Raw genomic sequence first — 69,100 nt, forward strand, 5'->3', positions numbered from 1 at the left:
AACAAGTTTTGACTATATCCAGTCAAAACTTTTCTCTTTACAAAAATATGTAGTTCACTATTGAAAACACATATAAGACAATAAAAATCACTCACAATGTTATTACCCAGTTATAACCAATTCACATTGTCATGTATACACTTTTGGTATTTCTTTCTGTCAGTATGGAATATATACTTTTTTTAAAAAAGGTGCATATTTTTACAACTTTTTTTCTTGAACAACATATGTTGTTCAAGAAAAAAAGTCATGTTCTTTTACTATAAAATGTTAAATTATGTATATTACTTAATGCATTCATAATTGTAGTACATGTTTTTGTATGGTATCTCAATACTTACATTGTGTTACATGTATACATATATGCTATAACTATGATGGAATGCATTTACATTCAGATGGCAAATAATTATGGAAATTGTTCATGATATATTGTAAAAGGGAAGAAAATGTACAAAAATCATGTGCCTTTTAAAAAATAAATTGTATACATATACTATATATAGATTTATGTATAGTGTATATGTTTGTGTGTGTATAAAATAGAAAAATAGATATTTTTAGCCAATCTAATAATTGTGGGTCTTTGTTTCCAGATCTTGTTGTAAGTAACCTTGTGATGAACATCATTATAGTTAAATATTTGCGCACATCCTTATATATTTCTGTTTTTCCAACGCCTGTTACACGATGCAGGTATCTAGTAAATGTTTGTTAAATAATTTTCAAAGCATTTATAAATTTAATTGCAAACATATAATTCTGCCTTTGATAAGACCTTTCCAACACTGAAAATATGTTAAATGTGACAGTAAATTGTACTACTTAGATTTTTGCTATGGCCTTGCAACATGTCTCTGTCCTTTGTCTATTTTTTTCATGAGTCCATTGCTCACACTACTTTCAGTATTCTTCTAAAATGAAGGATGGTCCCATTATGTATTTCTTTTAAAACTATATGTATTCTCTATTATGCACAAACTAAGTATCCAAGCACAGTGATATTGTAACTGTGGTCTCTGCTCCGGGTTCAGTCTCCACCACACACCTCCTTCACTCCCAGGTCCTTCGCTGCAGCCATAACGTGATACACATGTTCATTCATGCCCCAGCCCTCATGCAGCGCTTCTTCCTGATGAACTCTCGTTCTTCGAAGCCCAACTTAAGCATGACTTGCTTTGTCATGATTTTCTTCGTGCTTCTAGGATTTTGAACATTCTTCTAGTATAGCCCTTTAGACTCTGAACTGTATTTATTTATATTTCTAAATCCCAAAATTAGACCATAAACTACTTGAGTTCAAGAATAATATTTTCATCTATGTTTTCCTAGCACCTTAGTACAATTTGTGAATAATCCATTTTCTTTAGTATGGGTTTAGAATAAAGAAAGTAACTACAATGCTTCACATACTTCTAAACATTTTTAGAACCTAACTTTTTATCAGAGCAATTAACTACTATTACACTTTAAAGATTAGAGCCGTCACTAGACTTTGGTGTTTACGAAGTCCATTTTTGGCAAAGATAAACAAGACACCACAAATACCTATAGCTCACCTATCTCTAGTCTCAAATAAAATGAATTCAAAATGTGGCCTCTATAATAAGGTTTCCTTTTTCCTTTGCTCAAACTCTGTACTCCTCTTTGTGTGAATAGGGGATAAGCGCATAAACAAACAAATGAAATCCCACAATATTTCAGAAATATGGCTCATAATAACCTCAGAGTGTCCTAAGGGAAAAAGAATAAAATTTTTCCACGGTAGCATAGTTTATGTAGATTAGGGTTATTCAGTGCACTGTCTTGTCATGATATAACTTATCTATAGATAGTTTTTACTCTTGTCCTCCAGATTTATCACTTAAATGAGCTTTCCTAATCCATAAAAATTACTAGTAACCTTTTCATGCTCTGAATTTTCTCACCCCAGCCTACCTGGGACTCAGGTCAAGTTGAACTTTAAATAACAGTGCTGAATATGTTTTATGGCCTGCTCAACATCAGAGAGCAGAAACATTTATATTATGTGTGAAAACATTTGACATGGCTATAAAATGCTGCTGGTTTTGGCATACTGGGGTCAGTACAAGACAGGTGTTCAGGAAGGCACAGGAAGTGGGGCAGGGCCTAGAAAAACTGACCCTGAAATAGGCTGATTTTTGAGAAGGCACTAGGGTGCACAGCCCTATTCTGTCACCTGCAGATGACAATCAGGCAGTTATGGGCACAGCAAGGGAAATCCAGATACGACAGAACCCCTGGAGTCACAAGAGTAGTATGGAAGCTTCTCATCAGAAAAGTACCAGGTAGCATTTTGTAAAAATCATTGCTGTGTTTAAGTGAAGGCAAGACATCTCTGAGGGCTTTTTTAGCTGTTTGCCTTCTTTCTACACACACTCTCTCTCTCTCTCTCTCTCTCTCTCTCTCTTTCTCCAATGCCTAACAGAACAATTTATCCAACTTCTCTGAGCAGCTCTTATCAGTCCCCATCAACCCTGTAGACGGTCTCCTCCCAAATCTTGTTCCCTATAAGATACATAAAACCTTTTTCCAAATCCTTGGTGTTTTGGACTCAGCCCTCTTGTTTTTGCCTAAAGTTTTTCACTTTAATAAACATCTTGTTAAGTATAACATAGTAAAGAAGGGAGAACAAATCATGAGAATATAGCTTAATCAGAGTGAACACATCTACCCAGAGGCTGTGGGGACTGTGTCAGCTCCCGGATACCTGTTCAGGAGGGGAAACATTACTGGAAAGGGAGGTAGCCCTGGGCATTTACAGAACACCATTCTCAGGAAAGCAGAACATGAATAGCAAATAAGAAGGAAACTCAGTCCCAGGAACTGGGCCAAGGAGGATGTGAATAAGGAGGGTCACAACTTCAGAGTCTAAGGGACAACAGGGTTTATCACTGATCTACTAGGTATTCTGGTTGCCAGTGAAGCCTAAGGATTAAAACCAAGGGAAATCAATTCTAGCAGTTGTTGGGGAGTAAGAGAGTGGGCAATGGTGGAGGAAGAAGGCTCTGGGAAGTGGGGATTGAGGGAACAGAGGAGCAAAGAGGGAGGGAAGTGCTGAAATGAATTATGAATTACAGAAGGCATCAAACAACAAGCTTTCTCCATTTTTTTTCCCACTGGTCCAACTGCCAGTCTAGTAAGGACATAATAAAAAGATTTAAATACTTCAGTTTACTTTTTTCCCCAGGTTTTTTGAGATATAATTAACATATAACATTGTGTAAGTTTAAGGTGTACACGTGATTTGATATATGTACATATTGCAAAAATGATTATCACAATAAGGTTAATTAACACATCTGTCATCTCACATAATTACCATTTGTGTTCTGGTGTGTGTGTGTGTGCGGTGGGAACACTTAACATCTACTCTCTTAGCAGCTTTCAAATACAAAATACGATGTTAACTATTGCCATCATGTAATATATTACATCCCCAGAACTTATTCATCTTATAACTGGAAATTTGTACTCTTTGAACAATATCTCATCACATTTGGGGAAGCAATCTCCTCTTCCAGTTTTACAAGTTTGCTCAGCAGGGAAAGACCTTCACCAGTCAGTTCAGCTTGGGATGCTGGATGGGTCAGCTGGGAGCATTCACACACAGGCAGGGCTCTAGCTGGGCAAGGCTGCTGCCTGTGCTCTGAGGTGGGGTGGGGGGATGGCCACTTGCTGGGCTCCATGGTCAGGTGGGCCCGCTGGCTATGCTCTGCAGTCGGCCGGGGCCCCTAGCTGGACTACACTCACCCTTTATTGCGCAGAGTCACAGACTGTGTTCCCTGGCATGGAGGTGCCCTGGGCTGGACAGCGTAATTGGGTGGGGTGCACTCCTGTCTCCAGAATCACTCCTTGGGTGGGGGCCTCCGGCTGTGTTCCCCTAAAGGGTGGTGCCATTGGCTGTGCTCCATGTTCAGGTGTGGCTGTGGGTAGGGCTTCATGACTAGACAGCACCTGAGGCTGCACTTGGAGATCAGGCAGCGGCTGCACCCTGTCTTTGGGCGGGGCCTCAGGTAACTTGCTGGGCTCCCTGATCTGGCAGGGCCTCCAGCTGCACCCTGTGGTTGGGTAGGGCTGGAGGCTGTGCTCTGTGGTCTGGTGGGCTCATTGGCTGGGCTGCCTGCCTGGGTGAGGCAGCAGGCTTTGCTCTGCATTTGCAAGGCCTTAGCCTGGGCTTGGCTGCTGGATGGAGCTGTAGGCTGGGCTCCCCCATGGCTGGGCATTTGTAATACTGTGATTTATAATAGGAAATATGTATTTGGTCTTTGTCCCCATTCCTGGCACAGAGCTCCTAAACCCCTTTCTGCTAAATGACGAGAACCCTAAATGTGTTTTTGTTATGTTAATGAAGTGACTTTTAGAAAGCCCCTAGGTAACCAAAGGATGAAGGACTGGTTCCAGGGGAACCAATCTTGTGACTAGAGTGTTGGAACCTCCTTTCTGGGAAGGGAAGAGGGGCTGGAGACTGAGTTCAATAACCAATCAATCATGCCGATGTAATGAAGCCTCCATAAAAACCCAAAAGGATGTGTGTGGGAGAGCATCCAGGCAGGTGAACAGGTGGAGGTGCTGGGAGAGCTCAGGAGCACGTGAGCTCTGTGACCCTTTCCCTATACCTGACCTTATGTATCTCTTCATCTGGCTGTTCATTTGTACCCTTCAATATCTCTTGTAATAAACCAGTAATCTAGTAAGTACACTGGTTTCCTGAGTTCCGTGAGCTGCTCTGGCAAATTAATCAAACCCATGGAGGGGGTCATGGGGACCTCTGATTTATAACCAGCCAGTCAGAAGCGGCAGTAATGACTTGAACCTGTGATTGGCAACTGAAGTGGGGGCAGTCATCTGGGACTGAGCCCTTCACCTGTGGAATCTAATGCTATCTCCAGGTAGATAGTGTCAGAATTGAGTTAAATCTGTGGGACATTAGGTCAGTGTCCATAGAGAACTGAGTTAATTGGTTGGTGGTGTTGGAAGAAATGCTCATTGAAGGGGTACCACAGGCTGGGCTCTAAGGCTGCCTATTCAGGCTCCCTGCTCAGGTGCAGCCGGGTTCATGCTCCACGGCCCGGCAGGGCTTCTGGCGTCTCCTGCAGGGGCAGGGCTGTAAGATGGACTCCTCGTCTGCCTGGGCTCTCTGACCAGGCTTCCTGGTTGGGCAGAGTGGAGGCTCTACTCAGCAGTTTAAAACCCTTTGAATATGCAATATATTTTAATCCACATTCTTATTTCAAACTCAATTATTTCCCACTACTCCCTCAGACAATGGGCTTAATCTGCTCCCTCTATTTGTATTTGTTCCTATGGAGCCCTTCGAGATGAGAACTCTGAGCTGTATGGATTAAAACGAGGAAGTGGAGAGAGAATAGGATTTACCATATCTCACTGAAACATACTTAGAGAAACCATAATCAAGAGGGAGGCTTAAGTAAATCTTCCACAGAGCTGTGACCCTCCCTATAATCCACAAGAGTTGGTAGGAGCTGCTAGGAATACGTTTGCTTTCAGGACAGATAGGATCACGAACTCCTTTGTTATATGGCAGGCCTCTGACTCTTACTATTTTAATGAAAATGTAACAAAGAATAGAATTTGTGATTTTTGCTCAGGGTAATGATCATATGTTGTTCTGACAAGATTTTTGCATAAGAGAACATGGGAGGCACTTAAGAAAAGCTAGATTGTGCAGACGCCGTTCAACAGGACACTCTTCGCATCTGATATGACAAGTAGTGGTACCTCTTTAGAAGGATGGTTTTCAAATTGGGTTCCACAGGGTTCCTTAGATATACTGCCATGGGGTTGAGAGAAGTCAAGAGGCTTTGAAATCCTGTCCTGAGTCTATCAAAACAGTTTCAGTTTTTACTATTGGGATTATATTTTGTAGAAAGGGTGTGACCCTAAAAATATACAAATAGATTTTAAAAAGTAAAGCACCACTTTAGAAGAGGTTTCTATAGTGTTTAACCCCGCTGTGTGTCTGTCTGTCTCCTGTCTTAGTGTACCAATAAGGAAATAGAAATAGGAAAGGAGAGATTTCCATTGTCATTCCTTTCCTGTCAGAAAGTTGTGACAGGAATACCTGGGGACTCTGGGGACTCAATTTAGATCAGAAGGGTGGTGCAGGGTATGCTAAAGATGATACTACCTAGAAATAAAAATTAGCCATGAAAGTTAACTCAAAAATTTAACTTACTACTTTATCATATGTCAGAAAGTCTGCTACATGCTGAGAGCACTAAGATGAATGAAACAAGATCCCTATCCTGAAAGGACTTATAATCTAGTTTAGGGATTTCTAATTTTTCCACAAATCTGCAGGTAGGCATATTTTTTCTGCATTTTAATTTCTAGATCTCAGCCCAGTTCTTGGTATACAGTTGGAGTTCAGGAAATATATGTTGAATGCATGATTCCCTTTGCACTCCTGAAAATAATTCAATTGTCCCTTTGGCTCATTTCAGCTTGGTAATGTCACCATTACCAAGCTTGTCGTGATAGCCTTCCTAAAAACAACTGGTCACTAAGAAACTGACAGTAACGTTTTCACCCAGCACATTCTTCTAAATGGAGAACACACGAGGATTCTACTAAGAGCACCCACGTGATGGGATCAGAGGGGTTATACTTGGTCCAGCCGGAGACACCAAGAATAGCACAAATGTCATCTATTGACAGTGGGTGAGTTTGATAATGAGAAGATATGGTGGCAGTATGGAGAAGCAATAACGCATTATAACCATTAGTAACTACAAATTACTATGCCTGTCAATTTCACAGATATTGTATCCTCATTGAATCCTAGCAACAATCATGTAAAGTGGTGGGTGCTATTCCAATTTTATAGCAGAGAAGCTGCAGCAACAACAGATGAAGTAACTTGCTTAGAATGATTGTTAGTAAGAGATGGAATAGAGAAAGATTTTTTTAAATTTAAATTTCATTATCAAGATTAAAATATTCATGTTAATTTGAAAATGTAGAAATTATAGGAGGCGTGACCATGATTAAAAGTTAAATTGTTCCTTTCTATTATAAAAAGTATTCAATTTAGAATTTAGTGCATCATCAAGGGGTAGTTTTACAGCCAATGTTCTTTCTTGTTATAATGCATTTAAAATTTTTAAAGTTGTGCATAGAGCATGTAGATGCTATTATGTAATTTACTATGATATATAGATGTTAAAACAATTTTTGCTATAAAGCAATTTATTCTCAAAAATGACTAAAATTCTTGGCATTTAAGAAGTCATTTCACTGAAGAAGAAAAATAATACAGAAAAATTAAAAGACCTTTACTCTTTGTAGTAGAAATGTCAAACAATTCCATTTATTCATAAACAGGTCAAATGAATCATTTGTCAAACAAACCACTTCCAGTCCTTATTATGTCAAGGAGTGATGAAATCATTTAATGTATGAGAAGAAGAGAAACTACAGGATAATTCAAATCCAGCTAAGTAAAAAGGGCCTAACAAGAAAAAAAACTATTGAATATTCCTTACAGTTATTTTTTAGGTTTCTTAAATGTCATGACCCTAATTTATCAGGATAGTAATGACTTAGTAATACGTAACATTCTCTTGTGAGGTTCACATTAATCTATTTCTAAATTTTTCAAACTTCAGTTTTTTGAGGTTTGAATTCTCATGAAGATGGAGTAAACACAATCCACCCTATTTCTCCCAAACTTACTAAAACTAAAAACCCTCATCAGAATGCATAAAGGCACTAACTGAGAACTCTCAAAAGTAAATAACAGCAAGCAGATTTGGGAGGTAAATAAAAAACATGAAGAATAACTAATACAGCTTTGAGTCACCTGTTTTGTTTTTTTCTTCTCCCATGACTCCCATGATCTTAGGTTTTAAGACATCCCAAATCTGTGAGAAAAATCACCAAGAAATTCTCTCTTTTTCTGTCCAGAGAATGAGGAAAGGGAGCCCTATAGAATAGCTGTACAGGAAATTTAATTTTTTGGGGGTGGAGGTGGGTTTGGGTTTATTGAGATAATTTTGGTTTATAGCATTATATAAGTTTCATGTGTACATTATATTTTGACTTCTGTATACACTAGCATGCTCACCATCCAAAATTAAGTTGCCATCTGTCAACATACAGTTTTCCCCCTTTACCCATTTCGTTCTCCTCTCAGCCCCTACCCCTGGGAACTAGTACTCGGTTCTCTGTATCTATGTGTTTGTTTTTGTTATGTTTTATTTACTTTTGTTTTTTTGTTTATTTATTTGTTTATATACCACATATGAGCAAAATCATACAGTATCTATCTTTCTCTCTATGACTTATTTCACTCGTATAATACCCTCAAGATCCATCCATATTGTTGCAAATGGCAAGATTTTATCTTTCTATGGCTGAGTAGTGTTCCACCATATAAACGTATACCATATCTTCCTTATCCGTTCATATCCATTGATGGGCACTTAGGTTGTTCCCATATCTTGGCTATTGTAAATAACACTGTGATAAACACAGGGGTGCATATATCTTTTTGAATTAGTGTTTTCATTTTCCTCAAATAAATACCCAGAAGTGGAATTGCTAGATTGTATGGTAGTTCTATTCTTAATTCTTTTGAGGAAACCCCATACTGTTTTCCCCAGTGACCGCATCAATTTACCTTCCCACCAACTGTATATGAGGGTTCCCTCTTCTCCACATCCTCGCCAATACTTGTTATTTCTTGCCTTTTTAATAAAAGGAGTTCCTAGGAGTGTGAGGTGATATCTCATTGTGGTTTTGATTTGCATAGGAAATTCCAGTTTTAAAAAAACTCACCCAGCCCAGCCTTATGCAAGCCCCAGTCAGGAGGCTGCAGTTGCATAGCAAGTATAGGAGTTGTGGCCACTCAGGCACCTAAAACTATGAGATAAAATTCTTCTTTCTGATAAAAAGAACTCAGAAAAGAAGTTCCTGTGGTCTAAAGAGTGTGGGGGAAATTCAGGTTATCTTTCTCTCTCTTTTTTCTCTCACCAGTTTGCTGCTGAGGTAGACCCAATAAAAGGAAGTGAATAACAGAACAGGACACTAAAACTTCAGCCCAGTGGCTAAAGGGTCAGCAAAAAGGATCTCCTGAAGTCAGAGAGTATGGGGGAAATCACAGAGAGGAAGGATCTGTAGTAAGGGATCCCTAAATCTGTGTATAAAGCCGCAGGCTTATCCTCTAAACTGCATAAGCATGGAATTAACCTGAGATGTGCTGTTACACTAGAGTTTAAACCACTGATGAGTTCCCAGACTGGCACAAATAGCACTGTATAAACTTTGAAAACTACATTGACATGTAAACTATAGCCCACAAGGTACAGGTTAAGACTTGCATCTGAAACTAATGAGGTTGGTTGCTGCTAAAACAAAATGCCAACAACATTCTCTGAAGAATTTAACAACGATATTCAAAAAGTTCTGGACACAATTGAAAAGTATTTGATATACAAGTACCTGTAAAATCTTAATAAAACTCACAGATGCTAGAAAATTCACAGATGCTAACCCTGAGATGACTCAGATGCTGGAGTTATCAAACAATTTAAAGCAGAAATTATAACCATGCCTCATGAAGGGAAAATATTCTTGAAATGAATGGGAAGATAGAAGTTCTCAAAAAAGAAGTAGAAACTATAAAGAAGGGAAAAAATGGAAATTTTAGAACTGAAAAATACAATAATGGAATTAACAAAAAGCACATATAGCTTACTTGCATAACGGATATGACAGAGGAAAGAATTAACTTGAAGACAAGAACAACTGAAATTTTCCAAACTGAAACTTTTTTCAGATTGGAAAGTTAACATATACATCAGTGGAATCCCAGAAAGACAGAAGAGAAAAATCAATGCAGAAAGTTTATTTTAAGAAACAATGGCGGGCTTCCCTGGTGGCGCAGTGGTTGAGAGTCCGCCTGCCGATGCAGGGTACGCGGGTTCGTGCCACGATCCGGGAAGATCCCACATGCCGTGGAGCGGCTGGGCCCGTGAGCCATGGCCGCTGAGCCTGTGCGTCCGGAGCCTCTGCTCCGCAATGGGAGAGGCCACAGCAGTGAGAGGCCCGCGTACCACAAAAAAAAAAAAAAAAAGAAAAGAAAAGAAACAATGGCTTAAAATTTCCAAAATTTGGTGAAAGATATAATTAAACAGATACAAGAAATTTGGTGACATCTAACCAGGATAAATGCAAAGAAAACTACATCCCAATACATCGTAATCACACTACAAAAACTAAAAATGAGGAAAAGAATCTTGAAATTAGCCAGAGGAAAGCAACATATCACATATAGGGGAATGCCAACTTGAATTACCTCAGATTTCTCACCAGAGACCATGAGGGGTGTAAAATAGTGGGAAAATGTCTTTGAAGTTCAAAGAGAAAAATTTATCTTCCCAGAATTTTATATCCAGATAAAACAGCCTTCAGAAATAAAGGATAAATAAGGACATCTTAAGATGAAATAAAACAAAGAGAATTTGTCTCCAGGAGACCTTTTCTAAAAGAAAGAAGTTATGTAGGCAGAAGGATGACATTAGAGGGAAACTTGGAACTTCTGAAAGAAGAAACACAGAAACAGTAAATAAATATACAAAATAAACTTCCTTAGTTCTTTAAAACGTATGACTATTGGAAGCAAAAATTATAAAGTTGTCTGATGGGGTTTTTGATGGGTCTTCTGATCTTAAGCATACATACCTTCTCCAAAGCACCACCCCCATCCCAACTTGTCAGCCTCCAAGCCTTTCTTAGCCATGGCCAAAACTGAAAAGCAGCATACTGATGAATGAAATAAGGAGCCTGTTTACTGTAGATATTTTACATTTGATAGGAGGAATGAAAACACGAGCTTTAATTTCATTTAAAACTTCTCCAAAAAAAATCCCTAAGAATTGAATTTGTCTTTCTGTTAGTAGAACTTATCAACATTAAGAAGCTAGGTACTTTTTCACTGCTCCTTCTTGCCTAGTCTTTCTTCTTTAGTTTCTTACTTTCCTGTTCATGTCCTATTCCCTCCCCACAACTTCCTGTCATGTATAATGCATGACAACTGCAAGATAAAGCAGGTAGGGTAAAGACACCTACATAGCCATAAGGATTCTACATTTCACTTGAAGAGGTAAAATATTAACTTTAAGTAGACTGAAAAATTAGGTGTAATCCCTACAGCAATCACTAGTGAAAACTAAATAAAGGCATACAATCAAAAAGCCACATAAATTAAAATGGAATACTAAAACATATTCAAATAATCCACAAATCAGGCAAGAAACAGAAAAAAAAAAGATGAAGAGAATAAGAAAATGGTGAGCGAAAATCCAAATATATCAATAATTACATTAAATGAAAATAGTATAAACACACCAAAAGACAAATATTTTCAGACTAAATTAACAAAGAAGACCCAATTATGTGCTAGGAAAATTGTGTCCTAGGGGAAGGTACATAGCCAAACATTTTATGGAATGATGGGTAGAGTCTGAATTAAATTGATGCCTGGAAGTCTAAAGTGTCATCATGATCTGTCAAAGTGGGGGCACATAGAGGCCAGGTAATAAATGAAAACTGGCTCAAAGGATTCACTGGGTGCTTGAACCCACCAGTGGTCATTTTCCCGGTCCCAAATGTAGTCAGAATACGCATCCTTGGTAATGGCACAACACCTACAATGGATGCTTGGCCTGTGGGGTAAAAGGTGTTATGGTGTGAAATTCTAAAGGGAAGCTTCTGATACTGTAAAACTCCCTTCCAACACAGCAAGTCAAAATTAATACTACAGGGCTTCCCTGGTGGCGCAGTGGTTGAGAGTCCCCCTGCCGATGCAGGGGACACGGGTTCGTGCCCCAGTCCGGGAAGATCCCACGTGCCGCAGAGCGGCTGGGCCGGTGAGCCATGGCTGCTGAGCCGGCGCGGCTGGAACCTGTGCTCCGCAACAGGAGAGGCCGCAACAGTGAGAGGCCCACGTACCGCAAAAAAAAAAAAAAAAAAAAAAAAATTAATACTACATCCCATTTGACTGATGGAGATGCACGCCACTCAACAATCTACAGAATACAGAGTTGGTGTTTCCAGCCAGTTTTACACTTTCTTCACTAGTCTGGCCCCTGCAATAACCAGATGGATTCTAGAAAATGGCATTAGACTATGGCAAACTCAACCAAGGAATAGCCCTAATTACAACTACCATGCCAGGTGGGATATCTTAGCTTGAGCAGATTAAAATAGCCCCAGGTACACAGAATATAGCCATTGATTTATCAAATGCACTCTTTCCCATAACTATCGGAATAGGGGATCAGAAATAGTTTGAATTCAGATAACAGGCAACAGTATAAATTTAGAGTTTAGTCTAACTTCTTGCAAAATACCACATTGATCCACTATATCAATGACCGCATGCTGTTTGGGCGAGATGAGTGAGAAGTGGCTAGCATATCAGAGACCTTGTTAAGATACCTGTGCTCCAGAGAGTGGGAGATAAACCCTAACAATTCAGGAGTAGGCCACATCAGTGAATCTGTAGTGGGCATGGGCATTCCAGGACATCGCAAAGTAAAAGATAAATTATTGCATCTTGCACCTCCCAATACAAAGAAACAGGCACGATGACTAGTAGGGCTCTTCAGATTCCAAGAGCATTCAATAACCGGGAACACTGTACTGACATGTACACCAAATGACATGGAAGCTTTGAGTGGGACCCAAAGAGGAAAAGCTCTGTAGCGAGGCCAGGCTACAATGGAAGCAGCCTTGCTACTTAAAACAAACCAGGCAGGCCCTGTGGCATTACCAGCTGTGGGAAATGATACCATGTGGAATTTATGACAACCTCCCAATGGGATACTCACAACCCAGAACCATAGAGCAAGGCCATACCACCTGCAGCAGAGACTTTAATATCTTCAGAAAAACAATTCCCTGTGCGCCCTTGCTGAGATGGAGTACCTAACCACGGGGTACCAAGTGACTCTACAGCCTCAACTGCACATCATCACCTCAGTTCTCTCAGACTCGCCTGAAGTCAGGTGGGCCCCGTAACAGTCCTTTTTAAGATAAAAATGCTCTATCAAGAATCAAGCACAGGTCCCTGATGAGCTAGCCCGCTGTTGCACACGCCGCACGTAGTCCGCCACTGTTACACAGAGCCTCTCCCTCCTGCCCTCGCCCGTACCTGCGCAATCTCAGAAGACCATGGCAAAGGGATTTCCCCACAACAAACTCCCCCTGACCCAACGGTCAGAGTCACACTGCGACGGCAGCCGTCCCATGGGCCCGGCAAAGAGAGAGGGACAAGGCTTGGTCCCCATGGGAGTGCGAGGGCAGGAACCTCTGAGACCTGGTCACGGCAGAGACCAGCACAGGCAAGCACGGGAGTCCATCCCCTTCCAGGCTGCCCAGTGCGCCGGGGGCCAAAGCCCCAGGGTACCGGCGGCGGCACAGGCTTACCTCTAGCAGGGTCAAATGCCGCCGCAGCAATCCAACAGCACGGGCTTAGAGCATCCTCGGGGCAGCTTCTCCTCCCAGCAGCTGCGAGGGGTCTTGAGTTCGTCCCAGGAGACCGTCGCTGCCTGCTCCTAGAGCCTTCCCCAGAATGGCGTCTGAGCACCGCTCTTCCTTTTGACTCAGCCCTACCGCCGGCACCCCGCGATGGGGCAGCAGGCTCCTTCTCCCAAGCCTCCCCGTCAGCAAACGTTCCCCTCTTTTGAATACCCCGAGTGAGGGCCGGGCCCAGGGCCTGGTGGGGGCAATGCGGTGGAGTGTGGCGCTTCCCAGGAAGGCAAACAGGAGCCCTCAGCGTGCGCTTTGTAGCTTAGCGGGGAGTAAGTACGGGCCCTGCTGGAGGGGCAGGGAGAGGACGCGCTAGGTGTCAGGGAGGCTCAGAGAAGGGCAGAATCGAGCCCGCGGTGCTGCCGCCACAACCACTCTTTCTAGAGGAAGCCAGTCTTGCAGGATCTCGGGGATAGAGTGGGGGCTGAGGGTCGACATGGGAGTCCTGGGATGAGAAACACCTGGGTGCCCTCGGCCTCTGCAGCCCCGCATCCCTGACTCTTCTGGTTCACAGGACCTGACCACAAGAGGCACACAGTGCAAAGGGGTACGTGCTTGTGCCCAAGAATATGGATTTTTACTTACCACTGCTAAGTGAGCTAACATTGCTACCGATGGTGCCTCTAGAATGGAGAGTGCTGGTCTGCTGTGAGGGAGACAATGAGTACCAGCTGTGGCTCTGAGATCCGATGCAGGGGCTGTAGTTTGTCCCACTAACTTTCCTCCGCTATAAAGTTCACTTAAGAAGAGAGGCCTGCTAGAATCTTATGGAAGTTGCTTGCAGATTGTTTATCGAGAAATTGGATGCTATTTGCACAAACGGTGGATTTGGTGGACACTATGATATGTCCCCCGGATCTCCCTTCAGTGCAGGACTATGGCCCCAATTGTTGGAAGTGCTGCTGGCTGACAGGCTTCAGCTGTCCGCTCTTTCAGGGTTGACCTCAGCTGCAGGGAGTGACCTTGCTCAAGGTTTGGGAATCACATCCAGTGAATGACTGATAAAATTGTATGGAGGCCTGGCCATCTTGGCCAAACTCAGGACAACTCTTAAGGGGTATTCGAGCTCCAGAGAAACTTTTGGAGTAGGTGGAGGTTGTCACTGGTCCTAATTCTTAGCTTGACCTTTCTCTCTGCTCAATCCTATTTCCTTTTCATCCCTTCTACAGGGATTGTCCCCAGGAAAGCTCCTTGATAAGCATTCAGCAAACTAAACTCAGTCTTACAGTCACCTTCTGGAGAAACCCAGCCTGTGACAATACTTCACACTCAGTGTGAAGTTTTCTCTTTTGCATTTGTTAATTTCTGTCATATTCTTCTAAAATTATTCTTGGGTAGTTTCATGTCTGTGTCTTTTTAAGCTCTAGAACAGAGAGAAAGAAAGAAACATTACTGGCCATCTACCTAGTTTTGAAAGAAATGAAAGAAACATTACTGGCCATCTACCTAGTTTTTCCTTGTGTACAATACTTTCCCCCCCTATAGTGTTCCCAGCCTCAACTTATGTTTGGATATTTCCAGCGGTATCCTGAGCAGACAGTCATGCACCACTCTGATGTTTACGAAGTCTCCTCCTTGTGTCTTCTAACCATTTGCCTTTGTTTTGTTTATTAATCCACTTCCACATGACAGCTTTAAATAAATGAAAGCATCTAGCATGTCCTCTACTGAATCTTCTTGAGGCTAAATAAATCCAGTTTCCTCAACCATTCCTCATATGTTTCAAGATCCCTCACAATCATAGTTCCACCTCTCCTATAAACTTTTGGTAAATTGCTCATCCCTAAGCATAGAGAGAACTCAATTTTTTAAACTGTTCGCTCATTCCCATTATCAAAACATCTTGTCCAGAGTGGGTATTAAAATACAAATGAACAAATAGTACAGGAAAGATGATACTTCAAGTTATTTAATCCTTTTCAAGTACTAATATACTTAAAAAGTATCCAAACCTTTTTATTTAATCCTCCTCTTCCTCAAATATAATGGCTTGCACATAAATGTTATGGTAGGAATTCTGGTCCCTTTGTAGGCCTAATATGGTTTATTAATGGTATCGTTACTCTGTGAAATGATTTGACAAATCAGAGGTAATTAAATTTTTCCTTCTTTTAGTTAAAAGTGGGTGACTGATTTTTATTCTGATTGTCATCACTAATGGCAGTGTGGGATTTAGCATTCTGTGCTCTGCATCAAGGACAGCAAAAGGGTGAGCTAGCTGTCAGTTTGACTGACATTTTATGCAAATGACATGAAGCAGTATACCTCTTATACAGGGCTCATTGAAAATTATAATTGTGTATTTAAAAATGTATACAAGCCATATTTCATATTGGCAGCATGTGTTTTGTGGTGCAGGTAACATGACAAGAAACAAACATCCTTAAATTGCTAGGGAAATGAGGCTGCTGGCTATGTTAACATACTTAATTTTTTTCTTTTTTTTTTTGGAGAATGAAAAGTGTCCACTTCAATGATAAATTCTAATTATTAAATTCTGTTTTTAACTCAGAGTTCCATAGAGGGCTGCAGTCCACATCTTTTGATAACTTAAATGGCAATTTGCTTTGGAAACTACGATGATATGAGGCTTATGTCATTAGGAAGAAAAGCTCATTAAATTAATTCCCAGCTCATAATTTACTTTAGGAAATTATTAATGTTGAGAAGATTAGTTGGGAGGAAGATTGATGAGTTTAGTTTTCTCATGGAACACTGAGGTTGTAAAAAAAAAGTTAACTGATTTATCATTTTTATATTGTGTGTACTTCTTAACGAGCAAGGTGACTTTTGGTTCAGTCGATTTTTATTATTTGATAGTTCCCTAAGAGAATAAGTTTCCATCTTTGCTGAGGAGCTGTATGGCATAGTGGATATGAGCATAAGCTTCAGAATCAGAAGTTTACATTCCAACTCTGTTGCCTATTAGCTACGTGACCTTGGTCCAGTTGTATTTTACCTTTAACAGCCAAATTTTCCTCATCTGAAAAATGAGAATGGCAGCAATAATCACACGGTAGCTACTCTCATTATATTTTGGATGGAGCAAGGTTCAGGAGCTTTGGCATAATCAATGTTCTCTTCATATAAGAGAAAAATACTCTAACACAGATATTCATTAAAACTTAGAGAACAGTAAAAGAGGAAAAATTCAGGTATCCTGACTCCAAAGGCCATTTTTTTCCCACTTCTTAGCCCAAAACATAACAGGGTATCCAGCTGAGAGAAGATTTTTTGATAACTCTAGAGAAAGATGCAGTATATTTTTCTTGGGGGCTTCAGGGAGAAAAGCTATTGGTAGATTATACAGTAAATATTAGACATAAAGTAATCTCAGAATGAGAAGGGAAGGAAAATGAATGCTGATTTCTTACTGTGTGCCAAACTCTGTGATATCACCTCCATGATTTTACAGCCTCCTTGAACTCTGTTCAGTGTCTGTGGGAACCTCAGTCAACAACCACATAGGTATGTCTTCCATGAAGGCCTGCACTTAATACCTTTGTTGCTATAGCCCAAGGCTCCAAAGTTGTCCTAATCATTGCTACAACCTCAGTTACTTCCAGGGAGCCACCAGTCTTGCTGAACATTCTGGCATTCATAAAGCACTTTGTTAGCTAGCAAGGGCTTTGCCTCCAAGGATGGCTGGAGAGCACTTTCAGAAGTGATGTCTTATGATATTCTCAGGTGCCTGTTCCTCAAGTGGTAGTTCTACTAGTGTCTTGCATGTTTTTCTCTTAAAATACATAGCATGCAAGCCTTCCCAGAAATGAGACGTTTCAAGCTGTTACATGGTTCATATAGGGGTTTCTTCTATGGGGACTCGCTAGAACCCACAGACCCAGGATCCAACCTATGACTTAAATGTTTAATAGGTTATTTCCTCCTTACCAAGTTGCCTCTTAAGTGAATTGTAGCAATTCTAATGTAAAATAAATATTGAAAGTAAAATATTGGCCTCATATTTAGAAGGTAACATTTTATAAATTTGGGGTACCAGTTCAATTTACACACATGGTCTCCAAAGCAATAGTGGCATAAACTCTCAGTATATATCTATTGTATTAAATTTATAATGCTGCTATTCAAAATCGGGAATAATCAGAGGGGCCAAGAGATACACAGGGATCTCAGAGAGGAAATTTTGTTCAAAGAAAACAATAGATCATAGCAATAATATCTTTTCAAGGTACAGAAAAATGGCCTAAGGTACTTAACTGGTTTCTTATCTGAGGCTCTGAGATCTCAATTGTGAAAGATATTTTATTGTGGAGAATAAAAAGAAAATATCCCAGAAGCTCTAGTGAGTTAAAGGGAAAGGCCGCTGACTGAGGCAATAAAGGTAAATGATGCTTGTATGATGCCCAATGCCCAGACTGAGAACTAGAGGGACCCAAGGTTTAATGACTTCAAGGCAAACCTAACAGCTTAGCCTGTGAGCTGGAAGGTCTGTTGAGACACATAGTAAATCAAACCCAATTAGTTCCCAATGCAGACAGTTCAAGTGGGAAGTGACTTTCTAAAAAAACCTGCTTGTTACAGCAGTGTGGGTTAGTGGCCTTCTTTTACTTTAGAATACTTCTTAAATGAATTTTGGGTTGACAACACCCTTCTTCTGATTCTGGAGGGAAAACTCTTACATGAAAGGTGAAATTATTTGAATCAGTCACTGAGTCCTGCTGATTGCCTGTGGACAAGGCCTATCTTCAGATCAGAAAACGGAATTCTTATGTCTGATTACAGCTTTATTATAGGAACATTCATATATATTTTTAAAACCTATCAAGAAGAAAATAAAAGACATAAGCATATTACTTTGAAATAAAAGCTGTTAATCTTGAAATAAAAGCTGTTAATATTTTCTTCTAGAAACATCATAATTTTATAATAAACATTTTTCAAGCAAACTTTGCACACATCCACTATTATTTCTTTAGGATAAATTACTAGAAGTAAAATTTGGTGGTCATAGTTTATGCAGAAGTTTAACACATCGTATTTATCACAAAACTGCCCTCCAGAAGGATGTGTGAACTAAATATACTGCCAGCTCTTTCTATCAAAGTATTAATGATGTAGTCTTTTGCATTTCTTCTGGGAAAAGCCAGGTAGCTCCTTTGTAGCAGCGATAAATTGGCTCTCAGGAGTAATGGAAACAAAAGGGCCTGAACTTTGGAAGTATAGAGACTTTATTTTGGATCAGAGACAAATTACTTGCGATACTACACTTCAGGAGAAACTGAGACTGGAGATTCAGGAGGACAAAATGAGGACTGTTTGGTGAGCTACTCAGCCCTACCTGGAGGATTGTGTGTGTGTGTGTGTGTGTGTGTGTGTGTGTGTGTGTGTGTGAAACACACACAAATGTTGTCTACCCAAAACATGGAGGGTTTAATGGTTTGAACAGAGGTGTTCCTTTTATTTTCCTAAGTTTCCGATAGAGCAAGAGATTATTGTAATATGGTATAATTTATTGATAGACTGATTTTATAATTGCTTATTGAACACCAAATGAAAATATGGGTGTTCCAGATGTTATATCAACTAATATGAAAAAGGACTCATATTCTTCTCTCTGCTTTGTTGAAGCATTGTATGAGAAGTTGACTGCCATGCAGAGATGCCATGTGCTTTGAAGAGGGTAACAGAATTGGAGGTGCATTTCTGGAAATGAATAGTGTAGCTTCAGTAATGGATAAAAAGGGCATAGAAAGAGTTTGAATGATTTTGGCTTTGAGCAAAGAGATAACAGATTGTATTAGACAGACAGGGACATTGCATTGCTGAGGATGAGGCTGGGGCACGTTAGCTGAAGCAGGAGTATCTACAAGTAAACTAGGAGTGGTCTCCTCTAAGAACTTTGCCAGTGGGAATGCACAGGTGTTTGTATTTTATAGACCTATCCAGCTTATTTATAACAAGAGTTTCTGTCCTCAAGCTTTGAAAGATAGAGGTAGTAAAGGGGGTGATAAGTGGCAAGTGTGATATAATCCCTGTCTTTAAAGTTCAAGGCTGTGAATGAGGAAGAGAGGTGGGTAGATAGCACTGAGAACAGGCTGGATCAAAACACCAAAATGTTTTAATTTTATATATTTAAAAATGCATGTCTCTGATTATAAAAATAATGTAGCTTATTACTAAATATTTTGAAAAAAGCAAAGTATAAAGAAGATAATGAAAATGATCCATAATCTCACAAGCCTTTTAATTCAAATGCTTATACAAACACATATTGTTAGTGCATAACTATTTTGCCTTTATATCTTAATTTGGAAATGTGTAACTGAAGAGATAACAACTCAGATAATTACTGTCTTAGTTTCAGCAAAAGTTTGCAGAATAAAGTTATTAATATCTTACTGTCAGTCTCTGTGACCTATGATTCTCACAAAATTATTGGAGGTGTTATTCTCACCTCTGAGCTAAGAATTTTTTAATGTAAAATCCTTTGCTGTGGATTTGTTAACATGCAGTTGAACATTGTCTAAAATGGTATTTTTAAAAAGAACATATTAAAGATGCATGTACAAAGTAAGTGGTTTATCGAAACATCAGCATCCTTTTGTTTACAATCATTTGCTAATTGGCAATTCAAGGTTAATACCTCTGGAGACAGAGAAGTAATTGATCTAGTGTTAGGCGAGGCTCAGCACATTTGAGAGGTTTCTCTGCCCCACTCTGATAAAGACTCTTTTAATTGTTCCAGAGCTAATGTTGCTATTCTCTGTTTTCCTGATATATAGTATACACATAAATAATGATAGTAAGAAGTTCATTCATTCAATATCTATCCAGAATTTAAAGCACTGTTATAAGTTAGTCTTCATTTTTTGGAGACATTGAACTTTGCAAGAGATGGTGTTTCTTCTTTTTTGGGGACCACAAGGAAGCTCAAATCAAATACGTATCATACCTCTTGTAGGTAATGGCTGGCACTTCGGGTTTAATCTTTTTTTTTTTTTTTTTAGTTCGCTGTGCTATACAGTAGTTCCTTGTTGGTTATCTATTTTAAACATAGCAGTGTGTACATGTCAATCCCAAACTCCCAGTCTATCCCTCTATTAAACTTTGGGTTTAATCTTGTCCTGTCTTTATTTCTCTATCTTTATGTCCCTTTCCCTCATTTCCTTGTCTATTTTGTTTCATTTGTTTGTATGTAAGATTAGCCAGAAATTAAAGTTGAAATCCCAGTGACCTAACACAACCATGGTTTATTTCTTGCTTATGTACATTATAGGTTGTTGTAGGGCTTTGTGCCATGTGTCAGTTACCAGCCCAAGGTAAAAAGTTTTACCATCTGTAGCTGCACTGTCTGGAACATGCGGTCACTTTGGTCATTACAGCAAGAGAAGAGCACCTGGAAAGATGCACATGCTATTTTCACTGTTTCAGCCACCAAGGGACACACTTCTGTTCACCTTTTTGTTGCTTTATTGACCAGGCCTGGCTGTAAGGCCCTAACCAGTAGCAAGGGAGCCACGAAATATAGAGGTTCAAATGCAATGTTTGGTGAGCACACTGTCTGTCTCAGTGTATTTTCGACAGGATTTTGAGAGGTATTTTTAGAATGAGGTAGGTCATTATTAATATAAGTATTGTCATTTTTGTAGGTCAAAATGGTTAAATATCAGCAGTTTTATATAGTTCAGCCTAATAAATAAATAAATGCATAGTGTCACAAGCACTTTACCGAGTTAGCACTGTCCATTCCCTTAAAAAGAGACTGCCTGTTAGCAGGAGCGAGCCTGCATACAAATAACTGCAATTAAATTGGAGAAGATCTGTGAAGGAGATACATGCAAAGCATGAGGGCATTAGAGAGGGGTGACTAGTTATGTAAACACTTGTTAAGGGAGGTGTCAGGTGTTAATTGTTGGTGGTCAGCATGAGAAGTAATTTCTAGACAGAAGGAATGACAAGCAGAGAGGCAGAGAAATGAAAAAAAAAAGTCTAGTTTAGAAAAGCCCAGTAACATAGGAAAAGTAAGAGAAAGGCTTGCTTGGAATGAGTTCATAAATGTAGATAGGATGAGGCTGAGATGACTTTGTATGTCATGCTAAGGAATTTTTACTTTTTTTTTTTTTGTGGTACGCGGGCCTTTCACCGCTGTGGCCTCTCCCGCCGCGGGCTCCGGACGCGCAAGCCCAGCGGCCACGGCCCACGGGCCCAGCCACTCCGCGGCATGTGGGATCCTCCCGGACCGGGGCACAAACCCGCATCCCCTGCATCGGCAAGTGGACTCCCAACCACTGCGCCACCAGGGAAGCCCGGAATTTTTACTTTTTGCTGACAGCAGTTTGAAGTTACTGAAGGCCTGGCGCGATAGAATCAGAACTGTCTTTAGGGGATAAGGAAGGAATTACACTGTACGAAATGCTGGATGTTTTAAAGTGGAGAGTTTCTTGGATACTTTTGTGTTCCTTTCCAATGTGGACACGTCCTTTAAACTTTATGCAATAAAATCTCCCAACCTTATAGTAATCAAATGTCACAAAAATCGAGGCAAGAAAGGAGATTGATGGGTATGGTGTAGACCAGGTCTCTGGCTAATATCGAAGAGGCAAATGGCTGGTGAAAATATCAGCCATGGTTCTAGATTATCACCTGAACCTGGTCCACTGACATCTTCCAAGGGTCAGAGGTTTAGAGGTTTCAGAGTCTAGATTTGTGTTCTATGTGAGAATTTTCTTTATATTTAATAAACTTGAATGTGACCACTGAGTCTTAATGTTTGAAGAGGCCCTTGAAAAACCAATTTATTCTCAAGATAGATCATTCGATTAAAGAAAAATGAAAGCGTTTTGCTGTTGTTTGGCATTACAAAGAACAATACCTGAAAAATGGGAAGAAAAAACAAAACAGAGAATCTGGCTAGCAATCCCAAACAGAACCTCTTCAATTTTTAACTAAAATATCTATAATGATACATGACTCCCCGTAATGGAAAAAAATGTTATTTAAAACTATAAGGAGGAAATAAGCTGCTGTTCAATGGATACAGAGTATCAGTCACACAGGATGAAAAAGTTCTAGAGCTCTGCTGTACACCATTGTGCTTATGCTTATGTACAACATTAATGCTGTACACTTAAAAATTTGTTAAGAGGGGATATCTCATGTTATGTGTTTTTTACCATAATTTTTAAAAAGATGCTCCAAATCATTAATATCAGAAAAAATATAAATCAAAACCACAATGAGCTATCACTTCACAACCAGTAGAATAGTTATAAAAAACAAAGGAGACTACAGTATTAGTGAGAATGTAGAGAAATTGGTATCCTGGTACATTGCTGGTGGGAATATAAAATGGTGGAAAACAGTTCTCAAAACCTGAATGTAGAATTACATACCTGACTCAACAATTGCATTTGTAGGTATATATGTCAAAGAATTTAAAACAGGACTCAGGTATTTGTATGTCAATGCTTACTACAACATTGTTCACAGTAGTCAAAAGATGAAAACAACCCAAGTGTCCATCAGCAGATGAATGGATAAACAAAATGCAGGATATATATACAATGGAATATTATTCAGGTATAAAAAGGTTCTTGTACATATTGCTACATGGATAAAACTTAAAAACATTGTTCAAAGTGAAATAAGCCAGACATAACAGGGCAAATATTGTATGATTCCACTTATATGAAATGTCTAGAATAGGCAAATTAATTGACACAGAAAGTAGAATAGAGATTACTAAAGACGGGAAGAGGGAGGAATGGGAAGTTATTGCCTAATGGGCAGAGTTTTTGCTAGGAGTGATGAAAAAATTTTGGAAATAGTGATGATTGGTTGCATAACAGTGCGAATGCAATTAATGCCACTGATTTGTACACTTAAAAATGGATAAAATGGAAAATTTTATGTTATATGCTTCACTACAATAAATAGTTTTTTTAATTAAAAAAATAAAATAAATAAAACTGTAATGAACAATAACCACTCTCACATTTTAATCTCTGTGTATTTGGGAGACAATTCACATCAGCAAGAAAATAAATCTCGCCCTTTTGTGGCCATCGCTGAAGCGCTAGCGGCCAAAATGAAGTTCAATCCCTTTGTGACTTCTGACCGAAGCAAGAACCAGAAAAGGCATTTCGATGAGCCTTCCCACATTCGCAGGAAGATTATGTCTTCCCCTCTTTCTAAAGAGCTGAGACAGAAGTACAATGTCCGATCCATGCCCATCTGGAAGGATGATGAAGTTCAGGTTGTACAAGGGCACTACAAAGGGCAGCAAATTGGCAAAGTAGTCCAGGTTTACAGGAAGAAGTATGTCATCTACACTGAATGAGTGCAGCGGGAGAAGGCTAATGGCACAACTGTCCATGTGGGCATTCAACCCAGCAAGGTGGTTATCACCAGACTAAAACTGGACAGAGACCGCAAAAAGATCCTCGAACGTAAAGTCAAATCTCGCCAAGTAGGAAAGGAAAAGGGCAAATATAAGAAACAATTGAGAAGATGCAGGAATGAAGTAATCTTGTATACAACTTTCATTTAAAACTGTTAAAATGAAAAAAAAAAAGAAAAGAAATCTCTATACTCACCTCTTCTATGAAAAAGTTTCGTAGGAAAAGTGAGAATGAAAGTGATATGTCAACGTCTTTGCCAGTTCAGAATAATGACACTAATGAATCTTCGTGAAGGTACTTGAGATGCAGAATCAGGAAGTGAGGGGGGCTGTCCTAAGTGGGAAAGTCTGAGGACGAGCAGCAGCCTTAATCCTTCATTAAAGTCTGCTACACATTCAAAAGCCCATGTGATGGATGACTTACAGTCTTTCAGGAAAGTTTCATCAGCCTTGTAAAGATGTGGGAATTCTTCTCAGTACCTGTGGTGTGACTTAGATGTCAACTAAGATAACCTAATATTTGAGATTGAAATTAAAATGACTCAAAATCAAATTTGCCTGTCATAGGATCACTTAATTATTGTCTAATCTCTCCAGAGATTCGAAGTGGTATGGGGGATCTGGGTTTCTCCCCTCCAGCAGAACCAGTCACATTATGGTCTACAAAGATGTCCCCTGTAACATGAATAGATAATGCTTTCCCATCAAGCATTCTCAACACAGATGATATCACTCCCAAGAGGGTGAAAATTTGTTCTTTTTGATGGGGGGCAGGTAAGGGAAGGAACAAAAAATCTTACTCTTTTAGGTGTGAAGCACAGATATATGTACAGTACATAAAAGACACACAGCATATCTGTGATATTAAAATTTCATGAGAAAGCAATAAGGAAAAAGACTCCTGGAGGCTCCTGACTGTTTTACATGTACATAGAATATGACGTGTATGGCACCGCTTGATGTGCAATATAGTGGCCCAGGGTGAAAAGGGGAGAGATTTATGTCTTTCCTGAGTCATGTTAGGCTCTGAGCATCTGCTTCCCTTGAACTGAACAACTTTATAAATCATCCCTCTATGGCATGCATTGTGTCCCCCTTTCTTCCAGTGTCACCCTAAATTTGAACGCCATTCCTTTTCTAATCCCTTTAAAAGAGGTAGGAAAAAACCCATCATTCTCCTGTCTGCTCCTTGGTTCATAAACTTAAGGTCTATGGCAATTTCAAAACTGGATAAAAATAAAAAGGTGTTGTATTCTTCGTGTAGCCCTTCCTACTCTCCTTATCAGAAGTGAGTTCTCTCATCTCTTTATACCCTAGCAATTATTTCTGCACCTCGAAAATTATTTTCTTTAGATCAATTATTGCACATCTTTTCTTACTCTTCCTGCTACAGCCCAAACTTCCTAGTGTCAGAAACCATATCTTATTCATCATCATAGCCTCTTCCCATGCCTTGTCTGATGCCTTAGCTAACAGAGCAATCAACTCCATATAAATCTGGGTGTGGGGAGAGGTGGGTGGAGTTGGGAGCAAAACAAGCTTTCAATAATGTTAAATTTGAGATGAATAATGACTCATAAAAAGGTTATATTAAAAGGTAGCCATTCTGCTCCAAAGTACATGCCCGATATTAGGAATTATCCCGCTTATAATAATCACAGTAGTTTCCCTGGGGCTTGGTATTTTCTCAAAATCTTCAAATGCATGTTTGCAACCACTAACCAGCAAGCAAAAGATTTCCCTAAAACTAGAACATCAGAAAAGGAATGAAGATAATGACTGACTTAAAGAATGTGAACCCAGTGTAGCGACCTGTAAACACCACAGAGATTCAGCAAAAGCTTAAGAGAACTTTAGAGCAGTAGCTGGGAGTAACGCCAATGCCAAATTTTGATCACATCTCAGACTGAGAGTCTCATCAAAAAGGGGGAATTGAGGGACTTCCCTGGCGGTTCAGGGTTTAAGACTCTGCACTCCCAATGCAGGGGGCATGGGTTTGATCCCTGGCTGGGGAACTAAGACCCCGCAAGCCGCATGGTGTGGCCAAAAAAAAAAGGGGGGGGTGGGGATTGATAAAAACAAGACAACAGGCCCCAAATGGAGTCACTTATGCTAAGCCCCACCTCACCAAACTGAGACTTAATTACAGTTTCAGCTCTCCCAGAAACGCAATCTTAAACCAGTCAATCAGGAATCGCGTAATCAGCTCTAGTTAAGTAACCTGCCCGATAGACCCCATCCCTTAAAGGAAAGTGACATTGCTGCCAATCTACTTTTTGCTAGTAGAACATCCTTGTTTGTGCTCCCTTCCGCCTATACTCTCCTTGGAGCTCCTTTCCATCTGTTAGGTTGGATGCTGCCTGATTCATGAATCATTGAATAAAGCCAGTAAGATCTTTAAAATTTTAAAAAATAAAAGTAAAATGTAGCCATTCTGTTAGGGAAGGAATAATGTATATTTGTGATCAAACTGATTCAATGCAACTTTAGCTATAAATTATAAGAGAGAAGATAAAATGTAAAGATGAGAAAGGTAAAGAAACATATGTGCATAATTCTTCAAACAGTAAGTAACAAAGAGATATACAGGGAGACCTTGGGTGGCAGACACGAGCAGACATCCACATGGTGCTGTGGGCAGTTTCAAGGGAACAGAGTTCAGCTCTGTGCTGTATAGGAAATTAGCTTTATTGATGGCTCTTTATTTCAATTTGATCTACCTCTAATATCTACCCCATTTTAGTCCTCTAGTCCTTTAGTCCTTTAGTGTCTCTCTATATTGCTTTCCCCCAAAGTCTGCAATCTTCAGAACCCAATTCTTATTTTCTCCTTAGTTTAATTAATTTAAATACATTCATGGAGTGTCTTATATGTTTCAGGCTATTTGTAAGGCATGAGGAGTACACAGGAGTGCAAGACACATCCCCAGCCTTCAGGAGGACTTCACAGAGGAGATGGCTTTGAACAAGGCTTTGAAAAATAAGTTGAAAAATAAGTTTGAAAAATAAGATTAGGAAAAGAAAGGGAAGAAAGGTATTTCAGGCCCAGGGAATAGCACATAGAAGAGCTCAGAGTCGGGGCATGAACTGTGTGCTCAGGCACTAGATTAATACCGTTTGCCTAAATCACGCCGGAGGTATGAGGAGGAAAGATGCTTGTGGGAACTCAGTGAGGACTTATGCTCTGTTGGCTGCCTGAGAAAAACCTGCCTTTCAGAGTTCGTTTCTAGTGAATCTCCGCTCCCTCTGCCTTTCAACTCTAATCCGAATGTTCCTTCAGTTGTTTCCTAATTCTAATTAAGTGGCATTTGGTATCTCAGGGGAGAAAAGTCATCACTCTTTTACAGACCAATCATTACTATGGTTAATTAGCTTATATTCATAAAGACAATGCATGCCTAATTACATCAAATATAGCTGCTACTTAATCAATTAATTATTGAAGCAAACATTTTGGGACATATACTCTGTATCTAGAATAGTTTAGTTATTAAGCCTGTGGACTCAGGAATTGAACAATTTATTTACCATCTCTAAATCTCACTTTTTTTTACAGACCAATAATTACTATGCTTAATTAGCTTATATTTAGAAAGACAATGCATGCCTAATTACATCAAATATAGCTCCTATTTAATCAATTAATTATTGAAGCAAGCATTTTGGGGCATATACTCTGCATCTAGAATAGTTTAGTTATTAAGCCTGTGGACTCAGGAATTGAACAATTTATTTACCATCTCTAAATCTCACTTTTTTTAACGTTTACAATGAGAATAACTGTATTTATCTCACAAGATAGTTTTGAAAATTAAGATAATTCTTATTACACATTTGTGTTGACTGCTTTCCATTTTCTGTCTCCCCTCTTTGCTCTGACTGACCCATTCTCTATCCTTTTCTACCCTCTTCTGTGCCCTAAGGCTGATCCTTACACATTGCATCACCCAGACTCCCTGGCTGGCTAGTTTCTGGTTGCTTCTGGTCAGCGCAACACGCTGAAAGGAGACAGGAGAAAAGGAGAAGCAGTTGGTCTTTCTTCTTTGCTTTCTCTCTGCTGAAGTGTCCTGGTTCTGGCAAATTATGGCAATAGATCTGACCCTCCTCCTTCTGTCCCACGGCCCCTCCTCCAGGGTGCCAGCTCTTACTGGGCCATTGCAACACTATTCTTCCTTGTGTCCTTCAGGCCTAAGTATCATAATGAATGCTTTTTGCCTATTTCTACTCCTGGGTGCTTCAGCATCCATGGTTAGTTCTCTGAACTTTGCCCAGTCCTCTGTAAATAGTCCCTTTATTAAAGACGCTTGAGTTGAAACCATCTGAGTAGAATTTCGTTTCTGGAAAGGACCTTGATTGATGTGGTATGTTACCAATTGTGTGTGCATCTTGCACTTAGTTTATGCTCACTAAATAAATATGAGCTATCTTCATTCTTTTGTTAGTTTTGTTTGGTAAGTGTCTTTTCTGTGCTAAGTTCAATAAACATTACTTAAATGTATTGTTACCTCATTCGGTCTCAAACATCCACATTACTCGGTGGTTTGTGGATCTGAGACAGACATCCATCAATCTGAGACTTAAGCCATGAAGGCAATGAATATTTCTATGGAGACCTTTCTCCTCTACGTTTCTGAACATATTAAGAAATAGAGTTTGGAAGGATCAAAACTTCAGCTCTATTTTTGGTAAATAATCGGCTACTAGGCTTACTGCAGGGAGGGGCCAGGAGAGGAGAAGGTAATGAATATATGAACATAACCTTTATGTTCCTTACAGAAGCCAGTGACCCTGGTGACCTTCTCCCATTCAGTTAAGACCTTCCTTCTGTGGGGAGCATGAGTGAGGGGGGGAGGCCAGAATAGTTTCTCCTAATACTTTCAAGAGAATAATAGTCTTTATTTCATGGTCAGATGCAGGGATCATGGAGTGAGGAAGAAGATTGTTCTTTCTATAATCAGGAATTGAGAGAAAATACTTTTAATATTCAAATTGTCTCAATAAGAAAATGCCTGTTGGAAATCTGTGTTCATGGAACTCAACACTAATGAGTTGGTGGCCATCCAAACTGAGCTGGAAATTGCCCATTGGAACCGATGGAGACTTAAAATTGTATATCATGGTTTTATACCACCATCTTTCCTGTACACCATAGGATGCTCTCCTCCACCACTCCTGCTCTGCCTGTGACCCTGAGGCATTGTTGCTGAGCTATTTCATGCCCAAGGGTACAGAGACTACACTCTTTTCAGAATATCAAGGAAAGTAGGTTCTTGGGAGACTGTGTTCCACTCTATAGCCAGGCTAGGAAAAGAAGCATATCTGTTGGTGATGACAATGTTAAAGGTGACAGTGATGCAGGAAAACACTCTAATTCCTAAGGCAAAGAAGTTGAAGGCAGAACTTGGAAAAAGAAGTGGCCTCAAGCTCAAAACTGCAAAGTCTACAAGGCTGTCTGATGCTTATCCTTGAGAGCCTGAAGCTGTCTTGCACTTGTGCCTCCTCTGGGCGAGAAAGTGCACGTTTCCAAATGCTGGAAGTGGGATGGAATCCTTGAGGTTCCCTCTGACCTATATTTTGTGATAATTCTTTCAGGAATCAATCATGAATTGCATTTCTGCAATTCCGTTTGAATTGGCGGTTATATAAAGGATATATGCATTCTTCCCACATTGATCCAACAGACTATAAAAATAGACAAAGCTCTTTTTTTTTGTTTGCTTATTTTTTGGAAGTTGAGTAAATGTGACAGAGCTGATCAAGTGTACGAATGAATGGACACATCTCTTCTTGGTTGTAAAATCTTCTGACGTCTTGTCTCTGTTTTCATTATCAATTGCAGCACTGCTGAATAAAATGTGAAACTCTCAAATATATTAATTCATTATTGGTATAAAAAATCAATATTTCAGGCCTGAAATCTCACGACAATAGCACATAACTTATCTTCTTGAATGAGCAAAAATGTGTACTTATTTTACCCCTAGTGTTTCCAACATTGACAATTTATTCTTACCTAACAATTTTAGTTTAGGGGCTTGAAATTACTTAATCTCTACATATAGCATCCCATTTGCACCATATATTGATTCTGGTAACTTTTCACACCTATTGATTATCCAATTCCCCAAAGTAAATTGAACATATTAAATAAAGGTATCAGAAAACAAAAATATAATAATTTTTAAATTATACAAAAAAAAATGAACGTACTCACAGAAGTAAAAATTCACTCTAGCAAAATTAAAGGAAAAAAAAACCTAAAGTCTCTCATCATCCAGTTCCCACCCTTCTACAGTATTATTTCCTTCTTCAGCTATTGTTAATAGTTTCCTCTGTAGGTGCTCTGAATTACACACGCACACACACACGTATATACATATAGGTGTACATATACTCACATATAAATACACATTTTTATTAAAAATATTACTGCAATGAATGCACTGTTATATAACCTGCTTTTTTCATTTAACAATACTATGTAGGAATAGCTCTCATTCTTTTAAACAATAGAATGGTATTTTATAGAAAACCTATTCCTCTATTGATGGGTATTTAGGTTGTATTTAATTTTTGCTTTTATTCACTCAATCATTCAACAAATTTTTATTGATTTGCTCTTATGTGCCAAATTTCTTCTAGGAGCTCTGGCTAACAGTGAACAAAACAAATATAGTTCCATACCTTCAAGAGCTTAGATTCAAGTCAGGGGAAACAGAAAAAGAGTCAACAACTAATGACATAATTACAAATTGTGTTAAATGTCACGAAATTAACAAAGAGGGAACAGAGATAGAGAATAATGGGTGGGCCCATGTTAAATAAGGTATTCAGGAGAGACTTCTGTGAAGAAGTAATATTTGAGATCCAAAGGACAAGGAAGAATACATTTGAAAAGTGGAGAAACAAGCCTTTCAAGCAAGGCGATAGCATGTGCAAATGCCCTGTGGCAGGACCTTGACGTGTTTAAAAAAAGAAAGAATGTCAGTGGTCTAGGGGATGCTAGAGAGGCAGAGAGTGCTACAAGCTGCTCCAAAGGGACCAGATAGTGAGGACCAGATGGTGCAGCACCTTATATGACACAGTAAGATGTTTAGATTTTATTCTACACAAAATACGAAGCCATTAGGCAGTGACTTTACGTAAAATTATGTATTTCCTTCAGCTTTATTGAGATGTAATTGACATATAACATTATATAAGTCTAAGGTGTACAATATTATGATTTAATACACATATATATTGCAAAATGGTTACCACAATAAGGTTAGTTAGTTACCATATTGTGTATGTGTGTGTGTGAGAGGGGTGAGAACATTTAAGGGCTACTCTCTTAGCAAATTTCAAGTATATAATATAGTATTGTTAACCATAGTCACTATGCTTTACATTATATCCCCAGAACTTATTAATCTTATGCTAAATTTTTTTCCCATTTGACCAATCTCCCCATTTTGACCACCCCCAGCCCCTGGCCACTACCCTTCTACCCTCTGTTTCTATGTGTTTAGCTTTTTTAGATTCCATGTATGAGTGAAATTATACAGTCTTTGTCTTAATCTGATTTACTTCACTTAGCATAATGCCATAATGTATTTTTAAAGCTCTTTGGCTACTATGTAGAGAATGAACTAGATGGAGTCAAGAGGGGAAAACAGGAAGGGCGACTACAGCTAAAAATTGTGGTAGAACTGACCAACTACAGTAGTTGACTTTTCCAATTCAGCTAGGCTCCAAATTATGGGATTTCCAGTCAGAGTGCAGGCATGAGGCAGAGAACATTTCATACGCTATATTTCATTCCCTCTCTGTATGGAGATAGGCTCTCTGTAGCCTGATTTTGCTAACAGGTTATGTTATGTCTCAGAAGTGCATTTTGACAACAGCGACAAAGTAAATAACTGACGCTTTGGGATTTTTTTTGTAATAAGCCCACACATGCTTTCTAGGTCTCTGAGTTTCCAAATAAATATAAAGAGTATGTTAAAAACCTCACCTTAAAATTTTGTTTAAACCGTAGTAAAATACACATAACCTTAAATTTATCACCTAACCATTGTTAAGTGTACAGCTCAGTGGCACCAGGTACATTCACATTGTTGTGCAACCATCACAACATCCATCTCCCGAACTCTTTTCATCTTACAAAGCTGAAACTCTGTTCCCATTAAACAATGTCTCTATTCTTCTCTCCCTGAAATCTCTGGGAAGCGCATTCTACCTTCTGTCTCTATGAATTTGACTATTCTAGGTACCTCATATAAATGAAATTATACAACGGTTTTCCCTTTGTGACTGTCTTATTTCACTTAGCATAATGTCCTTAAGGGTCATCCATGATATAGCATGTGTCAGAATTTCCTTCATTTTGGAGGTTGAATAATATTCTATTACATGTAGATACCATTTTCTCTTTATCCATTCATCCATCAATGGACACCTGTGTTGCTTCTATCTTTTGACTATTATAAATAGTGCTGCTATGAACATCGGTGTACAAATATATCTTTGAGTCCCTGCTGTAAATTCTTTGGGGGTAAAAACTGTGTATGTTTTGTTATTGATTTTTCTATAATGATAGCTCCAAATCGGTATACTGCCTAATGCACTATCAAGTTAGAGATCCTGAAAATGAGGGATCAAAGGTGTAAGTGGTGAGGGGAAGACAATGTGATATCATAAAAGCTGCACAGGGCTTCCCTGGTGGCGCAGTGGTTGAGAGTCCGCCTGCCGATGCAGGGGACGCGGGTTTGTGCCCCGGTCCAGGAAGATCCCACATGCCGCAGAGCGGCTGGGCCCGTGAGCCATGGCCACTGAGCCTGCGCGTCCAGAGCCTGTGCTCTGCAACGGGAGAGGCCACAACAGTGAGAGGCCCGTGTACCGCAAAAAAAAAAAAAAAAAAAAAAAAAAAGTTGCACAGAATGGAAGGTCAGCACAGCATAGGTAAAAGTCTAGACCCAATTCTTTGTAGCTTTTTGATCTTGGGCAAGTTAACTTTTCTGAGTCTCAGTTTTCTCATCTGTAAAATGGTATTAGAATGCCTGTCCAGTGTACTCAACAAAACTGTTGTGAGGATCAAATGGGAAAATGCAATTAAAGTTCTTTGTAAATTTAAAAGCAAAATGTAACTATGTAATATTAGTTGATAATTTAGCAACTGTGTATATTTGAAAGCTCTCAGTGTTCATTAATATTCCTTTTGTCATATTTTAACAGATTTATCAATAATTTGTCATTATAATTGCCATGCAATAACTGCACATTTTTAAGGTGTCCAATTTACTAAGTTTTGGCATATGCATACTCCTATGAAACTGTCATTACAATCAAGAGTATGAACATATCCATTGCCTCCAAAAGCTTCCTCATCTCCTTCATAATCCCTCTGCCCTGCTCTTCCCACCTTCTACCATCACCAGCAACTAATGATTGGCTTTCTGTCTCTATAGATTTGTTTGCATTTTCTAGAGTTTCATATAAATGGAATTATTCATTGTGTACCCATTTGTCTCACAGGATGGGGTTGTAATGCCCTATTTCCCTTCTTACTCATTTAGATGATACTTTGTGACCCCATCTGACCCCACTGACTTCCTCAGAAAAGAAAACCAAGGGGAGATATAGGGGTCCAGAACATCCCGAGACAGACCATTAACACCCTATGTATTTATAGCCATATCATTTAAATGGCAAGAACACCTGAGTCATATTTTAAGAGAAAACTAGTTTGAGATTAAAGAGAGAAAAGGAGATAAACTGACAAGAGTGCAAATGCGAAGGTACAAGAATGTTCATTGCAACTTGAAATAGCAAAAAAAGTAACTGAAAAGAATTTAAGTGCTCATTAATAAATGACTGATTAAATAACTTACAACCACAGAAGGACATACTCTGCATTCATTTCTATTAAAAGATATCATAGGGCTTCCCTGGTGGCGCAGTGGTTGAGAGTCCACCTGCCAATGCAGGGGACACGGGTTCATGCCCCGGTCCGGGGGGGATCCCACATGCCGTGGAGTGGCTGGGCCCGTGAGCCATGGCCGCTGAGCCTGCACGTCCGGAGCCTGTGCTCCGCAATGGGAGAGGCCACAATAGTGAGAGGCCCGCGTACCGCAGAAAAAAAAAGATATCATGACTTTTTTTTTAATAAAGCAAGCTGCAAAATAGTATGCATGATATGATTTAATCTATATGAAATTATCCACAGTAAAATCTCTACTAATGTAAGCTAACTACAAATGTAAAATGCATTCTGGAAGGATAACCACCCAAATGTTGATACTGACTCTTCTTACAGTTGGGTGATGAGATTAGTGGTAGTGATGGTGAGGGGGTTTCTTTTTACTCTGTAGCACTTAAATTTTCTACAAAAACTAATATTTTCTTTGAAAACAGGAAAATCAATTTAACAAAGTAGTCCCTGAAAAGCATGAAGAAGTGTTGTTGTAACAGCCAGATCTATTCTCAGGCATTAAGTTTAAAGACATAAGCATAGAAAAGTATTTACAAGGGATTATATATAAAAATATTAACAGCAATTATTTCTGGATGGTGGGATCACCAGATGGGTTTCTTTCACTTTTAAAATTTCTGTATGATAGACATTAAAAAAAAACAAAACCCTAACCCTGTATCAGTGATAACGATAAACATCTTCCATTTTGAAAGTAACATAGCATGAAAGAGCATTCTAACCTGTATCTCAAGTCAGTACTGTATCTTTGGATTGTGGTAAAGGGAAAAAAATTTTTTTAACTACTTCTGATATAATAATGGATGTATCTGTGCCTCAAACTTCTATTTCCATTAAGTATTTAAAGGATTCTCTAAATATAATGGTTATTTTTGTCACAGAAATGCCAGCAATTGTCACAGCATGGGAAATCAATATCAAACTCTCTAATTACTGCACCAAGAAACTCATTCATTGTAATGAATCCTCTACTGTTATTGAATAACTAGTGAATTTAAGAAGAGAATCTATTCTTAGTCAGTTATTGACCCCAAACTGTCAAGTCATTTAGGACTAGAATATGGGGCAAATAAAGAAAACTTGTTAAAGAAGTTATGAGTATGAATAGCTATCCTCTACTTCATTTAAACTCATAAAAAGATTTTTTAATATATTAAACATGGAAAGACATTATAAAATGAATGAAAACACTCTGTCAGGCTGAAGAATTTGAAAAGGTGTATGACTAAATCAAGCTTTAGCTTCATTTTTTCCTGCATAAAGCATCAGGGAGGTAAAATTTTAAATCATCTTTTGGCAGATACAAAATTGAACAACTATATTAGAAAAATTTCCAGAACTTAATGATATATTCCTGAGAGTTATGAGGTGTCTGAAAGATAATATCTTCAGGACAGGGACCATCCCTTAATTACCTGGAAATCTTAGCTTCTTGCTAGGGAGAACTGTTAAATGACTGCATAAATGAATGGTGAATTTATTGACTAAATATCTAATCTGCTGAATAGGTATTAGAGTGGAGTAGTGATATTGCCAATATTATTAAGGTGTTATCTCCTTCAGTCTATTCTAATAGAGCTATCATTCTTTCTATTCCATTGAAACTATTTCTGCCGTGATTACCAAGGGTCTCCAGTTTGCCAGATCCAATGGTCCTTATTTTATTCAAGTGTTTAATAGTTTTTGACAGCTAAATGGCTCTTTCTTTCCTGAAATTATTTTCTTTGTTTCTATGATGCAATGTTATCCTGGGTTTGCTCTCAGTCTCCTTTGTTGGCGTCTCCTCTTCCAATGAATCTGTAAATACTAGTGGGCTTGGCCACCAACCTTGGCTCTTTCCCCTATTTTTCTCTTCTCATACCTCCTTGATTTCAACTACATACTGACTACTTCCTTATGTATCTTTACAGCTCTGATCTCTTTCTTGTATTCTAAACTCAGCTACCCAGCTTCTACTTGACATCTCCAGCTAGATGTCTAATAAGCATTTCAAATTTAACATATGCCCTAAAGAAAACTTCTGATTTCTGACTCTGCCTCCAACCAAAACTACCCTTATTCCCAACAAAAGACACCACCCTCCACCTAATTTCTTGAACCGAAAATGTAGGAATCATCTTTGATTCTTTACTTTCCCTCATTGTCTCACAACCAACCCACCTTCAATTCATGTTAGAATTGAAAACGTATACTAAGTCCTCTCTTGACTCTCTGCCTCCAAACTATCACTTTAGTTAAAGCCATCGTATTTCTCCTACACTGAAACAACAGCCTACTAATTGGTGCCCTTGTTTCCACTCCTTCCATCCACTTTTTTTTTTTTTTGCGGTATGCGGGCCTCTCACCGCTGTGGCCTCTCCCGTTGCAGAGCACAGGCTCCAGACGCGCAGGCCCAGCGGCCACAGTCCACGGGCCACGGGCCCAGCCGCTCTTTGGCACACGGGATCCTCCCGGACCGGGGCACGAACCCGCGTCCCCTGCATCGGCAGGCGGACTCCCAACCACTGCGCCACCAGGGAAGCCCCTTCCATCCACTTTTATCCCGACCTATTTTCCATAAAGGAAGAATAGCATTGTAAAGATTTGAATTAGGTATTGTTGCTCTGCTTAAAACTTGCTATGATCTTCTACTTCACTTACAATAAAGTAAAAGCATCTTACCAAAACTCAGAAGATCCCACATGATCTTGTTTCTGCCTACCTTCCCAGCCTCATCTTCTATAATTACCTACTTACTATGTTCTTTAAACCCATTGGACCACTCTGTTCATCACATTTGCCAAATGTGATCCCACCAAAGAATTTTGCCTTTGCTAACATCTCTATATATAATATGCTCTCTTCCACCACTTCCCTTTTTCAGGATAGGCCTCTATCTAATAATTAGATAATAATTAGTTTAGATGTTACATTCTCAAAAAGGCTCCATGACTAGAATGAAAGCTCCATGAGAGCCAGAATTATAACAAGTTCATATTCCATTTCCATTAAATTGGTGAACTTTATCATATTTATTTACAAGAAAGCTTCATACGAAAGAGAAAAGAAAAGTCTTTGAGCTTTCATTCATTCAATATTTATTTATTTCCAGGCACTGTGCTAGGCACTGAAATAAATATGGCAGTGAATAAAACAGACTTGATGATTACGGCTTTCACGATGCTTATATATAGACACAGATATAGAAGGGTATAGATATAAAACACACACACACACAAATATAATTACCAAGTGTGATTGTTATTATGAAGGAAAATAATAGGGTCTATGAGAGAGAGAATAACTCTGGATGAGTTGGAGATGAGATCATTTAAATTGGCAGGGTCAGAAAAGTCTTCTATGATTAAATGAAATTTCAATTTAGATCTGAGAAATAAGTAGGAGTCAGAGGAATAAATAGACATGTAGATTGAGGGTCCAGTAAGGCAATTACTGGGGCTTTAAAAAAATCTTATGACAAAATTTCATATTAAAAGCTATGATTCATACAATTTAGTGGAGATAATTAATTCTAATTAATTAACTTTCTTATTCTTAGCTTAGGTGTCTTTGCTCCCAAGGTGACTTCACTGTGATTCTTCCACTGGAATTTGCCACAAACTCCACACAGCATCTTTGTGGCCTACCATAGAGTCTGGCAGATTTTACTGCCTTCACGGCAGGACTTCCTGAACCACCACCTGGTTCTGTTGCAGATTTTCCTATTCTGGGCCCAACTCAAAGATGGTAGTTTTTTTGTTTTTGTTTTTACATTTATAGTATGTGGGCCTGAGTAGTATTCTTAGGTATCAAAATGCTACTTCCAGAACCCAAAGTGGCTTGCCAGGCATTGGGCTTCCTCCTTTGTGGAAGAAGATGCACCATGTCATCATTTGTTTTTACTTATGGAAGAGATGTCACCCTGTCCCCCTGACAACTGCCCTACATTTTTTCAGATGTGGCAAGCCACTGAATATTTGTAGGACTATCTCCTATTCGCTGGAGAGATTAAAGTAAGAATAACTAAAAGTATTAAGAAAAGGAGAAAATAACTTTTAAAACTACTTAGTCATATGGAAAAATTGCTATGTTAGCACAGTAATTGAATTGTCAGTGTAAAATGTCATTTACACTGATTACAACTCTAAAGTATGGTGTATGAAGATAAACACTGGATGGTAAAATATGACGAACAGATTATTTAGGGAGGGCAATTGTGGCTTATTTCCCCCTAACATTTCTTTAATTTCTTCTAAAACCAAAGAAGAAAATACCTTCCAAATACATGTCTTTGTCAAAACAGCAGCAAGGGCCTCACACATTAAGTTTTGTGAATTATATTCTTGCTAGGCTAGTCCATATTTCTTTTATTTATCTCTTTCTTTACCAATTCACAATACTTGTGCTTCCTTTATTAATTTGCAGTATTATAATAGCACTTTACAGGTCCTATGACTTTTCTGATTGGCCGTTGGCTTGTTTTGTTTTGTTACATGTCATTTTTGGGAGCTGGTCAAGACTTGGAGGAGGTAAGGAGACAAAGACTCCTTCATTTTCTCTTTGTTTTTTGTACCTGCCTTAAATCTCTATAAAATGCTTGCATGTAAGTGTCAAAGTCATTTCATTATCTATGATTTGCTAGAGGTTTCTTTTTGCTCCTGACACCACTAGTCTAATGAATCAGCTACATTCTATATCTCCAGGTGCTAAAGATACTGGTTTTGTGAATTGACCCTGTGCCATTTGCCTGGGAAAGATCCTCCCAGAGATTCTGGGACCATATGGCCAGGCTGGGGCACAGGTTGAAGGAATTAACTCTTGCAGAGAACCCTTAGATGACCCCAGTGATGTTCATCCATGAAACAAACCCTTTAGTCAGGTTGTTAGAAACCTCACTCGCCGCCTGTGACCATGTGATGATGATGTGACAAGAATTATATGAGGGCATAGTAAGTGCTGAATAATGACCTGTAACCTCTTGGCTGTGAGGCTTATGGAATTAACCTTAACACTTACAAACTCAAAATGTGACACAAGGCATTTCATAAATGCTAAGCAATTTTAAATGCCCAGATTATCCCAGAATCAGGTCCTCTCATTGACTGGACTCAGAAATGACTTTAGTCAAATGGAAGGGGGAGGCTGGAGGAGATTGGTCTAATGTTTGCATCTCTGTGCTGAGACTGCTTGCTGTTGATTCTGCTCTGACCTAGGTACCTTAGTTTCCCAAACCTGATCTTACTTCCCTATAAATTAAAAGGAAAATTTAAGAAAAAATATTGAGTATCTACCATGTTACAATGACTACTAAGTGCATATTTCATATAATGTTATTTTATTTTCATCACATTCCTGTCTGCTTGGCTTCATAACATCCATGCTGGTGGTGAAAATGAAAGACTTAGACATTGGTTAGAGTTTTCTAAGTAAGTGCAGAGCTGGGATTTGAACTCAGAGCTCTCTGACTCCAAAACTGAACATTTGACATGCTGTGTCCTCTTCTACAGCAAGAACTACACCCTTGTTAGGTGTCTCTGAGCATAGGTCTCTGGTCAATCTGAACGTTCTCTGTTGAAGGATGCTTACACAGTTGTTACAAGGATTTAAGATCACATGTCTGCGTTGGGCCCATTTTGCTTCCAGATACAAAATCCTCTATCAACCTCCCTTTGGAGGGATGGGATGGGTAACCAAGGCAGTGGGGATTTCACAGGCCTTGCCACATAGAGGCAGTGTCTCTTACTCAGGTCTCTGGTGCTCCTAGCGTCAAAGGAGTATGCTGAGTCCATAAGGGACAAGCAATGGTGGGGATCCAGTTAACAAGCAGTAAGTCAGAAAAGACACAAAAACATGGGAAAGGGCCAGGATCATACATCGAGAATTGGAGGACAGAGACAAAGAATCATAGAAATATGACACCAAGAACACAGAGGTCAGTGGGTAAAGGAAGTTATCCTAAAGTAAATACCTGAGACAGATGTCTTTGCTGGCAACTTGCTTTTACATTCTCTGTAACATGAGACATGAAAGAGCTAGCTACATTTAAAAAAAGTTTAATTGTGATTTAAAAATCACATAACAAAATTTAACACCTTACTCATTCTTAAGTGTATAGTTCAACAGAGTTAAGTATGTCCACTTTTTTTTTTTAATTGGAATAAAATTGCTTTACAATGTTGTGTCAGTTTCTGCTGTATGATGAAGTGAATCAGCTATATGTATACCTATATCCCCTCCCTCTCGGACCTCCCTCTCCCTCTTTCCCCCATATCTAGGTCATCACAGAGCACCGGGCCGAGCTCCCTGTGCTATACAGCAGGTTCCCACTAGCTATCTATTTTACATGTGGTAGTGTATTTATGTCAAACCTAATCTCCCTATTTGCCCCATCCTCCCCTTCTCCCACTGTGTGCACATGTCCATTCCCTACATCTATGTCGCTATTCCTGCCCTACAAATAGGTTTGCGGCAGATCTCTAGAACTAACTTTTTTATCTTGCAAAACTAAAACTCTACACCTATTGAACAGTAACTCCCTATTCCCCCTCCCCCAACCTACCATTCTACTCTTTGTTTCTCTGAGTTTGACTAATAAAAGTGGAATGTTACAGTATTTGTCTTTTTGTGAATGGCTTATTTCACTTAGCATAATGTCCTCAAGTTTCATCCATGTTGTAGCATGTGGCAGAATCTTCTTTTTTAAGCCTCGATAATATTCCATTGTATGTATATACCACTTTTTCTTTATCCATTCATCCATTAATGGACATCTGGTTTGCTTCCAAATTTTGGCTATTGTGAATAATGTTGCAGTGAACATGGGTGTGCAAAAACCTGCTACATTTTAAAGACAATGAAGGGTGAGCATCTAATTTCAGAAACAGCAAACAGCAGGACTCACGTCCACCTGACCACTGACACAGGATAAGCAAGGAATTTATCTTCAAGAATCTGAAGAAAGTTACCCCTAAGAAACTAGGCAGATAGGTGAACACACTGATCAGTCAGTATATACTCTATACTTATTGATTGCTTATGCATCAGACCCTGTGCTAGGCATTAGATATATAGGAATAAACTGGATTCATAAATTCTTTGACTTCACGTTTCTTAAAGTCTGGGGGTGGAGTCAGAGGGACCTCTCCAGGTAGGACTAAAATAGTTCTCTTTTCCCTCTGCCTTTAACACATCCATATCTATTTCATGGCATATGCTAAATTATTAGGATTATTATAGCTGAAAATTGGTCTATTTTGTAAAACTTTTATTGAGTAAACTTGATATAAAATTCACAGATCTTAACTGTAAAATATGATGAATATAAATAAATGTGTATACCCATCTAATTATCATTTCAATTAAAATACAGAACACTTTCATTGCACATTTATTATTTTGATGTGTTCCTGATGAACTGACCCCACTATCCTTATTAAATACCCTGTTTATTTCAGGTAATACTCCTTGTCTTAAAGTTTGGTTTGACAAGTTTGGTTAATTATAAATTATGTAGGATGGCTAGGATAGGCTCTCAGTATTCATCTCACAACTAAGTATTTAACTCAGGCCAACTGGCCTAAGCACAGCAGACCCAATACCCAGGAGGAGAATGATCTGGGAAACTCTTTCCCTTACCATAGGTAAAGTTAAGAATCTTCGTGTGCCTTTTCCAATCCCTCCTTCAATTCTTCAATTTCACTTTCTGTCCTGTGCCTTTATGGCTCTAGGCTGCCTACTTCCCTTTGTGTATTCAACCCCATACTCGGTTTGATAGCTGAGATGGTGTCTCTGACTTTGTTTTCATCCCTAAACATGATAATTTGTACCATTTAAGCTCAGTTGGCTTCCGGTTTCTCTAGGTAATTGCTCTGCCAGATTCAGCCTTTGCTTGTGATAGCAAACTAGTACTGATCCAAATAGACAACGCAGCTTCAGCAGGACCCCTGGGAGGAAGGACTGCTGCTAGAGACACTCAGCCCTCAGTTTTGGTGAAGAAGCACATGGACAATCTTTATCCCAGGCTTTACTTAGTTACAGTCCAAATTTAAGCACACATCCCAGTTTCCATGATTAGCTCTGAGTGTTTTCCAAGCTTCTCTTAGAAACACATCTATAAACCTACTTTTAGGCTTGATCACTTCTGTTCCTGCCTCTCTTATCCAATTTGTTGTTGATTCTTAGTAAACTCTTTCAGAGGGTGATTTTATGTCTAAGTTCTCAGGGTAATTTATTTCATTTCACAATAAACAAGTATTTTAGGGACTTCTACTTTGCTAGCCATTCTGCTAAACTAAAAGTTCAACAGTTAAAAGATATACATGTAAACAATCATTGTAATGAACTTTGAAAAGTCCTTTATGAGATAAACATTAAGATGGACTGATCTGGATAAGCATTAAAACTTTTTAGTGATGCAACTTGCAGCTTCCCAAGCTTCCCATATCATGAGGGAAATGCAAATCAAAACCACAATGAGATATCACCTCACACCTGTCAGAATGGCCGTCATCAAAAAGACAAGAAATAACAAGTGTTGGCAAGGATGTGGAGAAAAGGTAACCCTAGTACATTGTTGATGGAAATGTGAATAGTTACAGCCACTATGGAAAACAGAATGAATATTCCTCAAAAAATTAAAAATAGAACTATCATTTGATCCAGCAATTCCACTCCTGGGTATATATCCAAAGAAAACAAACACGCTAATTTGAAATGATATATGCACCCCAATGTTCATAGCAGCATTATTTAAAATAGCCAAGATATGGAATCAACCTAAGTGTCCATCAACAGATGAACGGCTAAAGAATATACATAAAATTCAGCCATAACAAAGAATGAAATTTTGCCGTTTGTGAAAACATGGATGGGTACTATGCTTACTGAAATACGTCAGACAGACAAAGACAAATACTGTAATGTTTTCCCTTATATGTGGAATCTAAAAAATGAAACAAATCAACAGATATAACAGAAACAGACTCATAGATACAGAGAACAAACTAGCGGTTACCTGGGGGAAAGGAGTGGGTGGAGGTCAAGATAGGTGAAAGGGATTAAGAGGTACAAACTACTAGGAATAAAATACATAAGTAACAAGGATGTAATGTACAGCACAGGGAATAAGCCAATTTTTAAAAATAACTTTATATGGTGTATAACCTATAAAAATATTGAATAACTATGTTTTACACCTGAAACTACTATAATACTGTAAATCAACTATTATTCAATTTCAAAAGAAAGGAATGGCTTTGTGTTCTTGAAGTTGCTAATTTGAAACTGCTTAGAGTTCCTTTACTCTGGAAGAGTGTGATGTTGCATGTGATTAAAATTCTGCAATTCTTCTGAGTGTCTTTGTGAAATCATAAAATAAACAAGGATGCTTCGTGTGTATTGAAATAATTGTTCTTAAGCAGACTGAATTACTTTGAGCAGGTCAAATGTGAAACCCAATTATTTTCAGAAACACCAGCAAGTAACTCCAAAGAAATACAATGTCTACCAATTCCCCGTCAACCTCTAACTACACATTATTGTGGCATGCATTTTCTGTTATACAAGTTTATGATTTCTGTTTTACTCTGAGATAATAGTTGTAGCTTATGGGCAATGCCACACTCCTGAGGGAAGGATTAGCTCTTGAGGAAGAAACTAGGACAGACAAGTATATCCTTAGAGAGGCAATAGGAAATTCCTAACCATAACATGCACAAAAATCTTAGAGGGAAAAAATTGTAACTCTAAGGACGAAAGTGAAAAAATTGACAGACATATGCAAAGTCATTGTCATATATTTTGAAACATTATTTTTCTATTCGTTCTCAAAAGGGAGAAAAATCACATTTCTTGATCAAAACAGAAAAAAGAAAATATGACAATTCTACTACCCATCTCTTGGGGGATAACTGTGCACTTGGATATATCTTGTGAAGTCTGTGTTTAAGGAGTGAAAGGAGGAGAAACTGTAGAGATGGGCAGTAATCAGATCACTAAGACCAGATTTGCTAGCCTACGGAGTTTGGATTGTAGGTAAGGGCGTTACTGGCATGGCCAACTTGTGTTTCAGACTCTTTCAAGGTGGATTGATTGGGTGAGAATCTAGAAACAGTAAGAAAGATGTGTAATGTCTAGATGAGGAAATCTGAGGGACTATAAAGAGAGAAGAAAGAAAGGGGATAAAAAAGGTGTGGACAGGGAGGGGAGGTTGATGGAGTGAGCACAAAGCTAACTGAGAGGTATTTGAAACCATTCTTCCAGTGCTGCACTTAAGAATTGGCATTTAAGCAACAGTATTACGTGTCAATCTTATGCCCTGTACTTAGGCCAGTGGGCTCATATTCTTTTTTATGATACTTAGCAGATTCTAAGTGAATCCAACCCTTCTCATTAGAAATAAATTTTGAAATATGCAAATAGGAAAAATGATAGTTTAACTGGAGTAAGTATCACCATTGGTAATCATTTTTTCATTGTCTTTAGTCTAAGGCTATTAACGAATTTATTACTCAGTAATGATTCCTTTTTGCTCTTCATTCAATCGTCTACTGTTGAACACTTTCTAGTCCCTATGTAACTCTTGGGGGTGATGGAAATTGGTAGATATCATTAATCTTTGGATATGGTCAAATATCTTAAATAATATTACTAAAATACTTCCCACAAAATACAAAAGATAATAACTATTCCCTATTCTGTTAATGTTCCAAACATAACAAGAGTTTAAACTGGAACTCAGATTAAAGTCTCACCTGGGAGTGCACTATTTAGTTCAATTTGTGGGATAATGTATTTTCAAATGCATTATATTTAAGAGAAACATAATAGTATGGATTTACAATAAGTTAATGAAAATGTTAGACTTTCATATGTTTGCATTCTGGAAATATTTTGGCAGTCTTAAAATGTCTATTCTGAAATATATGATATATGCAAAAATATTTATAATTTGTAGATACAGAAAAAAATTTGTAAATAAAACCCCACCAATCCAAAATTAGCAGGTGAATTTATCAAAGTCACTGATACAAGGTCAACATAAAAGTCAATTGTGTTTCTAGATACTAATAACAAATATTTGGAAAAAGTAATAAAAATATAATTTAATTCACAACAGCATCAAAAACTCAAATTCCAAATATCAAACAATATTTAAGAATCCCTTATCAAAAAATACTAAAACATTGCTGAAAAAAAGTAAAGATTATCTAAATAAATGGAGATATGGGTCATGTTTGTGGATTGGAAGATTCAGTATTAAGATGTAACTCTCTCCCAATTGATCTGCAGCTTGGATGCAATCACAACAAAATTCCCAATAGAATGTTTTGTACAAGTTGACATGTTGGTTCTTCTTACATTGGGTTTCATATCCTGTTGTTTTTCTGGATTCTTAAGGTGGCCTCTCAGATCATTAATTAGAGATCTTTCAGAATATAATCAATTTTGGTACATATTCTGCATGCACTTGAGAAGAAGTGTATTCTGTTATTAATGAATGGACTGTTCTATAATTTTGTATTAGGTAAAATTGATTGATACTATTCAAATCTTTTATATCCTTACTGATCTTACCTTTGTTTATTCTATGAATTATTGAACTCCCTGGTTACAACTGTAGATTTGTCTATTTAGTCTTTCAGATTTTGCTTCATTATTCCAAGGTTCTGTTTTTTGGTGCATAAGTGGTATCCTTTGACTTTCTATATATTTTGGATGCTCTAGTTAATGATTTTATTATACCTTCTCCTTTCTCCCCTCCTTCACCAGTTTTTATTTCCTCATCATCCAAACTTATAACATTCACATAATATTCTTTTTCTCTTGGTCTTACATCTTGTATTTGTCTTGGGTCTAAAAATAAATATATTAAAAGCTGACAATCTGACAATAAGCCCGTTTGATAGTTTTCCCAGTCTTTTTGTTTTGTTTTGTTTTTTGGTTGGATGTAGCTCTTTCCTTATAAAGGGTTCATGAGTGTTATTCTCTGAGTGCTTGTATATTTAAAATATTTTTCTAAATCTTAACACTTGAAGAACAGTTTGGCTAGGTATAAGATAATTGGCTCACAACTTCTTGCTGAGAGTTTTTTTAAAATAAAATTTCAGCTTTGCTTTGCTTTGTATGTTGCTGTTTGTAAGTCTAGTCCCAAACTGTTTGCTTTCTATGATGATTTTGTTCTCTTAACTTTAAGGTCCACATTTTTAGCAGGATGCCTTAGAGTTAACTGTTCCTGGTAAATTTTCTCAGATTACACACTGGGCTGTGTATATAAAGAGATTCAGATTTTCCTTTATTTTTGGAATATTTCTTGGACTACAGATTTAAACATTAGTTTTATTGTGTTGTTTCATTTTTCTTCAAGGATTCAATTTTAAATATGTTGGAACTTATTCTTCCATCTTTTATTACTATCCTCTCTCTATTTTATTTTGTCTCTGAAATCTTCTCATTGTATGTTTAATAAAATCCACTCTCTCTAGTACACCTTGTAATTTATTCTTAATTTCTTAGAGATTAATTTTCTTTTTCTTAATTTTTTAAGGCATTCAACAAACCTTTCTTTCTGCTCTTTTCTGTTATTTTCTGTAAATTCTTTGGTTATGAATTTCTTATTTGCACATAATTTTGTTTCAGAATATTCAATTTAGTTGAAATGTTATGCCTTTCTCTGATTTGTGGTCAGTATTTTGGGAAGAATTTTCATTAGCTGAAATGTTTTGATTTGAACTTTTTTCTCCTTATGTTAACTTTATATGTATGTACTCTGCTATTTTCTGCTAATTTTTAAATAACTTATATTCCCCAGAACAGAAGTGTCATGTGCATGTAGATAAGAGATGTAGAGAGGAGACCTTCAAGATGGCGGAGGAGTAAGATGTGGAGATCACCTTCCTCCCCACAAATACATCAAAAATACATCTACATGTGGAACAACTCCTACAGAACACCTATTGAACGCTGGCAGAACACCTCAGACTTCCCAAAAGGCAAGAAAATCCCCACGTACCTGGCTAAGGCAAAAGAAAAAAGAAAAAACAGAGACAAAAGAATAGGGACGGGACCTCCCTCCCTCCATCCATCCCTCCCTCTCTCTCTTCCTCTCTTCCCCCTCTTCCTCCCTTCCTCCCTTCCTTCCTTCCTTTTATCTTTCTTTCTTTCTCCATTTTCTTCTGAGGCATGTGGCTGACAGGGTCTTGGTGCTCCAGCTGGGTGTCAGACCTGTGTCTCTGAGGTGGGAGAGCAGAGTTCAGGACATTGACCCACCAGAGACCTCCCGGCTCCACGCAATGTCAACAGGCAAAAGCTCTCCCAGAGCTCTCCATATCAACGTTAAGACCCAGCTCCACTCAATAACCAGAAAGCTACAGTGCTGGACACCCTATGCCAAACAACTAGCAAGACAGGAACACAACCCACCCATTAGCAGAGAGGCTGCCTAAAATCATAATAAGATTGCAAACACCCCAAAACACACCACCAGACACGGACCTGCCCACCAGAAAGACAAGATCCAGCCTTATCCACCAGAACACAGGCACCAGTCCCCTCCACCAGGAAGCCTACACAACCCACTGAACCAACCATATCCACTGGGGCAGAAACCAAAAACAACAGAAACAACAAACCTGCAGGCTGAGAAAAGGAGACCCCAAACACAGTAAGGTAAGCAAAATGAAAAGACAGAGAAACACACAGCAGATGAAGGAGCAAGGAAAAAACCCACCAGACTAAACATATGAAGAGGAAATAGGCAGTCTACCTGAAAAAGAATTCAGAGTAATGATAGTAAAGATGATCCAAAATCTTGGAAGTAGAACAGAAAAAATGCAAGAAACATTTAACAAGGACCTAGAAGAGTTAAAGAGCAAACAAACAATAATGAACAACCCAATAAGTGAAATAAAAAATTCTCTAGAAGGAATCAACAGCAGAATAACTGAGGCAGAAGAACGGATAAGTGACCTAGAAGATAAAATAGTGGAAATAACTACCACAGAGCAGAATAAAGAAAAAAAGAATGAAAAGAATTGAGGACAGTCTCAGAGACCTCTGGGACAACATTAAATGCACCAACATTCAAATTATAGTGGTCCCAGAAGAAGAAGAGAAAAAGAAAGGGTCTGAGAAAATATTTGAAGAGATTATAGTCTAAAACTTCCCTAATATTGGAAAGGAAATAGTCAATCAAGTCCAGGAAGTGCGGAGAGTCCCATACAGGATAAATCCAAGAAGAAACACGCCAAGACACATATTAATCAAACTATCAAAAAATAACTACAAAGAAAAAATGTTAAAAGCAGCAAGGGAAAAACAACAAATAACATACAAGGGAATCCCCATAAGGTTAACAGCTGATCTTTCAGCAGAAACTCTGCAAGCCAGATGGGAGTGGCAGGACATATTTAAGGTGATGAAAGGGAAAAAGCTACAACCAAGATTACTCTACCCAGCAAGGATATCATTCAGATTTGATGGAGAAATTAAAACCTTTACAGACAAGCCAAAGCTAAGAGATTTCAGCACCATCAAAGCAGCTTTACAACAAATGCTAAAGGAACTTCTCTAGGCAGGAAACACAAGAGAGGGAAAGACCTACAAAAACAAACCCATAACAATTAAGAAAATGGTAATAGGAACAAACATATCGATAATTATCTTAAATGTGAATGGATTAAATGCTCCAGCTAAAAGACAGAGGCTTGCTGAATGGATACAAAAACAAGACCCATATATATGCGGTCTACAAGAGACCCACTTCAGACTTAAGGACACATACAGACTGAAAGTGAGGGGATGGAAAAAGATATTCCATGCAAATGGAAATCAAAAGAAAGCTGGAGTAGCAATATTCATATCAGATAAAATAGACTTTAAAATAAAGAATCAACATTGTAAAAATGACTATACTACCCAAAACAATCTAGAGATTCAATGCAATCCCTATCAAACTACCAATGGCATTTTTCACAGAAGTAGAACAAGACATTTCACAATTAGTATGGAAACACAAAAGACCCTCAATAGCCAAAGCAATCTTGAGAAAGAAAAACGAAACTGGAGGAATCCGGCTCCCAGACTTCAGACTATACTACAAAGCTACATAATCAAGACAGTATGGTACTGGCACAAAAACAGAAATATAGATCAATGGAAGAGGATAGAAAGCCCAGAGATAAACCCATGCACATATGTCACCTTATTTTTGATAAAGGAGGCAAGAATATACATTGGAGAAAAGACAGCCTCTTCAATAAGGGAAGGGGTGCTGGGAAAACTGGACAGCTACATGTAAAAGAATGAAATTAGAACACTCCCTAACACCATACACAGAAATAAACTAAAAATGAATTAAAGACCTAAATGTAAGGCCAGACACTATAAAACTCTTAGAGGAAAACATAGGCAGAACATTCTATGACATAAATCACAGCAAGATCCTTTTTGACCCACCTCCTAGAGAAATGGAAATAAAAACAAAAATAAACAAATGGGACCTAATGAAACTTAAAAGCTTTTGCACAGCAAAGGAAACCATAAAGAAGACGAAAAGACAACCCTCAGCATGGGAGAAAATATTTGCAAATGAAGCAACTGACAAAGGATTAATCTCCAAAATTTACAAGCAGCTCATGAAGCTCAATATCAAAAAAACAAACAACCCAATCCAAAAATGGGCAGAAGACCTAGATAGACATTTCTCCAAAGAAGATATGCAGATTGCCAACAAACACATGAAAGGATGCTCAGTGTCACTAATCATTAGAGAAATGCAAATCAAAACTACAATGAGGTATCACCTCACACCGGTCAGAATGGCAATCATCAAAAAATCTACAAACAATAAATGCTGGAGAGTGTGTGGAGAAAAGGGAACCCTCTTGCACTGTTGGTGGGAATGTCAATTGATACAGCCACTATGGAGAACAGTACGGAGGTTCCTTAAAAAATGAAAAATAGAACTACCATAAGACCCATCAATCCCACTACTGGGCATATACCCTGAGAAAACCATAATTCAAAAAGAGTCATGTACCAGAATGTTCACTGCCGCTCTATTTACAATAACCAAGACATGGAAGCAACCTAAGTGTCCATTGACAGATGAATGGATAAAGAAGATGTGGCACATATATAAAATGGAATATTACTCAGCCATACAGAGAAATGATTTTGAGTTATTTGTAGTGAGGTGGATGACCTAGAGTCTGTCATACAGAGTGAAGTGAGTCAGAAAGAGAAACACAAATACCATATGCTAACACATATATATAGAATTAAAAAAAAAAGTTTCTGAAGAACCTAGGTGCAGGACAGGAATAACGATGCAGATGTAGAGAATGGACTTGAGGACATGGGGAGGGGGAAGGGTAAGCTGGGATGAAGTGAGAGAGTGGCATGGACATATATACACTACCAAAGGTAAAACAGATAGCTAGTGGGAAGTAGCCGTATAGCACAGGGAGATCAGCTCTGTGCTCTGTGACCACCTAGAGGGGTGGGGTAGGGAGGGTGGAAGGGAGATGCAAGAGGGGATACATGTATATGTATAGCTGATTCACTTTGTTATAAGGCAGAAACTAACACACTATTGTAAAACAATTATATTCCAATAAAGATGTTAAAAAAAATTACAAAGGCAAAAAAAAAAAAAAGAGGTGTAGCTTTGGATGGTTTCCTAGGTTTCTTTGTTCAGGAGATTCCTCTTCTTTTGGTACAGTGAAATGTTTTTTTTTTTTTCTAGTTGGATGCCTTTTTGTGCATGGAAGGGTTGATGCTTCTGGATTTTGATACACATTTTCTTTCTGTAGGATGCTTAATTTGTAACACTTGCTTGATTCTTTCCCTCTACCATTTGGCCTCCAAGAATTGCTCTTTCCCCTAGAAGTGGTGTTTTCCCAAGACTGCTGTCTCCAGTCTTATCTGATTTGAGGTCTTGAGTGTATTCTCAGTATTTCTGGGTGGGATTCACCTGTCTTTTTTCTTGCCAGTATTCTCCTTTCTCTCAGCTTCAAGATGAACTATGAAGAAGGCCCTGAAATTTTCAAATGCATGTTTATATCCCTACATATAAATTGTATTTTTATACAATTCTTTCTTAGTTAAGCTGTACATGTAGGCCATAGGTAGTTTTATTTGTTCTTGTTGATCTGTATGTTTTTTTGAGAATATGGAAAGATCCAGATTAAGATGACTGCCATTATTCTATGTGAACCTAAAAGTTCTAAAGTAGTATTTTTACTATGAAATTCACACCTAATGATGTGATCATGCAATTTCACAAGTAACAATGCTTTTTGATCTTTTTGTTGAAAAAATAATGGATCCTTGGAGCCATCACATCTGTTTTAATGCCTTGGTTATATTGCTTACTGTCTATGTCAGCTTAACCTTCATGTCTTCATCTATAAAAAGCAAATAATTATCTCAACGGCTATTGTTAAAGCTAAATGATATAATAAATATAGTGCACTTAAGCAGTGCAGGGCACTATGGGATATTTCCTTTCCCATTTAGAGAGCACAGACTTAATAATAAATGCACCTGCTAAGTGGAATCAAGAAAGGATAGCTTACAATGGATTGGGGAATATGATTTAAAAAGATATTATCAATATCTGTCATTACACACAGCTACTGTTATCCATGACGAGAGCCCTGTCACTTTAGCTACACTTGTAATGGAGGTAATTCTGTTGATGAAACCAACGGCTGCCAGGTGGATTAAGATATTTATTAATTTGCTTTCGATGGACAAACAATCATGATGGCAGATTAGAATATTATGGGAAAACATGTCCTTGCTCCAGTGAATGGTCTCCTTGAAATTGCTTTTCAAATTTACTGTTGTTCAAATACAGTAGTTCTGTTCTGAAAGTCTGACATGAAATGTGTTATCAGAAAAGAAATGATTTCTTAACCACCTTCATTCACAAGTAGATAGGTAATAAGATGGTAGGAAGTGTAGAGGAAATCATGTTTTGTCCTTTGGGATTCTTCACGAGTCAATGCTTTTCTAGCAGTATCAGTTTTAAGAATTAACTTTTTCTCCTTATTGCACTAACAACATCAACCCAAATTAGAAAGGAAGAAAATCATTCAATAACCCCAGTAGCCCAATGACTCAGGCAATTTACCTGTTTCCTTCATGTTTTGGAACTATGTATATACATTTTAAATGTAAAGATTGTAGCATAGACTCACTTTGTAGTTGTCTTTACAAAGTGGTTCATAAGCACACTCTAATTAGAATGATGTTAACAATCTGAGTATACGTGGACAAGCCTGAGAAAATAGCAAAAATGTTTCGGAAGATGTAATAATGAGTGATTTTCCCCCATTTTTTCAAATATGCTCTAATAATGTTACATTTCATTTCCTTGTAACTATATACTAACAGCTAACATATGTTTAGTTTGCCTTAGTGCTAGACAATATTTTTAATGTTTTAAATAAAATGTCTTTTTTAATTATTAAATTTTCGAAGATGAAGAAAGTGAATCACAAAGAGGCAAAGTAATTTGATTGGGGTCATACTTCTAAGAGCAATTTTCCATAAATGGGATACTTATTAGAATTTATAATTATGTTAATTGTTGCATCTTAATAAATCATAATATATGTAATATTTCCCTACTGTTGATATTAGGTTGTCTTCTACTCTAAATGACAGAGAGATAAGCATCTGTTGTGTCAAGGTCTGAGTATCATTTGCGAGTTGTTGTTATGCAGAACCGGTGTAGGGGTAATAATAATAAGGAATAGCATTTATTGACTACCTACACTGTGCCAGCCACTGAAACACAATGGCATAAGTACTATTATTATCCTTATTTAGCTGAGGAGAGACATGAAGCGCAGAAAATTTAAGTAACTTGCCCAAGGTCATACAGCTAATAAGTGATACAGCTGAGCAATGAACCATGCCAGAGAATAATCTCTTAATCACTATACTCTACCACCTATTCTTTAGGTGGTAGCAACTTTATACGAGTAGGGCTATTCCGTTAATCCAGAAGCTTGACCATGTAACTTATGCTTTGTAATGCTAACCTCATATATAATGTGAGCCTCATATATAATTTATTTTCTGGTAGATTCACTAAAGAAAGTTCAGAAAAAGGTAAATTAATTTTACTAATGTCCTTTATTTAAACCAATCTATCCAAAATATTATCATTCCAACAAATGACCAAATAGTGATATTTTACATTCATTTTTTTGTGTGCTGTCTTAAAAATCCCAGTGTGTATTTTACACTTACTGCATCTCTCAATTCAGACCAGCCACATCTTAAATGCTCCTTAGCCATCTGTGGCTGTTGTATGGGATGGGTAGCTCCAGATGGTAGACAGACTCACTTTCATGTAGCCTATTAATCACTGATCGAAATTCCCAAGTCTTGTTATTTCTTTGTTACTCTATGAATTCATGAATATGTGACGTTTCCTTAATGAGATGATAAAAAGAGTGACATCTCATTTATACGACTCTATTAAGGAACAAAGTAGGATGAATATACCATTTTAGGCATCTAGTGTATTATCTTTACAATTTGAGAGACTCACTTTTTGTATCTTGGAATCAAATTTGTCTTTATTGCTTGAAATTTAAAAGAAACAAGGTTGAATTCTCAAAGCAAATTCACACAAATCACAGATCATAACTGCATCAAAACTTACTAAACATAAGCAAAAAATATAAGCACAAAGAAGCCACAAACTTAATAGGAGGCTCTAGAAGGTCCTGAATCTACCAGACAAGGCCCTGTGAAGTCCCCTTTCCTACACCAAGACGTGCTCTGGTTCAGAGGGATGAGCACCAACAGCATGTAGTTCAGACTGGCACAGAGGAGGGCCATTCAAGTTTGGGGTTTTTTAGCTTCTATATTCTGTTAGGTTGGTAGAGAGCCTCTGTATCCGCATTCCATAAATCCATAAAATTCTAGGCTTAATTAAAATAAGCTATCCAGAGAGATCAGGTATATTTTGCAAAAAGATTCTTAGGTAAGAACTTATCTTCTTGCTAGTGGATCTCATCAGAGTGTTTATAAGGATACTGGGTAAGAACCATAATGCCTTCATGTTCCAGAGGAGGGATGGGAAGAATTAAAACCCTTGTTAATTCTTTTCTCTCAGTGCCCATTATTGGTGAGGCTGATGGCACCAAATACCTGCAAAATGTCCAGCGCTGGTCAGGACCAACACGGAGTTGGGGCAGAACTGAGGCTTTTACCCATTTATCTTCCCTGCAACTCGAGTAATGTGGCCATCTTTGACTTTGATTTTGGTCACTTCAGATAAAGTTTCAACGTGTGTGTGTGCGTGTGTGTGTGTGTGTGTGTGTGTATGAGAGAGAATGAATAGACCAAGGACTTCTTAAAAATCAAACAGACAGGCAATTGTCATGAAAGATCTTCTTTTTTATTAGGATGGAATATTTTTCTTATAGACACAACCATAAAATATTTATACTTCTGACCACAAAAGGAAAACGAAAACAGACAATGTTCTTATAGTTTTTACTTAATACCCCATTCATGGTAAATTTATTATTTTACTAGGCAGCCCATTCTCCCTTGGACCAACTATATATTATAGATTGAGCATAAATCATTTATCTTTCACTTTAGCCACTTGGCTCTCATTTTGTCTTCCAGAGTTATACCATTCTAAATCAAATCTCTAGACCACATGCCGATACTTTAATTTCTGTGAAGATTCATGGTATGTATGGTGGAAAGAACACCGAATTAGGAGTCAAGAGACGTGGGTTACTGTTGCAACTCTGCCACTAACTGGCTTTTAACCTCAATATCCCTTTCTTCTTTTTCTGGTAGCTAAAAAATTGTAGGGTGGTGGTGATAAACTAAATGACTACCAAACCTCTCCACATCTTCTTTTGTATGGATTTAGCACTGCCAAGTATCCCAGGAAATGTTGAGGGGAGTCTTTCATGTGTCTTGACAGTGACCTTGTGGCACAGAAGAGTGTTGCTCACCAATATTTGTGTTTCTGAACACACGGACAGAGTATCTTTCCCAGCCCCCTGGCAGTTAATGAGCCTTTGCAACTGAATTCTGGCCAAGGAAATGTAGATGAACACATGTGAGGTACCACTTCCAGTCCTGGTGGCCGTTTCTAAACCTCGAATGCTTCCCTTTCTCTCTCTCTGTTTTTCAGATGTGTGCGCAAGGGCGCGCACACACACACACACACACACACACACACTCTTTGTCTCTTGATCATATATTGGGAGCCAGAAAAGGACATCGAGGTCCTAGAAGACGGAGAACATACTTGCCTGGGGACCTAAATGACCACAGAGAATAGAATTCTCCATCTGATGTGCTCTAGATTATAAGTGAGAAATAAATCTTTAATTAAGCCTCTGAAAGAATGAAGTTGTTTGCTACAGCAGATAGTCTAGCCTTTATCTGAAGACAGTGTATAAGGAGAACTAAAAGAGCCCACTTTTTCCTTACCCTGAAAGTACTATAGAGTTAAATAACTTATATACCACTTACTCATTTTCAGAGAGATCCTCAATTATAATTAAGAAATTGTCACGATCCCTCATGAGGAAAGATGTCCTTTCCTCTCATTTTAGGCTACAGAATTTTGGGCAATGAGAAATGAATTGCGGCATACCCAAAAGCAATAACTATTCCGCCAGGGTACAGAATACATTTGTTAGAAATCAGAAGCTAGAACTACTGTGTTTTATTTGCATAATGCCCAAATTCATTAGAAATGTGCAAATCACAGTTTTCTCTCCTTAACATTTTTTTAAAAAATGTACTAAGGTGCCATTCTTGATTAAGGCCACTTCGCTTTTTGACCATTGTGCCATGTTCCTGGGTGAAGCATATGGCTATAGAAATAGCACAGGCATATTAAAAATATCAAACTGCACAGTGTTTTTTAACTTTAAAGTTCTTACACCTTTTCATTTCCAAAATAAAAGTGGAATGATAATTTTACATCTATGAAATGCAATGTCTTCTAATTAAGCTTTTCTGTCTCTAATAAATATTGGAAATTAAAAACTAAAAACTTCATATTGATTGATTATAAGTACATATACAGAGTATCCAATGCCAATGAGAAAAGAAAAAAATATATATTATTCAACTCTCCAATGTTTTGCTAGAAGAGTGGATTCTAGTAACTGGAGGGCTTTGTATTTGCTGAGTGAAGTGATGCCTGCGAGTATGCAGGTTTGCTTATTTGAGCAGCAGCCAGGCTAACTTTTCCTGAATAAGAACAGGAAATTATACAGAGATGGGGAAAAGATCTGGAAACAAAGAAAAGAAAGGCTGGACAGGTTCAATATTTAGTGGAGAAAAAGTGAAGACAGAAAATCCCCTAGCTATTAGAAAAGCTAAGAATCTGAAAAAGAAGACTTGTAAATAGTGTGCTATTGAATGTGTGATGGGAAATGCATCTTTTCCTTTCCTATGGAAGTTTCGGCAATATCTATTGCTGACACCTGTTTCTGTTGGTAATCGAAGAAGTTCTAAGTCCTGACTAGGAGTGTGTGAAGCCGAGAAATAAAAGATCTGAACAACAGCTGGGTGAGTTCGACAAACGTCAAATCTTGGTTGACAGTGGGTTTCCTACTCATGGATTCAATAAAGTTGTTACCAAACACCACCACTGGTCTGTCTCCTACAATGATCTCTCAACTCCCTCTACCCACCCCAGAACTTTCTTCTAAGTTCTGATTTCTCTCCCTGCCTCTGGCACATCAAGAATAAGGAAGCCTAGCTCAGTAACACTGTGCTTATTTCCTGGAGACTCTGTCTTCACCCAGACTCTTACTCAGGCTTGTACCCTCTGATAGACTGGGATCTCACTCAGCCTCCCTTCAGCCCTATAGACTCTTATTTCTTAACTTTCTATTTATTGTCCAATTTTATAACGTAAAAAAAAGATTGAAAAAGGCAAAAAGAAAACAATTCTACCATCTTAACGTACTAGCTGTTTCATTTTTTTTCTGGTCTTGCTTACTCCTTATCCTCATAAATCAACATTTTGTATAGTTGGAACTACAGTGTGTGTATACTGCTCTGTGTTCTGCTTTTTAAATTTTAATATGCATCATACAAATCTTTTCATTTAAATGTTGCTGTGGAGTCTTTAAAACCACAATATTAAATGTTGCAGATATTCCAACAGATTGATATAAACTTCAGGTTCTTTTCATTTTTTAAAATATAGTAAAAAACTGCAGTGTTTTCTTTAGAACTAAGCCTGAGAAGCTCTCCCCAGTTTGCTATGTGAAAACCATGCTTCAGTTGCCCTCTTCTGTCTTGTCTAGTTTGGAACCTGACACCTGTTTGATTCTTCTGCATAAAATCCTTGTTGGCTGGGTATCTCCAGACCATTGTCCTCAGCAGCCTCCTGCTTCAGCTTTGATTTGACAATTTACACTCTAAACTTGGCCTCGGCCTCTAGATTTTAAAAAAAAGTGGAAAATTGTTTAAAAAATTTGGTCTAAATTATTTTACATGGTTAACTAGAAGTTCATAATGAACAGGTGAATTCTAGAAATCTAAAGTTTTTTGGGATGGGGAGACTTAATTTACTAAATATCATAATGAAGGTATCGTATTAAGCAAAGAATTATAAAATCTCATTTGATCCCAAAGAAAATAAAACCTTAAGAAATAGGTATTATTAATTTTCAGATTTTGTAAGGAAGAAAACACTACCACATTAACATGCTCAAGGACATTATTATTAGAAATTTGAAACCATTTCTATTTTAAACTTCCATTACACTCCTTTGCACTGCTCAAGTATCCCTGTGGATTCCGGATGCATGAATATCTCATTTAACTCTTTATCTCCCACAACAGTGAATAGATATTGATGAATTATAGGAGGAATGAACTTGACTCTGTTAGCTGTATGAGACTTACAGCAGCCATTGAGGTCTTTCAGAAGTATATTGCTGTGAACACTGCTGAGAGAAATCTTAATTGTCAGTTACTCCGTTTTGACATGCTAATCTCCTTTAAGAAGTGCTCCAAATATCTTGCTGGTAGTTGAACACAAGAGGGGTTCAGTAAAATGTTTTCTCTACTTTGGGATATATTTGAAGATTCCCTTAATAAGAGGTTAAAAAAATAAGTTACTTTAAGACTTGGTGTTCAGGATGTGTTTAGTGTTTTTAATTTTTTAAATCCCGTTTGATATTTAGACAATGTGTAGTTGTGGCATGCTACTTTGTGCCAAGTACGGTGTTGACTCTCACTTGTGTTACTCTGAGAGGATAACTTTTCTCCAGGGTGTGGGCTGCTTCACTGTTGTCCCTCAACTCCTGACAAGGAGGAGGGCAGAGGTGGGGTCAGACCCTCATGGGAAGAGAACAGAATGAAAATCAGCTAGTAGACAGCAGTGACAAGGATGGTGCTGGCATTTCTAATCGAATATTTTGTTCATGGGATATCTCAGAGGATTTGGGAGGTCTGTCAAGATGTCGAACAAGTATCTAAATACTGAGAAATAAAGCATCCATTATTGGCATTTGGGCGTGAAGTGGCAGTTTATGAACACAGGAACTGGCAAGGGCCCAGTGGGTGAAATTAGAATATAAGGTATGGGAAGAACTGGCAGCAAAGAGTAAACCATAGGAAAAAAAAAGGAGCAGAAAATAATAAACAAAGCACAAGAAAACACATACAAGTAAAAAGATAAAGCCCCAAAGACAGTAGCTATGATAATAAATTTAAATAGATTATTGGGCTGGGAATAACATCCTAAACACAACAGTGAGGGCAGAAATGATCACATAACCTACTGACTTACTATAGAAAATTTTAAAACTTTTGCAAATAAGTTCCCCTGTTATATTCAAACTTTTAATGCAAAATTAAACTAGGAAGAAAAAGATTTACAATAAATACGAAAAATATGGGAAGACATTATAACAATAAGAAAAGGACAAACATAGTGGTTGAGAAAGTCAAGAGCATGTAGAGAAGCAATTCACTAAAAGGAGAGGAACCAATAGCCAATATATATATGGGGATATGTTTTTCTACACTAGTGGGGTTGCCTATTGTTTTCTGTCTATTGTTTCCTTTTGGGGAAACATGCCTCCTCTACTCCACAGGGTCCTGCACCAACTGTGCCCCTCTTCACGCAAACTAGGTCAATTGACATTCTTTCCAGAGAAAAATCAAGGCTGAGTTGTTCAAACAGCAGCACCTTCAAGAAACTCCATTAGTTCATGCTTCCAGTATTACCCAGTTTCAGCTGAGACCAGTGTTCCATTGTATTTTCAGTGTTGCAAGCTACCCAGTATTCTTTCTAAAAAATCCCTTTTTGTTTGAGTTAACCAGGACCTATGTAGGATGATTGGAATGAAATAAATCTAATATAGAAAATAAGGAAAAATTAAAAGTAAGGCAAGAAAACACTACTTTCTCTATAAATATTAAAATGAAATAATAGCCAGGAGTAATCATGATCAAGAGGACAAGAAAATGTACTCACAAACTTCTAGAAACCGCTACAATTTTTCTGGAGGTTAATTTTTTATGATTTCTTCCATGTAGTAGTATTTCTATTAATTTATAGAAATGAAGTTTATAAGTGTTTTTATATAAATATTATGTTATACATAAGTATATATAAATTTGAAAAATTACAAATTAACTGAATGCTTAACACTACAGAAGTGATTAAAAGTTCATTATGTAGCTATATTTTAATGTATTATAATCATTAATATTTTAGAAATGTTTTAGAAAAACATTTACCAGTGTGAGAAATTGCTTATGACATACAGTTAGGGAAAACAAAACAGATTCTAAGATATGTAGTATGACCTTAATTTGGGGTAAGAAGCATATACTTGCATACAAAAACTGCTAGAAGGAAATATGAGACTATGTTAATGATTTTTTTTCTTTTCTGCTTACTTTTAAAATTTAATTTTTTTCCAAAAAGGAACAAGTTTTATTTTTTAAATCAGAATAAATTACATAACTCAAAATTAATGGGTATAAGGATATCCATATTTCATCTAATAAGCATGTATTTTGTGGTCAGATAGATCAGAGTTTGAATCCAAGTACTACCCCTAACTTTACCTCTTTGGTCTTAGTTTTCTCATCTCTAAAATGGGGATATTAATAGCACCAACCTCATAAGTTGATAAAATGAGATAATGAGCTAGTCTTTTTGCCTAGCATCTAGTAAGTTCTCAAAAACTTTTAGCAGCTCTTATTTATTATGGTGGCTTTCTCATCTTGAGATAATTAAAACTATTTGGTATGTTGAATATTTGGTCTTTATTTCTCAATTCCCTGGCTACAGTTTTTAGTTAATGTCAATGAAGTGTTTTGAAAATGTGTCAGTTCTCTGATAATAAATCCTGTGATAGCATTTAGCACAAGTACAAACAAAGGCTTCAGCTTCCCCTGTGGGTACAGCACAGTAATCATGGCATCAACAGCAACACGCTTCTTGATTAGATCAATTAATTCAGGCAGACAAGATATTTATTTTGCATTTTTCAATTTTTATGCTCCTTGGTGACTTCCTGTTTTTAGTGCTTGCCATTACTCTACGTTTTCTTTCATCTGGACTACCAAATGGTGTAATGAACTTAAAATTACACATATGAGAATAATTTATCCAACACCAACTCACAATTAAAATCATGATCTATAAGAGATGAAAGAATAAGGTACTAAAAAAGGTGAGAAAACATTGTCGCTCTACATTACTTTTCAAAACCTTCCTTAATACTTAAAACTATTATACAGTTATAAATTAGAGATTGGGCAGGTTGAACAGTTTTTCATACTAATTAGCCATTTGAATTTTTCTTCTTAATTTTGATTCATGTCATTGCTTGTTTTTATTGTACCTCTCTCCCGTTCACCTTTCTGTATCATGCCCCCCCACCCGCCCCTTGCAAAAAGGAGATTGCATCATAAGAACACAGAACTATCTCTTACAACTCAACAGCAAAAATTCACCTAAGTATCACAAAGGTCTGGAACCAGGAACCGGCCAGAGAGAATAGATTTTAAATGTTAATAGGGAAGTCCATCAGGGAGTACAGTCTATCATAGCCTCTTTCTAGCCTTTGCAACTGGTCAGGACATGTGGAGAGAGAAAATTCTACCACTGTAATTGAAGATCAGCTGATATACACCCCCTAACCACTGAAATCTGGGAGATGGATTTTTAGCAAGTGGTGCTGGCACTGAACCATAGCCACTTCTCTACCATCCAGTGAGCTGTGCCCTCTCCAACAAATCTGCCTCAGTACTTGGGACCTCTTCTTTGGGTGCTATTTCAGCTGTAGGGATAGGGACTGCTCCTAATAACTGTTATCCCCAGATGCCTTAGAGTTTTCTTTACTTCTTACAGGCCAATCCCTCATTGTTACAATCCCAATTATACACAATTTAAAAAATTATTTCCTGTTCAAATCACTGGATGTCTTCTGTCTCTTGAAGACACTAAGTGATATACCCCATTCCCAATTCTAGTTGAAGCCACCCTAAAGGTCGTATTTCTCACACTTTAAAAAATCAATTACCTTTTTTTTAAACCGTTTTGACATTTTGGTTCCTAATATTGTTATTTATGCTAATATTATAAATTGTTAATGCAGCAAAAAAATGCTGCCTGCCGTTTCAGTAAACAACGAATATTGCCATCATCAAGCTATCAGCCACTGTGGCCACCCTGAAAGGTGCACCCTGAGAGGAAATCAGGATGCAGGATACTGGTCCTAGATAGTTAAGATGCATATCAAAGGAATAATTTCAATGAGCCCAGACTCTTGCATCTTTCCATACTAGAAAAGCACTAAAATCATTAACTTGAGATGTCTGTCTTTTCTGTGATTAGCAGTAATCTTTTGATGTTCAACTGCATGTTTATTTGTTTTTTTCCAACAAAAACTCCTATATATCCTGGCTCCTCCCTCTCCTCTTTGAAACAGCTCCTCAGGGCTCTATGAGAGGCTGTCTCCCAGCTCAGTAAGGTCCCCAAATAAAACATAACTTGCAACTTTTAGGTTGTGCATTTTTTTTCAGTCAACATTAACCACTATGATCTTTGCCTTTTTGATCACATCAGGATTCCTCATTGGCATTACTGGGATTTTGAACCAATAATTCTTTATTATGAGGGGCTTCCCTGTGCACTGTACTTGTTTAGCAGCTTCCCTGGCTGGCTGGGGCACTAGATGACAATAGCATTCCCCCCGCCAAGGTGTAACAGCCAAAAATGTCCCCAGACATTGCCAAGTGTCCCGTGGGGGGAGGCAAAATCACCTCTAGTTGAGAATCATTGAATTAGATAATTTCCTCCATTAAAAAAGTATAGTCTTTCATACATTTGGAATATAGTTCAGATTTTGGAATGAAAGCAGAAGCTTATTTCATTTTTCTCCTGCATATAGAAGCCACTGTTCCAGCATAGATTATTGAGCAATGCTTCCTTCTCCAGTGACTTAAAATACTGCCTTTATCTTTTATTCCTTATGCATATTATTTTATGTTTTAGAACTATTTTTTTCTATCCCATTAACCTTTCATTCATTTCTAAAATGCTTTAATTATTTTAGCTCTACAATACACTTCAAAATATCTGAGAAGATTGGGTCCCTATAACAACCCTTCTTTTTTAAATTTTACATACCTATTCTTACCAATTTACACTTCCAAATGAGCATTTAAATGGTTTTGTGAAGGTCTTTAAAAGTTTTCTTTATATTTCGAATGAATTGCATTAAACCTATTAATCATAATAAAAAGAATTGACATTATCTTTAAAAAGTCACTTCTTATTGTAGGAGTGTGGTCATTTATTCATATCTCCCTTATGCACGTCAGTGAATCTTTGTAGTTTTCTTTGTAAAACTGCTGTATGTTTCTTGTGCAGTTTATTCCTTGGTATTTTCTCTTGATATGAGGAGTAAGGTTACTTGTTTCAATGTTTTCTGTTTGTTTCTAGTTTAAAGAAAAGTTATAGATTGTCACCTATTTACTGAGTATCTGACAACTTGACTTAATTCTTATAAATCATATATTTTTCAGTTAATCTTGAGTGATTAAATCTATTTCAATGCAAAAATTTTCGAAATGGAAAATTTCCATGAAATTATTATCTCCTCACAAAAGTTATTGTCTCCTTTATAATTTTATGAGAATTTAATTTTTTCATCTCATTCAAATCTTCTCAGAAAGAAGTACTGGAAAGCACATTTTAGAAAGAGATGAGGCAATTGTTCTTCCTAGACATAAGACACAATGCAGTGTATTTCCCTCTTTTTTCTCCCTTCTTGATATCATAGGACCAAGTCCCAGGATACAATTTTTGGAAGATAGGAAGGCAGTGTCACTTCAGTTTGGTTCAGCAAACACTGTCAAACATATTTCATGCTTCAAACTTGATCTTAGGTCTGGGAAGAAAAGAAAATAAACCAGTCCTAGTTTTTCATTCTAAAGGAATTTCTTGCTCAAGGGTAAAGAAGACACATAGATAATTTCAAAATTATGTGGTGCTTGCTATGAAAGTGAAATGCTCAAGATGTGGTTGGTGAAAGAGCTTAAATGAGGGACCGTTAAGCCAGCCCAAGAGGAAGAATGGATGGAGATCACTGAAAGATCTTCCAAATAAAATTGCATCTAAAATTGCTGGATAAGAAGGATTTAGCCCAGTTAACTATGTATGGAGTAAGGATTCAATGGGGGAGTAGTTGTGACAGAAGGTGCAACATAAACAAGTTCATAAATTTACGTGATTGGGGAGCAGAGAATAATTATGATCCAGAATTGCTAAGGTTCAAGGCAAGGAGTAATGGACATGAGGCTTGAAGGGGTAGGTAGGGTTCATATCTTAAAGATTTTTACACCAGGCTAAAGTGCTTGGACTTAGTTTTGTGGGAAATATGGGAACTACATGTGAGTCAATACTGTCAGATTTGACTTTTATAGGTCGAGCAGAGTGGTGATGCTATGAAGGATGGATTCATGGATGTGAGGTGGTCTAGATGCAAGAAAACAGGAGGTTATTACATTAAGAAGGAGATTATTACAAATTAAACTGGGTTATACCAGCAAAAGTGTGGATTAAGGGAGGGATTTTAGAAACTGGCAATATTTCACTAATTGGATATTGTAATGGGGTTCTAGCGTGTGAGTTTAGCTAATCTGGAACTATGTGTCGCATAATTCCCTTCCTTGAATAGTTCCAGGTTAGCATGAACTATGTGAAACATTCTGTGTAAGATCCGGAAGGCAGATGTGAAGCAGTAGTAATGTTGTTTTCATGCTGGGAATATCAGTGGGGGCCCTGGGCACAGTTGCAGCTCAAATACACTATTACTGATAAGCTGGCTCAATTTACTGGCTTGAGCAGCTGCTGTGCCCACAGCCCCTCCAGTTCCCACTGGATTTCCTTCAGCTCTTCCTAAGCCAGACCCAGCATCAGATGCAGAAGGAACTGCCATACATAAACTGTTTAAATAGCTCCCACAATTCCTAGGGTCAAATGCTAATATAAATCCATATTTTCTATCATTCCTAGTGGTTCTATTCTTCTGATCAAATCTTCACTGATACAGGTATAGTGAGTGATGGAGTGGAAGGAGTGTACAAACTCACCAGGTTTCTGTTTGGGGTCATTCAGTGATAATGTAGAATGCATTGTTATAGAGGATACATGGGAGGAATAAACCTGGAGTTAGTATGTAAACAAAAATAATCAGCTTTGAAATGTTGGGTTTGATTTGTATGAAACATCTATGTGGTGATGTCCAGCTGTTATAGTAGACAGTTGGTTATATTAAGCCCAGAGGAGTGATCAAAGGTAGTGACAATATACTGAAGTCATTATTGTATAGGGGGTAGGTAAAACCATGATAATTTATGAGGTCGCCTAGAGAAACTGGTAGAAGGAAAAGTGGAGAGGGCAAAGTACAGAATCTTTGGGAAAACACCAATATTTAATATGTGAACTGGGGAGAAATAGACAATAAGAAGATAGAGCATCAATGGTTTTAAAAAGTAATAGAAAAAATTGGGGGGAAGAATATAATGGAAGCTAATAATTTTAAAAGATTTAAGAAGCAAAGTCCACTATATTGTTTGTGGCAAAGAGGTTCTTTGGATGTTAACATGGAGATTACTGGCAGTTTCCATGGAACAGCAGGAGTACAAGCCAAATCACTATGAATTAAGCACTGAAGAATGAGTATGTAAGTGAAATGATGGTTGAGAAGGGAACAGAAAACTTGATTAGTATCTGGAGGTAGATATGGAATCAAGGGAGTCCTTTCTTTACGCATGAGAGGTACAAATATTCCAAGAGGAATGATCAGTGGAATGAAAACAGTGAAGCTGTAGGAAAGGTGTTACAATTGATAAAGCAAACAACCTCGGTAAACACAAGGGGACTGTGGTCAAGAGCCATAGGAAAGGGCTGATCTGAAGAGAAAAAAGACGTTTGTAAAACTAGAGGGGATAATGACATAATATTTGCAATGGCAGGTTGTAAGCAGGGAGGTTTATCTATTTTCTTGACCAGAACAAAGCTATCTCCTGAAGGTGAATGGGAAAGGGGCATGGTGGGACAAGAGAGAACTAAAGTTTTGGAATAGTCACTTGGGGAAATGGGGAGATAAGCCTGGTGTGGTGAGGAATTTGGTTTTTGGCGGATCATATAAGGAAACTATGTTAGGAAAGAAAAGCTTTTGGCCTGGGAATGTCTTGCTTTGGGAAGGCATCATCTCTGAAGAGCAAAGAAGGCTATGAAGGGGCAAGTGAAGTAGGTGGTCTAAAATGATGCCCACCTCAACAGGGAGTTTGGGATTGACATGGACACACTGCTATATTTAAAATGGATAACCAACAAGGACCTACTGTATAGCACAGGAAACTCTTCTCAATACTCTGTAATAACCTAAATGGGAAAAGAATTTGAAAAAGAATGGATACACGCATGTGTATAACTGAACCACTCTGCTGTACACCTGAAACTAACACAACATTGTTAATCAACTATACTCCAATATAAAATAAATATTTTTTAAAAAGTAAAAATTTTTTTTTAAAAGTAAAAAATAAAAAATAAAATAAAATGATGCCCACCTCAACAGGAAGGGAGACAATGATTCTGCTGTTGGGAGTAATTTTTTTTTTTTTTTTGGCCTTGCAACATGGCTTGCGGGATCTCAGTTCCCTGACCAGGGGTCGAACTTGTGCCCCCTGCAGTAGAAGCATGGAGTCCTGATTACTGGACCTCCAGGGAATTCCTGGGAGTAATTTTTAAAAGTGGTAATCATAAAATGGACCAAAAAAGGTTGTGACGCAGATGGCAGGATAATAGATGTTTTTGCAGGAAAGCCTTGTGAGAGGCAAAGCAAATTGTGGTATAGTGTATTTGGTCCTTAGAATTTTCTCCTGTGTGCTAACATGTGCTCCTCTGTAGTTATGTAGAGCACAACTATAGTCATTTATTAGGTCATTCTACAAACTCACTGAGAATCTACAGTATGTCAGGCCTGGGTTAGGCACAGAGGATACAACAGTGACAGATACGGACTCTCTTTAGGAGGATGTAGTCTAGTGTGGAATACAAAAAGGAAATCAGAATAAGTTGAGAGCAACATATGGATGCTTGTGTGGTGCCTCACTTGGCTATGCCTGAATGAGTAGTTTAGACATTTACACAAATCTTTATCAGTCACATTCTCAAATTAACCTGTATCTCTGGCAGGACAGTGAAACCAGGGAATGGAAATCAAAACAGGACAGGAAAAAAGCAAAAACAGCACTGTCATTTTCAGAAAATTTTGCATAAAGTACACATTCCAGGAGTTTACCTGTAACCCCAGACACACTCCTAGAATGTGTACTTCATATACTTGCCGTGTTACAGGTACACTGTTGTGGCCAGTGACAGATAATGTAAAAAAAAAAAAAAATCACCTTCTATTTATTATGGTCAGCTTTCCTTGATCATGAGTTTGTTCTGGAATTTAAAAAAAAAACAAAACTCAATTCCAATCAAACCAAAATTAATAATTGTGCTTTCCTGTTGGAAACATTGAAACAAACGCTGTCATTGCTGTGCTGTAGTCCAGCCTCTTAAGAGCTAGTCAGTTAAATGGATTCTCAATTAAGATTCCTTCTGAGATTTATTACCACAGTCTAGTTAATTACTAAATAACTTAACATCCATCTAACTCAGAACCCATATATTAGATGTTCCAAGTTGCTAAATAGTTTACTCTAATTAGAAATCTTAGGAGAGCCCCAGAACTGTCTTATAATGGCATGCCTTAATGCATGGCATGTTACTTCAACCTGGAATATCTTTCTCCCTTTCTTCATCTGTCTTTATTCTACTTGTCCTCCAAGATTCACTTCAGAGATCATATCCTTCAAAACACCTTGCCAGAAACTCCTCCCAGGCTGGGCTAAATCCCTCTGTTACTTATTTCTATCTTACCATATCACGTGGAAATAATCTACCACGTTTGTCACACCCAAATTTTCAGGATTAGGATTCTATATCTCTAGGAAAAATCATTGTCCTTGACTGTTAGTAGGTTTAGCACATATTTTTATACTATTGTATTCCATTTTACTTAGATAATGAATAGTAAACTGCAGTGAAAACTTCCTTGTAACTAGATATCCTTATTCATGTAGGAGACATTTTACCATTAACTCAACAAACATTTATTCATCAACTACCATGTGCCAAGCACAAGTTGTTGAGAATTCAACGAGTTAGAATATAGCAGATGTAGTCCCTGCCCTCTCAGAGTTCATGGTATACAGATGCTAGGGGCTAGATGCCTCTATATAATGTAGGTATAAGAGTTACCATAAAGGTTTGTACAATGGCCCTGTTACCTCTTCCATATAATCTGTCTACTTCCATATTTATTGAAGCCCATAGACTATTAAAGATAATTTTTAAAGTGGGGTGACAGGACTTCCCTGGTGGCACAGTGGTTAAGAATCCACCTGCCAGTGCAGGAGACATGGGTTCAAGCCCATGCACTGCAACTACTGAGCCTGTGTTCTAGAACCCGTGAGCCACAACTACTGAAGCCCACGTGCCTAGAGCCTGTGCTCTACAACAAGAGAAGCCACCGCAATGAGAAGCCCACGCACCGCAACGAAGAGTAGCCCCCGCTCGATGCAACTGGAGAAAGCCTGCACACAGCAGTGAAGACCCAACGCAGCCATAAATAAATAAATTTATTTAAAAATATAAATAAATAAAACTCTCTCTGTTATAAAGGAAAATTTAAAAAAATTTAAAAAAATAAAGTGGGGTGACAAACTATGCTAGTTATAGTTGTGAATTTGTGTGGTTTGCTTCACATAGGAAATATATGTAAAGAAACTGGGCACAAATTGGAAAACTTTAGAAGGCATGAGTCCAAACTCCTCCTTTTACACATTTTTGAACTGAGACCTGGGGATGAGATATAACTTGTCTGAGATCACAAGGTGGGTTAGTGTAGGAGCCAGTGAATATTTTAGTTCTAGTTCTTTCTGGTGCTCTTTATTTTTGGAATGTTGCTTATGAATCATATTTTTCAACTTGATGTTGTAAGTATAACTGTTATGAAAAAAAGATGACGTTTCTCCCAGGATGGAAACATGAACATCTTAGAACTTCCCAAAACATTCATTCAATAAATACATGTTGAGTATTAGCCATGAGTCTATCTGTTATATGAGTCTATATATTATACTTCCTGCCCGGGTTGTGCTTAGCATTTCCTAATTTCATCTAAAATTCATGTACCAATTATTATAATTAACAATATTTCAATCCCAAATGCTCTCAAGAATAATTTTTTAAACACGCAAAACTTAAATGATGAATTAATGGTTCAGCTCTACACCTTAAATCAAAATGAGAAAAGAGGAGACTTAAAGAGTGGCTATAATAAAAAGATATACAGTTGACCCTTTGAACAGCCTGGGTTTGAACTGTGTGGGTCCACTTAAACACGGATTTTTTTTCACTAAATATGGACTGCGGACTTCCCTGGTGGCTCAGTGGTTAAGAATCTGCCTGCCAGTGCAGGAGACACGGGTTCGAGCCCTGGTCTGGGAAGATCCCACACGCCACAGAGCAATTAAGCCCGTGTGCCACAACTACTGAGCCCACGTGCCACAACTACTGAAGCCCACGCGCCTAAAGCC

The 69,100-nt window shown here is 37.9% G+C and overlaps 1 pseudogene; it reads left to right on the forward strand.

The window, feature by feature from the left end:
* The first annotated feature begins 22,262 nt into the window (after window positions 1-22,262).
* Window positions 22,263-24,696, forward strand: LOC149749008 (large ribosomal subunit protein uL24 pseudogene; annotated as a pseudogene).
* Window positions 24,697-69,100: the final 44,404 nt, after the last annotated feature.

The sequence above is a fragment of the Delphinapterus leucas genome, chromosome 6 (assembly GCF_059928025.1).
Source record: "Delphinapterus leucas isolate spDelLeu-1000000601 "Yukka" chromosome 6, BTC_Dleu_Yukka2, whole genome shotgun sequence".
Taxonomy (NCBI): Eukaryota; Metazoa; Chordata; class Mammalia; order Artiodactyla; family Monodontidae; genus Delphinapterus; species Delphinapterus leucas.